The sequence below is a fragment of the Engystomops pustulosus genome, chromosome 6 (genome assembly GCF_040894005.1).
Source record: "Engystomops pustulosus chromosome 6, aEngPut4.maternal, whole genome shotgun sequence".
NCBI lineage: Eukaryota > Metazoa > Chordata > Amphibia > Anura > Leptodactylidae > Engystomops > Engystomops pustulosus.
The window spans coordinates 123,266,490-123,334,137 of record NC_092416.1 but is presented as its reverse complement, the minus strand read 5'-3'; the positions used below and the strand labels follow the sequence as shown (position 1 = coordinate 123,334,137).

Below are 67,648 nucleotides of genomic sequence, written 5' to 3'. Positions count from 1 at the left end.
CAGCTCATTTCACAAAAAATGACACCTCACACATCTCTATGCTCCAAAGTATGAAAAAGTTATTAGCTTCAGAAGATGGCAAAATTTTTTTTTTTTTTGTACACATTCGTTTAATTTTTGAAAATGTATTAAACACAAGAAAACCTATATAAATTTGGTATCACCGCGATCGCACCGAACCAAAGAATAAAGTAGGCGTGTTATTTGGAGCGAAGAGTGAAAGTCGTAAAAACTGAGCCCACAAGAACGTGACGCACGTACGTTTTTTTTTTTCAATTTTTCCACATTTGGAATGTTTTTTCAGCTTCGCAGTACACGGCATGTTAAAATAAATAACATTACGGGAAAGTAAAATTTGTTACGCACAAAATAAGCCCTCACACAAGTCTGTACACATAAAAATGAAAAAGTTATGGATTTTTGAAGGTGGAGAGTGAGAAATGAGCGAAAAAAAACCTGCGTCCTTAAGGGGTTAAAACTGAAAGCAACTGGAATGGGGAGGGGCTTACGCCAATCACATGTGTTTTTCCTCTGAATGCAGGTGATCGGTAACGTTTATATGCAAAACTTGTGGCGCTAGTTACCAATCACCTGCATTTCAGAGGAAATGCACATGTGATCGGCACAATTCCCTCCATATTCTGGTTGAATGGCATTTCAAAACACATTTCAGGAAGAACGTGTGACCGCACTCTATTAGATCCAGCTACAAACTAGAGTGGTAAATAGCATCTGATTTGTAACGCAAGAAATACTAAAGGAAGTGCTGCTTAATTTTTACATTTATCCACAGAAAAAATTCTAATAATACACACAACACAAATTATGTAGCCATAACTTGGGGAAAATAAAAATGTCATCCCTAAGGTAGCTATCTAAACTTAGTAAAGAAAACTAAAAGGTTCAGATGCAAAAAATTATTTTAAAAAAACTGCTTGGACATTCTGACGTATCATAACATGGTTGTTCCAAGATATTTCTAAATAAAAATATCCACATTATATCCCTTATTGTATAAGCTTGTGACTGACAGGCTATTCTAGAGTCACAGAAGAAATTCACCTTTAACCCATAACACCCTGTACACAAATTTATGTAACAACTTAGGCCCCTTCTACACTAGCGAGTGTGATGCGATGAACTCGCATCACACTCGCAGCGCAAGCTGCCGGGAACGCACGGCCCGAACGCTGCACCGCGGGAGTGAACTCAGCATGTCAGTTCACTCCCGCGGTGCAGCGTTCGGGCCGTGCGTTCCCAGCAGCTTGCGTTGCGAGTGTGATGCGAGTTCATCGCATCACACTCGCTAGTGTAGAAGGGGCCTTATAATATAATGGTTGAGATCAGCAGTTGTCCCAGCTTAAAGGCAATCTACCACCAGATTTACTCATGGTAGATTGTCCCCACTGTCATGCTCCTTACCTTAGTTGGTGTTCTGCATCGGTTTTCTGCTCCTTTGTAAGGTCCGTTTGTCCAAGAAAACAATTTTATAAAAACATGGTAATGAGCCGAAGGCACTCAGGCATACGTCAGCCAAGCGTCTCCTGGCTCCGGCTGCTAATTAATGATGCACTCCCCCCATAATAAAAATTCATATAATGTCCCTCCTATCACTTTTCTTGCGATATTATATGAATTTTTACTTCGGGGGGGTGCATCATTTTTTATAAAATCTTTTTCTTGGACGAACAGACCTTACAAAGGAGCAGAAGGATCCCTAAGGCAGTGATGGTGAACCTTTTAGAGACCGAGTGCCCAAACTTCAACCGAGATCCACTTATTCACCGTGATGTGCCAACATGAAATTTTAAGCAGTAACTTATTGCTACCTGTTCTTTCACATCTTTCAACTGTATCAGCGGTCTGAGGCCACCAGTTAAAAGAAGGAGGGCAAATTCAGATTATCATTGTTGCTTTTCTCAAGGGTCTCTCTGTAAAGGAACAATGGTGGGGGTCCAGCATGATGACCTCCAAATATAATGCAGTTCTGTCAAAACCTTCTCACTTTTCCCGCAGTTCCAAACAGCCAACAAAGTGTCGAATAGAGAGAGCAGCATCTCTTAATTTGTCTGGGACTGCAGGAAGATTGGAAGTGTTTGGTGAACTCTGTCCTGGGGTGATGGCCTGAGTGCCCATAGAAAGGGCTCTGAGTGCCACCTCTGGCACCCGTGCCATAGGTTCGCCACCACTGCCCTAAGGTAACGAGCATGACAGTGGGGACAGTCTACCATCAGTAAATATGGTGGTAGATGTTCTTCAATTCAGTTTCATTGTTACATTCTTGGTACACGGTAAATTTATATGCTGAATCATATGATTTAAAAGCAATTATCCAAAAGTACTGATGTAGAAGCTTTCATTTTCTCACCTGCACCAATCAGAATGACATCTAGAAACTGATGGATCACTACAGGAACTGTCGTCACCAATGTCACTCACTATAAAACGTGGCTTATATCCACCATGGAGAATGAGAATCACCAGACACCACTTTTTGGCACATTTATGTTCACCTTTAAAGTCAAATAACTTTTAATTTGCTTATCTTGTACTGATCTTGAGTTACAGCCTGTATTATACTCCAGAGCTGCACTCTCAATCCTGCCACTGTGTACATATATTTTATATTTTATGTCATTGTCTATGTATGTATGTTTATTACTTATCCTGTAAGGATCATATGTTACATCCTTTGCTTCCTTCTGAATACAGGCGGTCCCCTACTTAAGAACACTCGACTTACATACGACCCCTAGTTACAAACGGACCTCTGGTAATTGGTAATTTTCTCTACTTTAGTCCTAGGCTACAGTAAACAACTGTAACAGTTATCACAGGTGTCTGTAATGAAGCTTTATTGTTAATATTGATTCTTATGACAACCCATTTTTAAAATCCAATTGTCACAGAGACCAAAAAAAGTTCTGGCTGGGATTACAATGATAAAATATACAGTTCCGACTTACATACAAATTCAACTTAAGAACAAACCTACAGACCCTAACTCATATGTAACCCAGGGGACTGCCTGTACTTGGCAAAAACCAGAGCAAATTCTGTGTAACCCTAAGCAGGGGATGCGAGCAGATTTCAGCGCTAAAGATATCATATTGTGAATGCGCTCTGGACTATAAAACAAGCTGTAACTCGATTTATATCCATTGATTCTACATGAAAACCCTAAAATTAAAAAAAAAAATCGCAAAACAAAACCTCACAAAATAAAAGGCAATAAGAGTGAAAGTGTGTTCTTAGATAGTTCTGGACAGGAGAGGGTTAAAAACATGAATATTAGGTTATATTATTCCGTATCAAAATGTAGTAACATATAAAGTGAATATTTCCATTATCTGTGAGGTGCAGCAGCTCCTGTGTGCAGCAAATTCTCCCTGGAGCCTGATGGCTAAGAATCTGGAGGGTGGGGGAACTTCAGAGAGCTGCATCTCTGGCTCTGTGACACATAGAACCTTACTTCTTTTTTGCTATGAAAGAAGAGATTCTCCTCTTTTATATGAGTCTAAATGTGTTTCTAAGTGTCAGGAAAACAGAGATATTAACTATTAAAATGCCGTTGGGAGTGATTTTTATATATCAAAATCGCACCTGAAATTCTCAATTTAAACCTGAATATCTCTGGATCCATGGCACCTAAAAACACAATTCTAGGAGTTTCTAGATTCTCCTAGGGGGGGGGGGCATGCGCAAATGCCCACTTTTCCTACCCATAGCGCCGACACTGTTTAGTTCAGTGATGGGCAACCTTATGAGCTTGGTGTGTCAAAATTCGTCAAAAAAACGAGCATAACTCGGGTGGTGTGTCACCTTGACAAAAAAAACATAATTTTGTGATATTTATAGTTTAAATAACAAATATGGATAATTATTTAACTTCTAGGGTACTTTAATCCTAGGTTGTGTGATTGATCCTACCATGTACTGCCATACTACATCTATATATTACAATGTGCTGGACAATCTCTCAGCCTCCCGGCTACTGCACCTGGCCGTGTAGGAGCCGAGGATGAAACTTAACTCTCCGGCGGCCGCGTGTCACTGAAAATGGCTATGCGTGTCAGCAATGACACGCGTGTCATAGGTTGGCCATCACTGGTTTAGTTCCTATAATGCCCCCAAGTATATATTTAGTTCCCATAATGCCCCCAAGTATATATTTAGTTCCCATAATGCCCCCAAGTATACATTTAGTCCCCACACATGCTCCCAGTATATAATTAGTCCCCCACACATGCCCCAATATATTTAGTCCCCACACATGCCCCCAGTATATATTGAGTAAAATGTAAAAAATGATAACATTTTTAAAAGATGTGTACTCACCTACCTGCTTCCTCCTCATCACTCCCGCGCATCCACTACTCTCTATGACCCAGGCACCATCGCCTCTGCTACGAGGCTAGCAGAGGCTACATCTGGGTCTTACAAAGGACGCACGCTGCCGTAGCATCTTAGATGCACACAGCACTACTTGCCATTGAGGGTCGGGATAGCACATCTAGGATGGGAGGCGGACGTAGCGCCCCAGTCCTGCTGGAGCTCTTCTGTTCCAAAAGAATGCTAAGGGTAGATCCCTTTCCTGTGGCTTTTCTCCAAGCTCTTCTCCCTTGCAGAAAGACACTATTCCATTGGAGATCGTGAGCTTTTGGCTATCAAGTTGGCCCTGGAAAAGTGGAAATATAACTTGGAAGGATCTATGTACCCTGTAATTATTTATACGGATGACAAGAATCTTACCTACCTAGATGGTCACAGTTTTTTGCAGGATTTGATTTTGAGCTCCATTTTCGTCCTGCTGACAGAAACAAAGAAGATGATTTCTCAAGATCCTTTGAGACTATTGACAAGGAAGAGGATCCTCCGCATATTATTGAACCTTCAAGAATTGTCTCAGTGGCTCCTCTTCAGGTTAAGGACTTTCCACTTGGAAAGACTTATGTTCAGCCTGCTGACAGAGCGAAGATCCCATCCTGGGGACACAATTGTAAGTTTGCTGGTCACTCTGGGACTCGTAAGACTTTGGACTTTATTTCTAGTCAATACTAGATATACAGGAATATGTCTGTATATTCTGTTTTAAATGTGCCCAGAACAAAAGTTCCCATTCCAAACCCACTGGTTTACTTCTTCATATTGCCATGGATTTCATCACAGACCTGCCATCTTCAACCGGTTTTACTAATATTTGGGTAGTGGTGGATCGCTTCTCCAAGATGGCACACTTCATTCCCCTATCTGGTCTTCTATCTGCTTCTCAGTTGGCAACTCTGTTTATTCAGAACATGTTTCACCTCCATGGACCTTCTCTTCTCTGACCATGGTGTCCAGTTCACATCAAGGTTCTAGAGAGCTCTGGGAGTAAAATTAGATTTCATAGATTGCATGCCACCCGCATTCCAATGGTCAAGTTGATCAATCAGATCCTTGAGGGATACGTCGACACTTTGTCTCTGCTCTACAGGATGACTGGGTGCAGCTACTTGCCTGGGCAGAACTCTCGTAAAACAACCATACAAGTTAATCTACTGCGTCATCTCCATTCTTCACTGTATATAGCCAACATCCTCATGTGCCTCTTCCTGTACCAGCTAACTCCGAGGTTCCTGCAGCTAACAAGGCTTACGGTTCATTCCTGCATATCTGCCGTCTTAAAGGCGATAGCTTATACTCAACAAACATTTGTCTGAAGGTGCCTTCCTACAAGTTTGCTCCTAGATTCCTTGGACTTCCTTGGAAGTGCTGCAACAAATCAACCCTGTAAAGCTCCACCTGCCTCCGACCCTCAGAATACCTAACTTCTTCCTTGTTTCTCTCCTCAAACCAATGATTCTAAATCGCTTCAGTAAGAATTCTGTTCCTGCTCCTTCTCCTGGTGGTGCCACTGATGTTTATGAGGTCAAGGGAATTCTGGATAGCAAGAGAAAGGAAGGAGAACCTTTTATCTTGTGTACTGTAAGGTCTTGTCAAGAGGTCTTGGGAACCTGTGGTGAACATTGATGCCCCTGCTCTTATCAAGAGGTTTCTGTCCGGTTCTGGTCCCAAGAAGAGGGGGGTACTGTAACGCTGGCGACGCTTTCTGTCCCTTGTCGGCCATTGCTGGCTTATCTTCAGCCGCCGTGTCGTGCCATGCTTCAGCCCCCTTATGGTGTGGGCTGCACCTCTCTCTCCATCTTAAAGGAACAGGGCATGTCTGTATGGTGTCTGTTTCTGTTTGTTTTCCCGTGTGTGAAGTCCAGCTCCCTGTTTAGGGATAAAAGGGTAAAGGGTAACAGAGAGGTCCTGGGATAACTCCCATTAGTGTGTGGCCCAAAGTCAAACCAGTTGGATACCACAGTGGGTTCACAACCCGCTGCCTGTTACATTAACAATGTGTTTTTCTTTTTATTTCTGAACAGGTTATGCACTGTTTTTGTATCCAGTTGGCTTACTACCTTTGCAGAAAGGGGAGAGAAACTTGTGGTGGGATTTCTCAGCTGCACAATCTCACACAGAAAGTTACAGGGTCTTGTCTAGGAGCAACTAAAATTGTGTACACCAAGACAGAAACAGGTTGGATATCTGTGAAATGCTGCATTTTTGTTAATAACTGTGAATTAGAGAATGTGTTATTTTGTTATCCTGAGGACATATTAGAAACTTGTCTTCATGGGAATAACCCTTTAAGATGTTATGTCATGCTGTCATTGCAAAACATAAAAGGGTACTAGGTATACAAAACAGAAGCACTGCCAGCACACATTAGCACAAGATGCAAAAGAGAACTGAAAGTATTGGAAGAAGTATGTCACTTAGCTTAGGGTAAGACAGATATCATATGCACAAATTCAAGATCATTTGGAACAGCTCATGATAACGGCCCTATGTGAAAGGCCTGAGCATTCATCACACCAGCAGCAAGCATACCTAATGCAAAGTGCAGACCTAGTTAAGATACATATGGAGGCACTACTTAAACTAGCATAAGTAGCTATTGTTAAGAGCAAGGGCCACAGCCAAGGAAGCTGTCAGGACGTCTGTACCCTTAGGCGCTATCATAACTGTGTTGCCAGCTCAGGAAACCTTCCTCGGTATGTCCTAGCATGCTACAGGTTCTACAGAGACAAGCGGAAAAATAATAGAAGAAACAGCAAGTAAAAGGTGCTTTTCTGATCTGTGGACAGTGGACTCTGCTTATCAAGAACTTTACAACCTATTATGACTCAGGTAACTTATTGTTATACCCACCGAGGGGTGAACCAAGCCATTTGGACGCGGGATGGGTGGGTATGCGGGGTGGAAGCCCGGAGCACTTCGGGCAGGGGATGTGCCGGCCGGCGGTAAAAAGGATGTGCCAGCTGGAGGGAAAGAGGATGTGCCGGCCTGGGCAGCGGCATGGGAAGACGGCAGCATGGCAGACGGCAGCGCGGCAGCAGGGGCAGATAGCAGCAGCATTGGCGGGCGGCAGCTGGGACGGACGGGCTCACGAAGCCACCCCCTCCTCCAGTAGGTGGCGCGCCGACTGAGGCGAGATTCTCAACTCCCCTCATGGCAGGTGCGCCCCTGTACCCACCAGTCAAAAGCCGGTGCGAATGCGACACAATCCGATCGCGTGCGACACAAACACCTTCTAAATACCTGACCCTTAGTGAATAAGCCCCACTTTGTTCTGGGGCTATTTACAATGCATACTCCACTGAGGTAGAAAGTTACACATTATTCTCTGCTAGTCCAGCGTCCCGGAGGTAACAAGTGCGTAATGGAGACTAATGTTCAAGTGTTCTAATCAAGCGTTTGCTTTATTTTTTCATAGCTTTGCATTAGTGATATCCATCCACTGGATATCCATGTCCAATGCACTATACACGGATATGTCCATATTCACAATGGAAGCTAATTTCAAACAAACTTAATCAGATCGGCCTATCCAACCATTAGTGTAATATATGAGCTAGTCACGTTTCAGGGGCTCCATCTCTTTCATCAGTAAAATATTTAGCTTCAAAGTCTTCACTTCTTTTAATATTTTTTTAGTGCTTAGTACTAAACCTGGAAAGGGTTTTATCCATAATATGTGGTTTAGATTTTACTGAGTGACCACAAGGATTCCTTCTCTCCATATTAGTCCCTTCTTATCGATCTTTATCCACTCCTGCTAATCACAAGTGTGGGTACCATCTCTTCATCACAACATGAGTATTAATACCGCACATAAAATATATTCTAGTAGTACAACAATATGCATTAATCCATATCACCCAAACACAGTGGGAATACAAAATTTACAGAAAAAATAAAACAAAGAGATACAAAAGTATAGAAAAAAAGAAGAAGAATACAGTAATAACATTGTAAATAATGCAGATTCTGCCCCAGCACCGTTTTTTTTTCCAGGATCCTGATATTTAAAGCTTAATGAAAACTTGTTCTGTTCCATAGTACTAAAGCCCAACCTGTAAGTATAAATAGTGTAAATCATAACTACCCAAAAGGTGAGATGAGCTGGTCCTTAAAGGATTAAAGGGTTCTAATGTGGGTCCTTATGGTGAGTTGGGTATATGACCTCCTTCCTTCTAAACCCAAAAATTATTCTAATGGGCCTTAAGTGCAATGTGGACGTTACCAGAGCCCCTACAAACTGCAGCTTCATGGGTTGTTATATTGGGCAGGAGCAATTCTACTGTGAGTGTACACACTACACCTGAGCACATGCACCCCATTGTATGTATACACACTACACATGAGTTCACATACCACATTATATATTTATATACACACTACACCTGAGCTCATCCACCACGTTTATATAAACATATACACACACTGCAACCAAGCTCATACACATTATATATACCGTATATTCCGGCGTATAAGACGACTTTTGAAGACAGAAAAATCTTCTGTCTTCTCTGGGGTCGTCTTATACGCCGGTAATCACGACCGCCCGTCGTGTATTCACAGCGGCGGTCGGGTCGCGCTGCATGGAGAGGGCTCACGGGCTGAGCCCTCTCCATAGCCGGTAAGTCTTTGCTGCATATTGCAGCAAAGGCTTACCGGTAACACCCGTGATCAATGCTAGCACCGATCGCGGGTGTTTTCACAGCGATGGCTGCCGGCAAAGCTGCCGGCAGCCTCAAAAAGATAGCGGCGCATGGGCGCTGCCATCTTACCTGGGATCGCCGCTCCCCGTGACGTCATCGGGGAAGGCGATTCGTCTCCATGGTAGCCTCGGGTCTCCCGAAGACCCGAGGCTATTTCGTTTTAACCCCTTCATTACAATGTGCTGATAGCACATTGTAATGAATGAGGAAAATCCCCATATACTGCCATACTGTAGTATGGCAGTATATGGTAGGATCGATCAGACAACCTAGGGTTAAAGTACTCTAGGGAGTCTGAAAAATAGTATAAATAAAAATAAAAAAAAGTAAAAAAAAAAATTATAATAAAAATACCTAAAATTTCAAATCACCCCCCTTTCCCTAGAACTGACATAAATATAAATAAACAGTAAAAATCATAAACACATCAGGTATCTACGCGTCCGAAAATGCCCGATCTATCAAAATATGATAACGGTTTTTCAATGCGTTTAACCCCGTAACGGAAAATAGCACCCAAAGTCGAAAATGGCACTTTTTTGCCATTTTGAAAAATATAAAAAAATCTATAAAAAGTGATCAAAAGGTCGTACAGTCCTAAATATGATATCATTGAAAATATTATCAAATTTCGCAAAAAATGACACCACCCACAGCTCTGTACACCAAAGTATAAAAAAGTTATTAGCGCCAGGAGGTTTTCATTTTTGTAAATGTATGAAAACATACAAATTTGGTATCCCCTTAATCGTACCAACCCAAAGAATAAAGTAGACATGTCATTTGGGGCGCTCAGTGAAAGACGTAATATCCAAGCCCACAAAAAAATGTTGCAAATGCATTTTTTCACCATTTTCATTGCATTTGGAATACATGGCATGGAATATTTACTAAAATAAAAATGTAAGGTACAGTATGGTAACATTTACAGTAAAATGGACGATGGTAATGTTGTTGTTGTATGCCTTATGTTTATGAGCGACAGTTTTCCTGCTATATACCTGCATGTCGTAAGAATATAAATTAAAAAAAGGACCATGTTAAATTCAAATCTGTTTTTTTTAAATTTTTACTGGTGTTTTGTATGCGTTGGAAAAGGGGTAGTCTTATACGGCGAATATATCTTAAACTCTATACTTTAACAGGAAAGTAGGGGGGGTCGTCTTATACACCAGGTCGTCTTATACGCCGGAATATACGGTATATATATATATATACAAACAACACCTGAGCTCATACACCACATTGCATGTATATACACTACACCTGAGCTCATACACCACTATATATATATATACAAACTGCACCTGAACTCATACACCATATGGTATATATACACGCTACATATGAGTTCATACAACACATTGCATATATATTGCATATATATATATTTATTAGACCCTTTTTTTCCCTTCCTCAGCGCAACACGGGTAGAAGAAACAGGGGGCGTCTGCAGCCACCTGCTGCCCAAGGGAAAAAAAAAAAAAAACTAAGTACTCACCTACCGTAGCTCCCACTGGCTACTCTTCTCCCCTCTTCTATCTTCAGCACTAGCATGACTCAGCTCCACACATTCTGCTGTGGAAGGGGGTGCAGTTTGCTGGCTGCCTATATACTGGGTGGGCTGCAGTTTGCTGGCTACCTATAAACTGTGGGGGGCTTCAGTGTGTTGGCTACCTATATACTGAGGGGGCTGTAGTGTGCTGGATATCTATATACGGGAGGGGGGGGGGCTGCAGTGTGCTGGACACCTATACACTAGGGGGGTCAGTGTGTTGGCTACTTGTAGTCTGGGGTCAGTGTGCTGGATACCTATAAACCTGCCCCTGTATTCATAAATCTGCCTCTTTATGTACACACTACATCTTAGTCCCCTGTGAACCCTCTTTCCCACACTATGCTATCTCTTACATTTCACATTCCCTCTGTACCCCGTCTCCATACACGTGATACCTGTACCCCCCAGGATGCTCCCCCCTCCCCCCCCCCATAGATGCGGTGCTGCTCCCTCGTCCTATCTGATCGCTCGCTGGGCGGGGCTGTGGTGATGACGTCATCCATGTATCTGCCCGAGACACAGAAGAAACGAAACTCGCGACTTCCAGAGAAATTGTAACCAGCAGCGGAGATGCCCGGAGCCTGAGAGGAGGAGAGCGGCCACAGCCGGCAGGTACGAGTCCCCAGCCCCCTGCGGTCCGGCTCTGTATCAGAGCGCTGATGTGTGGCTCCGGGAGCTTCTGACACCTGAGGACGGGACGGATGATAGTTTAGTCCTTGGACATTGATGTGATAGACTGGCTCTTGGGGCTAACGTTACATACAGGGACACTTGGGGTACAGGACAATAACACATTACTATGCGAGTTACGGGGATTTAGACTATGACACTAGGGCATTTGTGGAGGTGCAGGGGTACTTGGGGGGTGGGATTTAGGCATTTGCAGTAGCACTCAGAGATTACAGTGCCTACTGGTACATGGTTTATTCATTGTGTGTATCATATGTGTGATCTGCCGGCTATGACAACTTCATATAATATTTTATGTTGTTTTAGGAGCAGCAATGGAGCAGTTTACGGGGGTGGGTCCCCCCAACGTGACAAAACTTCTACAATATGTGGACTTGCATTGGGCTTGTGCCACATGTAGCAAAAAGAAGCAGGGCATCACATACCTCTACCAACCCTTGAAGCACAATTGTTCTGCTGAACTGCTACTTGCAAAATGCAAGGAACGTAGTGATCAAAAAGATTGGTATCAAGTGAGACAGCGCCCGTCCTACCCCATGCCCGCCCGCTATGTTGTGTGCTGGCACTACAGACCTGCATATGGCTGTATCAGACACCAGCTGAATTGCACTTTTGCTTGGTCCACTGAAGAAGTTCTTGTCTGGTCCTTTGAAAGGACAAGCAACCTGGAAAGACACCAACTCAGGTCCATGCTACGTCCATCACCAGCACCATCTCCAGTTACAGAACCCAAAAACTGGAAAGATATATTGAGTAAATTTGGGGGCCAATTTCAGGACATTTGTGAGCAATGCTTTTATCAGAGCCCACCTAAAGTTACCCTTACTCAATTATGTCATTGTCACCCTCGACCAATGCCACTTCTTGCTCACATTGTTATTGATGACACTAAAAAGCAATGCAACATTGTCCGCCCACTTCCTTCTCCACACCACATTCGCTTGTGTACCCAGCGTTCTCGTGGGCTTCATTGTGGAATAGAGAAAGGGCAGTGCCCAAATGCCCATAGTGAGGTTGAACTTGCAGTATGGAAGGCAGAGCAAAACTATGGACTCACACGTGGTGAGATAAAGAAGAATCACAAACTCAATGTGGGGTTTTACTGTCGACTTTGCCTGGTTAGTGCCAATTCTCAGGAAAGTTTTGAGGTGCACTGTGCTTCATTGGAACATGGACGTATGTTAACAACCGATTCACTTCCTGTATGGAATCATCGTGCTCCACCAATTGGCATGAGTCGATTTTCACTTTGTGAAAGGTAAATCTACTATAGCACTGTATCGAAAGCATGTTGAGTAACAAAAACAGATCAAGCTTTAACCTACTTAGATTTGACTTTCTAGCTTTGGATATTGTTTAGCTATGGTTAGGGTTGGTCATCTATATTAGAGAGTTTGGGGTCTGATAACTGGGCCCAAAGAATTGGAAGTACAATTCAGTAATAGTTTTTTAATATCACATTTGGTACTTGGTGACTCATATGTAATAACTGGTTCAGATTATTTTGGCTTCTTATGTTGTTACCTTTTACTGGAATTTTGCTAGGTCTGTAGATGGCAAACTTACCAATATTATCTAATAGACAGATTAATTTTAGACTAGCCAGACACAAAATAAATCCGGAACATGTTTAGACTGCCTAGTTTTGCTTTGATTCTGACACAAAAATTTGCTTTCGTTTCTTAAAAAATAATTAGCAAAATATCGGCACATAATAGCATATTGTAGAACTAGTACCTACCCATTTCAAATAAGCCATTTCCGTTTACAGCTCCCTAGTTGGTGAAGATGCAGAAAGTGTCTGAAACAGTTATAATGTGACATAGGTCTTAGGACACCAGTCGACACTTGGTTGCAAATTTTCCAATATTTTGGAACATGTCAAAGGGAACCTGTCACCAGGGACCTCATTTTCACTAAATGTTGCAGAAGTCCATTACAGCTGCATTGCAAATATGCCTTTTTTTAATCATTTGCATTACAATATAATTGTGTGTTATAACTTACCTTGCACCCTGACAGAATCCATTGTGTATTCTTAGGGGTTGAACTTTGGTTTGGACGCATTTCAAAAAATAACATGTGACTTGTCTGTGCTGCAAACTCCTCAGCTTTTAGCCCCCACCTTTGTGCTCCTATACAGCTTCTCCCTACCCACTGATGTCAGCTCACCAGGCTGTGACCTCTATGAAGGAGCAGGGAGAAGCTATACCGGAGCACAAAATTGGAGGCGGAGACCTGAGAAGTCTGCAGCACAGACAAGTCACTTTTTTTTGCATCCAAACCATATCCCAACCCCTGGGACTACACAGAGGATTTTGTCAGGGAGCAAGGTAAGTTATAACACACAATTATATTGCAGCGCAAATGCTTGGAAAAGGCACAAAGGCATATGTGTAATGCGGCTTTAATGGACTTCTGCAACCTGTCTTTAGTGAAATTGAGGTCCCTGGTGACAGCTTCCCTTTAAGTGTTGATGTTCCACAAGGTTTTTAACAACTATAATTGGGGGTTTATGCTACCCATAAGCTTGGCCATTGGCAAGTATGAGTATACAATATTTGGGGGAATGGGTTTCAGAGTATTAATAATTCAAGAATAAAATGTGAGTACAAATGAACTTAAAGTGTAAGATTTGACTCTATTACTGTGCAGATTCATCCATTGTCATTTTGTTCTGGAAGTGTAGCCACTAATTGGTAATAACATTCGAAGAGAGGAAGATTTAGACTGCACATCCACATACTATACAGTGATCTATTGCCACTAGGCTACATTAACATAACAAACTCTAGATTCTTAGTTAAATTTTTATCAATTTGCATAAGACCACTGACCACTTCATGGTGACCTAACTTTACTGGGTGACTGTGAAGTGTGTGCAGCATCACATGACATCCACCATCGCTTCAGCACAGCACCAGCAGGGACCAAGACCCAGAAGCCCACCGATAGCTATGTTGGCAGACTAAGCCCTTATGGCTCTGGACCCTGAATTCCCCCCCAACACTACACCATAAAAACAGCAGACACCATGATGTACCGCACCGTAGATGGCCAGTATATGCAGTCTCCTGCAAATTAAGAACACCTGTGTCAAATGGGCCCGAGTGCTATTGCCAGAGTTGCTGTTCACACAGTGCGGTACTGCATGGCATCCGCTGTTTCTGTGTCGTGGTGTTGTGAGGACCCAGATCTATGGTGGCTTAGTCTGCCAGTATAGGTACTGGGGGGCTGATGAATCTTTGTCCCTGTTGCTGCTTTGTTGCGGTGACAGTGGATGCTATGTGATGCCGCATCAGCTAGTATAGGGACCCACTAGAACAAGGTCACTGTGAAGTGATTAATGTATTATGCAATTAGAGTCTTCTGCAAAATTCAACTAAGAACCTCGAGTTTGTTTTGTTAATGTAGCCTAGTGGTAACAGATCAATTCATATAGGGGCTCATTTACTTACCCGGTCCTGTCGCGATCAAGTTCCAGCAAGGATTTGGGTCTTCTGGCGATTCACTAAGGTTGTGCGCCTGATGTCCACCAGGTGTCGCTGCTGCGCCGAGGTCCGCCGGAGTTCACCATCCTATTCCTGGTGCATGCAAGTGTGTGTCAAGCAACACTTTTTTTTTTAAATAGCGAAATTTTGATGCGACACAATTCGACTGTGTGCGCCAAAAACCCGGGGGAATTCGTCGCAAAACGGTAAAATTTGGAAAAACCGGCGTAAAAAACGCGATTTGGACCCTTCGTAAATGTGCCCCATAGTGTGGATGTTCAGTCCAGCTCTTTCTCTCTCGGAATGTCGGTACTGATTGGTAATAAGATATTGTTTTTCTCTTCTAAGATATTTTTTTCCTTTTAAGCCCTTTGCAGTGTATATATGGGAATTCTTGTCAGAAAGCTCATAACCAGGAGGAGTTACAAGAGTGGATGCTGAGGGTTAAAGTCACTAGGCGAAACAGGCAATTGGTGGAGGAAGAGGGTCTCCAATCTTACCAGGACCGTCTTGTTCAGGAGTATCAACTTTGCAGCAATGAAATGGAGGTGGTAAGTACTGTACTAAAGTTCACATTCTATGAGAAGTGTTTTGGACTGATATACAGAGCAGTAGGTAGGTTATCCACCACCAGTTAAAAGGAAACAATCTTTATTATGTTATTCTATAAACCAGGCTTGTGCCCCCTGTTACCTCTACATGTATTGAGTCATCTTTTATCTCCTATCAAACTACACGTGTCCTTGAGGCCTGTCTCACAAGTGAAGGGGTTTTATTAACAACTGGATGAGCTTGTTTTGCTTCAATGTTGTTTTCTGATTGATTTCATCTTCTAGAGGTTTATGTGAACATCTTTCCACAGCTTTCAGAAAAAGTTGAAGGTGTTAAAATTACTTGTAACCAACCTCTAAAAATCAATTCCAAGGAGAAGTTTCTGCAAAGAACGTGGGAATTCACACTACATTCTAAGGTAAGTTTTCTTTTCTGTAAAAAGCCAATAAAAATATCTGCTTTATGCCACATTAAGATTAAAGGGCTAATACCCGTTAATAATTTTACTTATTAGAGCATTTTTCACACAATGTTGTTATAACTAGATATAGCAGACTCTGCATGTTATTCTAGGGAGGCTGGTTGTGTCAGGCATGTTCAGACCGATCTTTCCAATCTTAGGCTACAGTCTCACGAACGTGTGATTTCTCAAGTCCTGTATTTTCATGCTGTATGAATCCGTATATACGTGAAGTTTTTCATCCGTATGTGCACGTATGGCTCCGTATCCGTATAAAATACAGTAGGCTAGCAGATGATGGGTGACTGACTATTGGCTGGCTGACAGAATGCACCTCCCACTGGTTGTGGATACGGCATGTATATACGGCAGCATACAGTGCACAGCCATATGCTGCCCATATGCAACCCGTATTTTAAACGTTCACATTGACTTCTATGGGGCGTACAGACTCAAGTACATGAGAAAATAGGACGTCCCTGCGGGCTAAGGCCCTGCCTACAGCAGATAAACTGCCCTGGAAAGGGTGAAGCCACTATTAGGAACCTAACTGATGGTCCCTGAGTGACCCTACAAAGTGACAGGAAACCCTACTTCGTCTGGCAGCTGCTGGATGGTGGAGCGGACAGGTAACCGGAATACAGATATAGGTCAGCGTTCACACTGGTGACAGAAACTGACACAAAACCCCAAGTTGGGGGTCACACTAGGAGATAAACGATACCGAGGGACAAACAACAGATACAGACAGACAAGCGGAGTAAAACAAACCGGATCAAAACCAAGATGGCGGCAAAGGTACAGAATTGTATAGCAAATAGAATGGTCAGAAGGCAAAGCAGAAGTCAATACACAGAATAGCAAGAAACGCAATGGCAAGAGCTCTAGATACACTGATAGACTGCAATAACCAGCACCAAATGAAGTGCTGGGAAGAATTTAAGGCAGAAATGGACACTACCTCCAGCACTGACTGGCTCAGCCGTCCATCACTCAACCGCAGCTGCAGACAAAACGATTACAGAGACACACCCAGCTTTCCCAGGATCAGAAATCGAGCTGTCAATCACAGGCAGCTCTGGGTGTGGTTTTCCAGCAAGAAGCCTGAAACCCGATCCTATCAGTACAATTTGCGAGTTCTGACAGGTTCAGCCCCGATACCCCCTGAGGACGCCATAGATATGGCGAAACATGTCGGGGGGGCTGCATGAGCGCCTATATTTTTAATGATTGGTGAAAACAAGTGGGACGAATCCCATCACAGCAGAGTGTCGATCTGCAGCGACACACTGCAATTAGGGACAAAATAAGGAGAGATTTAATGGGAATTTCTGGGTTAGCAGAGTAGCTTAGAAATAGCGGCATCCACACTAGCCGTACAACAACAGGGCAGTCTGCACCTTCAGCTTAAAAGGGTGTTTAAGCAACCTTCCATCTAAAAGTATTCATTACCTCCTTGAGAGGATACTTAGACTATACTCCCTGCAAAAATACACCAGGGCATATATACCTTTATATCTCTACTCTGGCCAGTACCTGATACTCCCATCTCCTAACCTCAATAAAATTAAGTACCTACTCTCACCATGACATGATTTTAATTCACTTCTAAAGTAGGCAAGCACCCATTTCTTTGAACAAACATTACAATATTAATTTGTTCCTAATAACTAAGAATATTAAAAGTTAAGTTTTAAACATTGGTCAAAGGACCTCTTTTTTCTTGCAGAAATGCAAGAAATATGAGAATATAATTTTGAATATAGGTCCCGACCACGAGAAGTAATAACCTCAGATCTTTCCTCTTCACTCCAGAGTTTATTTACTGACAGGTACGGTGCACATATACATCCCCCAGACCGTTGTGTGAATGAGGCCTTAGTGATACACAGTGTTGTGAGTTGGGTCTTCAAATATGATTTCTCACTGCTGTGAAGGCCCAATATTCAGAGTTATAAAAAGCCAGAAATAGTTTAGTGCTGCCCTGACATCAGCAGTGTCCAAAGGTAACACTGCTCTGACTAGAAAGGTACTAGAAAAGCACACTATTCTACACAGGCACAGGGCAAGATTGAATTAAATGCCCTATCCTAATGGATGTTCCTGGTCGTGTCACATTTTTGAAGAGCTTCTGACTGTTGAACCATATTGTGAAAGTAAAGGTCTTTCATTCACCGTATGTTCCTCAAAGGGTTACAGGAGGCTTCCATCCATAATGGGAGAGAATGCTCAAATGCAAAAGTTATTGAAACTGTGTTCAGAGTACAACATAAAGATGGGGGTAATTCATTATTGACTTTCCAACGGTTTTTTGTTGTTTTTTTTTCCCCTTGCTGGACCTGTTGCTCCTTACTTCTGAAGTGTTCTGTTCAGTAACACCTTTTTATAATGTGGGGTGCACAATGTAATAACCAAAACACATCTAAGCCAGTAAATTAATGATGGTTTCAAAAAGGTTATGATGCTACATTCCTGAATGCCTTACATTCTTAAGTTTGTTGATTATAGGGCCTCACTTTTATTCAGACCACAAAATTAAAGCCACTATGTGCCTATTTCCTACAGTGGAGACAAAAGTAACTCAAGTGAACTGATCTCGTGTGTGCCAGACCTAAGGTATTATCTTTATTTCCACAGATGCCACTCCTTCATGTGTCCTTGTTGAAAACCAGTCCTGGGGCAATCTTCTCTTTGGATGCTAAGGGCCATCAAAAACCCTGCCATTATGCTGGAGGCAATTGTTTTCTGGTTAAGGGGTCTCGGATCCAATATAAGCTGTCTGTACATGTCCAATGCTCAGTTTTTGGAGTTTTTGAGCAGTGGTTAGTTCTAGATTTTGGAATTCGTCCAGTTTTGCTTCAGAAGATCTATGTTCAGGTCGGTAGTCAAGTAGAAACCTTAAGCCACCAAGAAAAAGCCTCAGATCAACAAGTAAAACCACTGTCCACTTTAGAACGCTGGTATACGGGCAAGTTCTTAACCGTACCAAGCAAGGAGAGGACAGTAGAGGAAAAGAATCTCTTTGAAATGTACAAACCTCCATCTATTAATCCATTTTATATTCCAAGTGTTGAGAAGATGTCACTAACGGCAGAAAACTATCGCCAAATGATGCATGTCAGTCTTCTACAAGAAGAAGCAGCAAGAGAGCAGTTAATATCCAGGTGAGATTTAATATAAAGGCAACAACAGGCATCTTTCATTATAGGGGTATTCCAGGTATATGAACTTCTGATACAAAAACTGAGAATGGTATAAATAAATGAATACAACAAAATTCAATGTCATTAATGAAAAATGGAGCTTAAATAGTTTGCTTTTATGATTCACAAAGTTTTATGGTCTTTCAAAAGTAGGCGGAGTTATCTCTAAGATGGTCGCCATCTAGAACTACAAGTCCCATGACCCTTCAGTTCTCAGTAACAGCTTCTCCCTTTTATGCTCTGCTCCAGGTGATGATGTAACAGACTGTCCTCCTCTGTTACCATAGTAATGATGTGTGTAACTGCCATCAATGTACTTTGCCCCCATGAAATAGGTCTCACCACAACACTGGCCATACTGGATGGACTGCAACCAACTGACTACAGCCAAACATAGGGATGATCAGGACATCTTGATGTGGACATGTGAACAGTGGCCATGTTCTGTCCTGTGTTTCCTCCACAGGGACAAAATCAGTGGAGTGATTAAAGGGCCAGTAGCATTTTAATTATCCATCATAGAGTATGCCTATAACACAAGAAGAGTAAAATTTTAATGACACATTTGGATATGAAATATGCTTATTACTGGAATACCATTTAACTTAACTGCTATACAGCTACAGTTATGTATTTAGTTACTGACATAGAGATGGAGGAGGAGGGTCTGTCTTGGAAACAGCATTCAATAGGTTTAATGATATTTCTTGTTCAGTAAGCTCCCACTAGTGGTGACCTAGGCAGACAGCATTTTGTCATGTAACTCATCGGGGTAAATTATTAAGACTGTTGTATTGAACGCCAGTCTTAAGTTCCCCCACCGGCGTACTGTATGTCGAATTTTCCAAGAGGCTCCAGCCCTCTACCTACCCAGGCACACAAACTTTCCGATAAAGTGGCGTGCAGGTCTTAAAACACAATATAAATCTGGGGGACAAGGAATAATAAATAAAGCTTGGAGCTTTATAATAAAGCTAAAAAATCCATAGGATTTGTGTGGAATGTTATATTGATCAAACTTGTTAGAAAACACTTTAACCATTTCTTCACTACACTTGTAAACATCATTGCAAGATTTATGCTCAGAATTTAAAGTTTACTGTAATTTAAAAAAAAAAGTGTTAGTAGTCAATAATGATTTTCTGTATCTGGGTTTTACTGGATCGAGTCCTTAAATTTTTTTTTTTTAATTAATTAATTCTTTTCCTCTTTTAGCTTAAATTTAAATGTGACAGTAATTTTTAAGAAGATGGTAGAAGGACGGAATGAAACTAAGATTGCCCCACCTGGTGAACTGTTTGCAGTAATTCCTTTACCTACGGGGATGACGCAAGATACCGAAGAAGGGTATTTACTGCAGAGATCTGTGTCCACTGCCCTCATTGCCCCTTTCCCTATGCAGAATGACAAAGTCTATGAAGTTCTCTTGGAACCTGGCATTGAATTAGAGGGCAGTGTTTTACTAAAGATATCAGAGCGGTGTTGCAGAGAGCTATCTTTTCAACAAAATGTATCTGCCCAGTTAGAGATCCAGTTCCAGATTGATCGCCTGCCGTTCTGCATTTACCATGAAGCAGTTGACCGCTTGTTGGATGAGAAGTTGTTATTTCCAGACCTTTCCCAGTGCCAGTTACCTGTCTACCAGGAGAAAATATCATGGGGCAACAAAAAACAGCAGCAAGCAATCTCTTACATCTGTGGATCTGTAACAGGGAAGAAACCAGTTGCCCCGCTAGTTATATATGGACCATTTGGAACTGGAAAGACATCAACCATGGCCCAAGCTGCTTTACAGGTGATCAGGACACCTCACACCCGAGTGCTGATTTGTACCCACAACAACAGGTACCAAGACTAACCTTATTAGGAGATGAATTTGTGTCAGCTTAGTAAATTCTTGTATGAAATAGCAATTCTGGGGCATCTTTTCTAAAGACTTATAAAATAAATCGATGATTGGGCACTACAATTTTTCTGGTCAAAGGATTGTGTTCCTAAACTTTTTGGCTGTGTTCATACAGTGTGTAGGGACACAACCTATGGCATCTAATTGTTAATATATACATATTTCCTGGAAGATTAATATGGGAGTAGTGCCTCTGAAACCTCTTTGGATTATCTTGTAGCAGATTATTAGGTCCAGTTCACCTTAGCTCTATTATTTCTATCATGCTCTATTTCAAGCATAACGGAAACATGGAATACAGAAGGTATTCTGTTTACCCTATAAATTTATTGATAGATCCCTTCAGTTATATTTACTGTTAATTTTAATAGCACATCTGACATGGGCTGCTGTGCCATTTTTGGCATTATAAATATTGGAATGGTATGATGGAATTGGCCTACTGGTGATGTGAACTAAACCTTAGACTTTGCTGCTATCCACTTTGAGTTAAAGGGGATATCTGGGATTCGCACATTTGAGACCACCACAAGGTGTTCTTAGATGACAAAGTTTGATACTTAAATCTCTTCTGCCTTCTAGTCCAGCATTGCAGCTCCTGTTACTTTTTGCATCAGAATGCTGCAACTCATTGCTTCCTTTCACATTGTTCACCTGAGGCCTCTGATACACCGCAGTGGTCACATCCTAATAATGTGAATTTACTGCTACAACCTCTGTATACAAGCAGCCACCTTGGGCTGAAAGAGAGAAGAGGTTATGAATAGGTCATCAATATCTTTAACCCAGAAAGTCTCTTTTAAGGTTGTGTTAACCTTTGGGAAGAAAATGTTTCCACCAAAGAAAATAATGACCAGTAAACCATTCATATTCTTTTTCAGTGCTGCTGATCTATATATCCAGGAACATTTTCATCCATATGTTGAGGCTGGCCACCCAGAAGCAACCCCCATAAGAGTGAAATTTACACAAAGTCCCATAAACAGAACACACCGTATCACACTTCGGTACTGCCTTCTCAGCCCAGATAAATCTACCTTCATTATACCTCATCGGAATGAACTCGATAAGTATCGCATTGTTGTGACTACTGCAGTGACATCCCGGGATCTGAATGTTCCAAGGGGTTATTTTAGTCACATCTTACTGGATGAGACGGCACAAATGATGGAGTGTGAAGCCTTGATCCCATTGGCAATGGCAAATCATAACACACGTGTTGTAGTGGCGGGTGACCATATGCAGGAGACCCCACGGTTCTTTAATAAAATCATTGGAGAGGAGTACACCCTACTCACCCGTCTCTTCTCCCACTACCAACGTGGAGATTGCCAGGTGGCTAAATATGGACGAATAATCTTCAATCAAAATTACCGTTCTGTCCCGGACATCATCTCCTTTGTGTCTCGGTGCTTCTATGTTGGCCGCAACAATGCTATTGAGGCTTGTGCAGACAAACCAATGCAGCCTCCAATTGGAAGCCATGCACTAGGGCTTTTCCATTGTCAAGGCCCTTGTTCCTCTGAAGGAAATTCATGGGTGAATCAATCGGAAATGTTGCAAGTAATTGAGATTGTCAAAAACATTCTTCACCAGTGGCCTGAGCATTGGGGAGGAGTAAACCAAAGTAAAATTTGTGTGGTCTCCCATGGAAGTCAGGTACGGAACACCATCATTTCTACCTTTAGCATAGCTCTAATTATAAATCAATGTTATATTAATTAGGCTATACGTAGGGGTCAGAACTATAGTAGTTATATTAATAAATGTATTATAGTACTAATTTTCTAACACATATTTAGTATTTTAACTGTTATATTGCTATGCATTGGAGGCATTATTATTATACTGTAGTTGCATTATTGTGAGGCGTTATATTCTTTGGGGATAGTGTTATAGTGCATGCAATATATGAAAGAAAAGGGTCAGCTCACCGCACAGCACAGCTGATTCGGGGGCTCTGAAGTTCTTCAGCACGGACAAATTTTGTTCCAAGTCCAATACAAACGATAGAAAAAATCCAGCTGTCCGAACTCCATGCAGTCAAGGAAGCCTCGATGAACGTGGTTAAAAACAGTGTTCAATCTTTATTTTCCACTCTGTGCGTTTACCCTCTGTTCACCAATATGTCATGTTTTTAAGAGTGGAAAATAAAGATTGAACACTGTTTTTAACCACGTTCATCGAGGCTTTCTTGACTGCATGGAGTTCGGACAGCTGGATTTTTTCTATTGTTTGTAGTGTTATAGTGGTTATATTCTTGGACATAGGGGGCAGTATCATCGTAGTTATATTCTTGTACATAGGGGGCAGTATTATAGAAGATATATTCTTGTACATAGGTGGCGGTATTATAGTAGTTATATTCTTGTACATAGAAGGCAGTATAAGAGCAGTTTTACTCTTGTACAAAATGTTAGCATTATACTAGTTATGGAAAATAAGAAGAATGGGGCTACTCAACGGATATTATTCCAACCAATGGGAATCCGAAAATTGTGCTCATGGATAGTTAGGGTATCAACAACAAAAAGCAAGCAAATAACAATAGTGACCAGAGCACTAAATTTTGGAACACCCTATTACAGTTGCAAAGAATAAAATATACAATTTCTTGATAAAATGTTTAATACTTTATTAAACACTAATATCTTTTATATCCAACATATAACCTACAAAAATGTCACATATAAAATAATATCACATAAAAATAATGAATAAAATTAAAATAAAAAATATATTAATTACAGTACATATGATCTGTACAGATCTGTAGGTCACTGCACTTATTTCATTCTTCTCAAAGAACAGCGTGTAATCGGAAATCACTGTACTTTCACACTGTTGAAAAATAAAATGCTGCGTTACTTTTTTTGTTATTCAGCAAGATTTGGCAGAAGAACATTGTTTGTAATAGAGGTACAACCTTGCATATGTGGTCTCTTTTTTGTGATAGGGAAATGTAAAGATTCACATATCTAAAACACATAAACTTCTTTTTTTAATATGTATATAGTGCCGCAGCTGTGATACAACAATTGGCCTTCATTGTCATGACCAGTATAGTCATGACCAGCATTGTTTCTTGTAATCTTTGTATATAATGTTGCAAAATATACTTGTAGAGTTAAATATTATAATACTCACGGACTGTTTGTGACATATAGTTGTAAAGTTCAGTCCTGTGGTACTCGCAAGCCTCTTAGTTCTCCGCTCACGTGTGTGTGTCTCCTTCAGCGTCTAGTTAGACTTATTGCACATGCGTGGAACCAATACGCACTTAGTGTTCCGGAGCTCCGTTGTAGTAGGTTTCTTTCAAAGTTTACACATCTGCAGAAGTATTCTCCATTTGTGTTGAGGTTGTTCCCATCTATCCAGGTATTGTTTCTCTTTTTTTAGATGAAAACAAGGAAAATCTTTATGATTAAGAGATTTGATGGAGGGATTTGCTGTAGGCGCCTGTTCATATGTACCTTCTGTAGAGACGCAGTCAGATTCATTAGCTAGTCTAAACGCGTTTTGAAGGTTTTCCTTCCTTTCTCAATAGCTAATTCCCAATATTTGCTTTGTCTCTTTATACTAGCATTTGTAAGGCACCATGAATAGGGTAAATAAACGAAATAAAATATTCATACAATAAAATAGCTTGGGATTATATGAAATTACCTTTGTATATTTTTCAATGTATCCATATCTGTCTATATCTGCAACTATATTGGTAATTGTAGGAGACCAAATTTTTTTCATTTCTTGTACCTGCATATTCATGTGTAGCTGGGCATGTATATATTTATATATATTTTTTTTTATGTTTTCACTTATATTTTCATTTATATTTTTCATAAATTTATTTTATAAATACATCTTTGTAACCAATATATCGATATCTATGTGACCAACACTTGGTATATAAACTAACATATAGGGATTAGAGACGCAAAGATATGTTGCAAAGCAATTAACACACTAGGGAATATGAAAATAAAGAAATCCAACAGCTCCGGAACACTAAGTGTGTATTGGTTCCACGCATGCGCAGTAAGTCTAACTAGACACTGAAGGAGACACACACATGTAAGCGGAGTACTAAGCGGCTTGTGAGTACCATAGAACTGAACTTTATTACTATTTGTTAATATTAACTATATTTCACAAACAGTCCATGATAATAAATTATAATATTTAACACTACAATTATATTTTTCAACATTATATACAAAGATTACAAGAGACAATAACAATGCTGGCCATGACTTTGCCAATTGTTGCATCACAGCTGCAGCACTATATACATATTAAAAAAAGAACTTTATGGGGCACATTTACTTACCCGGTCCATCTCGAAAGTGCATTGTCCGACAACAATGTACTGTGCCGCGATTCAATGAGATTGTGCACCAATTTCCTGAAATCACTTCCCTGATCAGGTCCGCCGGAGTTCACCTTCTTCTTCCCGTTGTATAGAAGTGCATGGCTTGCAATACAATTTTTTAAGTTATATTCTGCGGTTTGTCCAAATCCGTTGGATCGTCCAACGGCCCACCCCCTGATTTGCGATTGCGGCAAAATCCGATTGTGTGCGACACAATTGCCTGCTAAATACCTGTCCCAGCGGCGATCCCAGAAAACCCAACGGAAATGGGGCCGCGGGACCCTTAGTAAATAAGCCCCTATGTGTTTTACATATTTGAATCTCTATATATCCCTTTCACAACAAAGAGACCACATGTGCAAGGTTGTACCTCTATTACACACAATGTTCTTCTGCCAAATCTTGCTGAATAACAAAAAAAAGCACGGCACTTTATCAATAAACAGTGTGAACACAGCACAGCGATTTCCGAGTACACTCCCCTGCAGTGACCTACAGATCTGTACAGATCAGATGTATTGTAATTGATATATTTTTTAGTTTAATTTTACGCACTATTTTTTATGTGACATTTTTAAAGGGTAAAGTATACTAGTTATAATTTTGGACATTGGAGTCAGTATTATATATATACGTATATTCCGGCGTATAAGACGACCTGGTGTATAAGACGACCCCCCTACTTTCCTGTTAAAATATAGAGTTTAAGATATATTCGCCGTATAAGACTACCCCTTTTCCAACGCATACAAAACACCGGTAAAAATTTAAAAAAAAACAGATTCGAATTTAACATGGTCCTTTTTTTTATTTAAATTCTTACGACATGCAGGTATATAGCAGGAAAACTGTCGCTCATAAACATAAGGCATACAACAACAACATTACCATCGTCCATTTTACTGTAAATGTTACCATACTGTACCTTAAATTTTTTATTTTATTAAATATTCCATGTCGTGTACTCCAAAAAATTCCAAATGCAATGAAAATGGTGAAAAAACGCATTTGCGCCATTTTCTTGTGGGCTTGGATATTACGTCTTTCACTGAGCGCCCCAAATGACATGTCTACTTTATTCTTTGGGTCGGTACGATTAAGGGGATACCAAATTTGTATAGGTTTTATAATGTTTTCATACATTTACAAAAATGAAAACCTCCTGTACAAAAATAATTTTTTTGATTTTGCCAACTTCTGGCGCTAATAACTTTTTTATACTTTGGTGTACGGAGCTGTGGGTGGGATCATTTTTTTGCGAAATTTGATAATATTTTCAATGATATCATTTTTAGGACTGTATGACCTTTTGATCACTTTTTATAGATTTTTTTATATTTTTCAAAATGGCAAAAAAGTGCCATTTTTGACTTTGGGCGCTATTTTCCGTTACGGGGTTAAACGCATTGGAAAACCGTTATCATATTTTGATAGATCGGGCATTTTCGGACGCGTAGATACCTGATGTGTTTATGATTCTTACTGCAATATGCAGCAAAGACTTACCGGCTATGGAGAGGCTCAGCCCGTGAGCCCTCTCCATGCAGCGCGACCCGACCGCCGCCGTGAATACACGGCGGGCGGTCGGGATTTCCGGCGTATAAGACGACCCCAGACTAGACAGAAGATTTTTCTGTCTTCAAAAGTCGTCTTATACGCCGGAATATACGGTATATTATAATATATTATATATATATGTTATATATAATAGTTATATTCTATTATATAGTAGCCAGTTTATAGTCTTAATAATAAGGATAATAATATTTATTTATATTATACAGTAGTGCTTTACAAATCATAAGGGACATACAAATATAATAATACATATGGAACAATAGGAGTAAGGGCCCTGCTCACAAGTGCTTATAGTATGAGGATGAGGGAGACGGGAGAAGGACACAGGATGGGTTAGTAAAGAGAGAGTTGAACTTTCATTAGCATTTTATAAGGTTTCAATGGTGAGAATTGGGCGGATTCTGGAGATGTCTTTGTGATGCATGAGGCATGAGCGAGCAACAGATTGAATATGCGGCCTTCTATAGTGGCAATTTCTGGTATTCTGAAGTAAGGCAGGGATGATGTGACATGCAGAAGTATATAGCTGGGTGTCATCAGCATAAATATAATACTGAAAACTGTCCGATGGGGTCAGTATAAAGGCAAAAGAAAGGACCAAGTGCTTCAGGTCAATAGCGAGGATTTAGCAGTGAGGAGATCATTGGAGTATTTAGTAAGAGCAGTTTTAGTGGAGTGCATAGCACGAAAACCAGATTGTAGGGGATAGGGGAGGGAGTTAGATGAGAGATGAGAGTGTGTTAGTCGAGAATAGAACAGGCGTTCCAGGAGTTTGGAGATTAAAGGGAGATTACAGAGTGGTTGGTAGTCAGTAGTGCTGGATGGGTCCAGGTAATGGGAACAGCATGCTAAAAGAAAATGGAACGACACCAAAAAAGATTTTAGCGAGGTGAGAAGTAACTGCTGGGGAGAGAGACTGTGCAAGATGTGAGGGAATGGTATCACTGATGCAGGTAGTGGGGCGAGCAGTACAAAGGAGCCTGGACACTTTTTCATCTGTAACTGGCTCAAAAGAAGAGAGCAAATACTGTGAAGTATTGGAGGAAAGGGTATTAATGGAGTAAGTGGATTGAGAAATTATTTCCTGGCGAGTGTAGTCAATTTTATCTTAAATGTAAGTGGCCAGTGATACGTGGCTGCACCTTTGTTGTTCATACTGAGTGAAGAGTATGGAAGAGCCTTCTGGGATTGTTCGAGAGAGAGGATATTAGATAAGTGAAATAGACCTGTTTAGCAAGTTGAAGAGCAGAGTTCTCTGTAGATTTGTGCGATTTTCTCAACAGACGTTCGGCACTCCTGGAGCAATGCCAAATGAAAAAGGTTTTGTCTGTGTCCCAAAGTTACCTGCCTATGTGTTAAAAATTTTGGATAGCGAGTGGTGCCATCTCATCTAGGGAGCTTCTGACAGTATGATTTTAGTGGCTAGTAACCAGGTTTGGACAGGTGAAGGAGTAAATGGACACTGAAGACTGCAAGTTTTTTGTGAGTTGGTGGGTATCAATGGTAGAAGGCAAAGGATTATTACAAGTAAAAGAAAGGTTATGGGCTGAAAGGGGAAAGAAAGTATTGGTAAAATTAGATATTGAAGTAGGGAGAAGAACAAGTCAAAGATGTTTTCCACATTATGAGTGGGAGAATCCGAGGGTTTTGAAAGACCTAGAGAGGTTAGTGATAAGAGCTGAGAGGCAAGAGAGGAAATGGGAGTGTTATTAGCTATGTTAAAGTCTCCCATGATTATGATAGAAAGTGAGGGAGGCAAGAGGCCAAGTGGTCAAGGAACTGATAGGGTGAGCCAGGAGGACAGTATACTACAGTCACACAAAGAGAGAATGGGCGGAAAAGTCTGAGGGTGTAGACATCAAAAGTTGAGAAAGGGTACAGGAGGAATGACCTAGAAAGCACATTTCAATGCCATACTGTGGTCTTCATCAGAGTAGCACTAAACACCCCAGGGTGAAGCCCTAGGGAAGATACAGTTCAAGCTCAAGGGCCCTGTGTCTAGTGCTTCCTTCAGTACAAGCTTGAAATGAATTTTAATGTCTGCACTTTTAATGAAACAAAAGGATGAATTTGTACCCATAAAGTTTCATATTGTGATCACCACTGAGGTCAACCAAAAGGAGGTGAACTACACATATCAACCTAATTAAAGTCGTGAGATATTTGTTCATACAAAGCAATTTTAAACGGGTAGTTCTTATCTTGACAATATGGGACAGTATTCTTGTACATTGGGGCATAACCTGTGAGCCTCTCTTTGTATTTTTGAATTCTTCAGGTGAAATTGATACGTCAGGAACTGCGCAAAATAAAGCTGTTTGACATCACAGTAACAAACTATGACAACATCATTGGTATGTTTACCCTAAAATTAATTATAATGGCCCACATTTACTAAGGGTTGTGCGCCAGTTTTAATTTGCACATTCTTTTATGTGCAAACTGCTTGCATAGCTATTTGTGTCACATGTGACCCTTTTGTGTAGTGGCTGCACTATTCTTCACATGACACAAATTTCGTCATTGAAATGGGCGTTCCAGTGCACAGTTGGACAGTACACCACATTTAACTTGCAAAGTCTGACAGAAGTGTGTTGCAAGACCCCTGTTAAAGATGTATCAAAAAAAGTTGTGCACTCAGAGTAGTGCAGGGAGCGCCAGATTCATGAAGAACAGGTGCCACACTTCCTGAATCTGGCACGCCCTGCACACTACACATTTTTCACTATTTTTAGTAAATGTTCCTCAATAAGTCTCCATGAGGCTCTTAGTTTCCTGGAAACCCCCTGGATAGCAGTAGTAGGGGAAAAGAAAATATTTACAGAGGACCTTTCACATTTCCACTCATGTGGAGATTCACATACCATTCTGTAGGGGCTGTTATACGGATTCAGTCCCGGTATCTGACCATTATAATGTCTGTTCTATCAGAGAGGAGGAGACATGTGTTATGTTAATCTTCTTTCATAATGTCCACCACATGAACACATGAATGCAAGTGCAACGCCATGTAAATGCGAACACCAAATGAATACTCTGCAAAGTGAATGTAAACACAAACGCCACGTGAATGCAAATGCAACGCAAGCGTCCTATAAATACGAATGCAAATGCCACATAAATTCCACTGGAACGCAAATGCCACATAAACACAAACATCACATAACGGCAAATGCAATGCAAACGGAACATAAACACGAATGCCACGTGAACTGCAAATTCAACGTGAAACGCCACATAAACGCAATTGCAACGCAAAGGCCAAGTAGATACAAATGCCACAAAAGCGCAAACGCCGTTTAAACACAAATGTGATGAAAGCGCAAATGTAAACATCATGATTGTGTTTTGTGTTCATATCACATTTACATCATGTTTCCAGAATATTATCGGAATGTGTGTAAACACAGCCTCTAGATGAGCATAAAGAAATCATAGATGACTGCTGTTCATAGTAGCTTCTCTGACATTGCCTGCCCACTAATTGGACAATATGAGAGAAGATTAGCATACCAGACACCCCCAGGTCCAGCCCCAGCTCCTCCTCTCTGTCCAAACATAGATTACAATGGTCAGACAACAGGACTGATATCTCCACAACCATGGGGGCTTGAAAGAAGATTCAAAGTGCCCCTGCATCTGTGTAGCAGTCCTTACAGAATGGTATGCTAATCCCCACATGTGTGATGTGGTAAAAATTCCACTTTAAATGTACTTACCTTTCTCCGACTGCCAGTTCACACTACTTCGGTCCATTGTTTATACCTCTGGATGGGCCAGAAGTGTCACTGGTCACAGTAATGAAATATATTGAATGTTACTCACTCTCTCTTGTCACCACTAAGGCCACTGACTGGCAGCAGTGGTCACTGCCGATACTACCAGCCCGCCGGTGGGATAAACATTAGACTGGAGCGCTGTGCAGGAGGAGCAGGGAGACAGATAAATCATATATTCTATATCATAATTTCCTATTGTGTTCAGCTTTTCCTTTCTAAATGACTAACCATGCTTGTAATTTTCTTATGCAGGTTGCGAGTACTTTGTCATGATTCTCAGCACTGTACGGTCCATGGACAGTCTGCCTGTTCTCCCTCCATCCACTTCTTCTTTTAGCTTAGACTTCTTCTGTGACCCTCGAATTCTAAACACTATTTTGACCCGTGCTCGTGCCCAGGTCTTTGTAGTTGGAGATGTAGTAGCCCTGTGTTCTTTTGGTGGGTGCAGCCGTATCTGGAGGAGCTATTTACGGGAGTGTGAGGAGGTGGGGAGTGCCATGCCAAAAGATCTAGGTGTGGAGAACATAAAACAAGTTGTGTGTGACCTACAAGCCTGGAGAAAACAGCCAGGAGAAGATGATGGTACAGAAGACAGTGACTCATGGGTGTCTGACATAGACATTAATGCTGAAGATGCCATTCTTCAGGAATTACTTGATAGCAAAAAAGAGATCCTTGTTACTGTGACAGAGGAAGGAATCTTGGAAGTAGAGCCACAGGGAAATACTTCTCAAAAAATTGACAGATATACTCACTTTCCAACTCATATCTTGGAGCAGTACCTCAACCTGCAACCTAATAACTATAAAAAGTGTCAACTGGTGAAGGAAGACTTTGACCGAGGTTATGCCATCACCCTCGAAGACCATCCACCACGCCGCATACTTGTGAATGGACGCCAAAACTGTGGTATGGGATTTAGTGGGGACACAGTAGTTGTCCAGTTGTTATCAAATACCAATCATGAAGCCGGGAAAGTGGTTGGAGTATTAAAGGCAGGAGAGAAAAATCGCCGCTTTGTATGTGCCATGGACCCCAAGGACCCCAGTATTATGATACCTATTGACAAATCAGTCACAAAAATTTTTTGTAAGTGTATTAAAGAAAAAACAAACTTTATCCCTATCCGTAAGTTTAAAGGTAGACAGATCATTACTAAACATTTAGAGAAAGTGACTGAGGAAATGAAATGGAACCGATTGTTTCTGGTGGAGGTGGTCTGCTGGCGGGAAGGTTTCTACTACCCCATGGGCATCGTAAACAGTATTCTACCTCCTGTGCAGAGTTTAGAACAAGGACTCAAAATTTTAAAATTGGAATATGGTATTGAAAATGACAATAATTACCCCCAGGAGGTAATGGAAGAAATAGAAAAAATGGCAAACCCCACAATAGACAGAGATAGAAAGGACTGTAGAGGCATACTCACTTTCACTGTGGATCCTGCAAAGGCAAAAGACTTGGACGATGCCATCTCTGTAGAAGACCAAGGTGACTACTATGAGATTGGTGTCCATATCACTGACTTAGCTGCTGTGATTGCACAGGGTGGTGCCTTAGACAATGAAGCCAGAAGACGAGGAGTAACCTTCTATTCCATACATGATGCTGTGCATATGCTACCACAAAAGTTGTCTTCAGACCTTTGCAGCCTAAAACCAAATAATGACCGTCTGGCAATATCTCTTTTTGTGAAAGTGAGGAAGGACACTGATGAAATGGTGAGTGGCTATTTTTGTAACACCGTTATCCGCTCTAAGCAACAGCTATCCTATGAAGAGGCAAATTTCATTCTGCAATCTAACAGTGGGGGTCCTGCAGTATTCAGCACAGTAAAAGGTTGTCTATGTATTGTTGCACACTTTTCAGATGTCCATCGAATGTTCCGTCTGGAGAAAATTTCAAATTACAAACAACCTGATGAAGATTGTCCACCAGGATCTCGTAAAGCTCAGTGCATGATTGAGGAATTGATGATAATGTACAACAGCTGGGTGGCAGACTATCTAACCAACAAAGACAAACTGATGGATCTTATACCAGTAAGATGCCAGAATGGGCCAAGCCTTCAAAAGATTGAAGAAATGAAGAAAAAGTTTCAGCATCTTCTACCTTTTTCTTCCTATTTGTCTCACCATTTGCTAAATGTTCCTGAATTACCAAGTCCCTTATCTGATCATAAAGTGACCATGCTGAACTCTGTGTGGAAACAGATACAAACTGCTACAGAACAAAGTGACCATGCCAAGGTGACTGACCTTCTAGCCACAGAAGACTTGCATCCTAAGCTTTGCTATGCTGTTAGAGAATTTAGAAGCCAACTGGGACGTTCATATTTCATCCGATCAAATTCAATAAATGCGAATGGGCATTACTCTCTGCAGCTTTGTTCATATACATGGGCTTCATCACCTCTTCGCCGTTACATAGACATTGTGGTGCAAAGACTAATTCGGGGAGATCTAAAAAGATTGTCAGTTTCACATATTTCCCCTAAGGATATGGACATGATCTGTCTAAATTTTGATATTAGGGTAAGAAAGGAGTCAGCTTATGAGAAGAGAGGACATTCACTCAAGTTGGCATTATCCTCCTTTAAGGAAGTGCAGAAAAAACTAGCAGTGATTGTTAGTGCTACTGCCAGTAATAAAAGTATTAAGGTAGTTTTCCCACTTAATGGAGACTCCTTGTCAAGTCCAATGTCTCTAGATTATAGTGTTTTGCAGCCAGTGGAGCAGCCAACACCCATTGAAAATGGGTCCAGTTTGTCCTGGAGACGCAGAATGTATTCCTACAGGACTCACCGAGAAAAACCTCTTAAAACTAAAGTTCGGAAAGACATCATCTCTTTTAATCCAAAAGCTTGGCATAAAGCTATTGAAGCAATAAGCAGAGGTGAAACAAAGCAGGCAATACATGCTTTAAGTGAAGGTAAGGAAGCCTATGACTCCATGAGTTTTGTAAACCAAAGTCTCTGTGGTCACTACATGGAATTAAGACTTAATCTTCACCCTGGAGACTGTCTTCCTGTTCAGCTTTGCAGTGTTCTTAACCGCGGGCTACCTATGCCCAGTCCTCAACTCTGCTCTCCGGCACCAGGAATAGAGCTTTGCCTAGAACATACATCTCAACCTGTTGACTGCTTCTCTGGTCTGGCAAAACGAGCTCCTCTTAAACGATACCAAAACATTAAAGATTACCAGTCTGTGTGGTTGCCCCTTTGTCAAATGGAAGCGGTGGAGTCAGCTGTGGCTGAAGGTGGTGGTATACTCTTCAGAGATGTTCCTGTGCGATGGAGGACAACAGGTGGTAGTAAGCAAACAGTAGGGTTGGCAGGTTCCTTTGAATTAACTTCCCATATAATTCAAGATTGTGACTTTGAGATGGACTTTCGTAACTGCTTTCTTTGCATTAGAATGGAAGATATAAAGAGATGTAGCACAGCAGATGTCTTAGAATATGATGACACTTACACTTGGGTGGCTCATGGCTTGACAAAACTCAGCAACAATGTTTCCAAGGAGGAAGGTGGGACAGTAAAATTCTATATACACCAGGCTACCATGAAGGAGGTTCCTGAAGTAATCTTCAAACAGAAGGCCACATTTACCATGGAAATTATCCCAAAGCTATTACCAGACATGTAAGAAAAATATGTATTTTTAGAAATTTCCTACTGTATCTGTTGCAGGAAAAGTGAAATGAAACTGTTAACCAGTGAGGGGTTCCATCAAAAATTTTCAATTAACTTTGTTTATTTCTTCAATGAAAAAATGGCGTAATGCATATCCCATACCGACCTTATAGTGGGGATATATCACTGCTTGTACAAACTGCGATTTAGATGCAACTATATCTATATATAGCCGATTCACCCCCCCCCCCCAATAATACATCTACATACAGCTTCCCAGCCCCCAGAAGTAAATTTACATACAGCAGCCACCCCCCAAATAATACATATATATACAGCTGCCAACTCCCCAATAATACATCTATTTACAGCCGCCTCACCCCCAGTAGTACATTTTATATACAGCCACCTCACCCCCAATAATACATCTATACTACTTCTCAGTATAGTAACCCCCTGCCCTGTAAACCTTCCCCCTGCCCAGAATGTACACCTGCCCCCTTGCCCAGAACAACATCTACAGTATATCTACATATATATATAATTATTATATAATAACATTGTACTCACCCTCCCCCGTTCCCCTGATGCACTCCGGTCTCCTCCTTTTCTCCAGAGGTGTCTGTGTACTGGCACAGACGGTTCAGTGCGTGATGCCACTGCGCCACCTTAGGATACCAACGCCCTGCACGCGCTGCGGGCTATGGCAGAGCAGGGAACTTATTGTTCCTTGCCCTGGCTTACACAGAATTCTATTGGCTACTGCCTGATTCTCCAGGTGTAGAGCGAAAACATTGGCGGGGGCCCCTTTGAGGGAAAAGTGGTGGTGCCCTGCGGTGCCCGTCCCACATGCCCACCCTGTAATCCTGGCCTGTTTCCACACCAGGTTAGACCTGGCATAGAAGTGCCCCTGCCTATTCTGAATTATTGTTCCTGAAAAATGTGCCCCTATATCTCTCACAGCTAAGCTTTTGTTACAGTTTTCAATGTAGACAACGAACTGTGACTGTTTTTTTTTAATTTGGCCTGATATTCTGTGAGGGTGCAATCCCACATTCAGGGTTGGAACATATAATTGAGAGCCACCAATCCTTCTCTTTTTTTAACTGCACTCCGGGTTTGGACATCCAAAACTGAAACAAAAAAACTGAACATACCCCTCAGGGTACGTTCACACATTGAAATTAAAACTGTATCTCAACTACATCATGTGCTGTAGGATGATTTGTATATTAATGCATCATAATCAGTTTTGCAGTGCTATTTCTTAATTTAATATGTCTTAAAGGAAACCTACCACTTTATAATCGTAGTTCTAATCCTCAAATACCTGGCACCAGCACAGGGTGAGCTGGTGCTGGAGCATATCTTCATTAATTCCAGAAACCGCCGATTCCTTTATTAAACTGTTTTATACGCTTCAGCGCACCATAATACAGGCTCGGCGCACCTTGCGCAAGACCGTGCGTACGCCTGATTGGGAAGTGCTGAGCTCACCGAGCTCTCGGGCACACTCGCACCTGCGCAACTTCGCAGCATATCATGGTGCCCGGAAGCGTGCTTGCAATATAAAGTATAAAACAGTTTAATAAAGGAATGGGTGGTTTCTGGAATTAATGAAGATATGCTCCGGCACCAGCTCACCTTGAGCTGGTGCGAGGTATTTGAGGGTTAGAACTACCATTATAAAGTGGTAGGTTTCCTTTCAAGGAAACCTACCATCACTGATCTACCTAATAAGGTAGATCCGGTGGCAGGTTCATCTGGTTGGACTTCAGCCCAATCCTTTTTTACCTAATACTTTAGTGCACCAGAACTTTGTAAAACTTTCAACTGATAAATATGCAAATTATCTGCAGAGTGAGCTATGACTACTCCACGCCCCAGTAGCCCCTTTGAATATCTGCTACTCTCTTCTGTTCAGTGCGCAGATTGCAGCAGGTGCGCACACTCGTCTGAAAAGCCGGGGTTCTGCGCATGCAGTTCTGCAGAGCTACTGGCTTTTCTCTGCGGTGCTAATGTCTCTGCACTGTTCTAAAGACCAACACATTAATGCATCTCCTCCCCCTTTGTTAGGGCATACCAAGCCAATTCCCTCTATTAGGAACCATTTTTCAGATAAAGATGTCCCTAACTTTGGATGTATCTTTTTTTAAAATTTTTATATTATGTTACTTACGTGAACTTATCTCATCAGACGTAAGGAGGAGGCTGTGAACAAACTGAACCGTGCCTCACAACTGGCAAAAAGTATTGTCCTGGGAAAGCATATTCCTGATAAAGGTAGGGACGGACAAGATAAGACAGGATAATCGAGTTGTGATGAGTGTGACAGTATGGAATGCCCTTGCAGGGCTAAAGGATGCCTCTGATAGAAAATTATCTTTCTTCCTTGCAGATCTAAACATGAAGTTTCGGGCACAGAAGTCCTTCACTATCAATGAGCTCTCTCACAATTTAAATCACAGTCAGACAGAAGCTATACGTAAAGCACTGACGCAGCCTTTCACTCTGATTCAGGGACCCCCGGGTAAGAGTATATAAGTTTGTTATGTGGGATTCTGTCAACTAGTCGAGTGTATGCAAACTGATCCTATAATACTGTTATATATAATACTGTTTTCTATGGATATTTTGTGAGTTACTTGGTCTGCTGAGCCTCTGTATACAATTCGTTAATGTGTGATACCGTTTCCCAAGCCAATGTATGTGAGCACAACTGAACATATATATGGTTAACCTGAAGTCTTTTGTTCTCCATCAGGTACTGGGAAAACTGTAGTTGGTGCTCATCTGGTTTACTGGTTTAATGAAGTGAATCAAGTGAATCTAGAGCCCATGACAACAGATGAAGAAGAGGAGGAAACAAGTGACGGACGGGTGCTCATGTATTGTGGCCCTTCTAATAAGTCTGTAGATGTTGTAGCTGGTAAGAGTAAGATGTTTAAATGAAATATGAAATAATAGTAAACCCTGTAAATGACCCAATTATAGAAATGACACCCCTCAATATATGAAAAAACAACTATAAGAAGTTAGTTAGCCCTTTAGGTGTTTCACAGAAGTGAAAACAAATTGGAGGTAATGCAATCTGTAATTTTTTGGACAATACATTAATTTTGGCCCAAAAATTAAACATTTACAATAGATTAAATGATGAAAAGCTCAACAAAGTTTGATACCTAATTTTTCCTGAGTATGGTGATATATACCGATATGTGTTGGTAAATTGCTGTATGGGCATAGGCAAAGAACGGAAGGAGGGCCACTAAGAGCAGATTTGCATTGTCACACTTTACAGGCTATAAAATGTTTATTTTGTCTGTAATGTGGGTGCTTAGTTCTTCTGGGATACCAGTCTTTGGATAGTCCACTCACTTGAGAGAGCTGTATCATTAAGGAAATAATAATCTCTAGGTGTGGACAGAGTCAATCATTAGTCTTCTATTTAGCTTGAGGTGAGCTGGGCTCTCAATTCTTTTATATAGACTTATTACTGAAGAATGAAAGGCACAGTATAGTATATTACAAATTTTTCTATTATCCTCTGCTCTATGTAATGCTTCATTAATGATTTCTTTGGCAATGCACCACAATTTATCTTTTATTAAATCATATTGATACAGTTCTGAACATATTAAAATGACTAATGTACAGTAGGGATCCTTATGTTTCCCTTATTTTATGTTTATTTAGAAAAGCTACTACCTCTTCGTGACAAACTGCATTTGTTGCGTGTGTATAGTGAACAGATGGAACTCTCTGAATTTCCTTACCCTGGAAGCAACCGTAGGGTATCTGGATATCTAAGGGAGGGGAAACCACTAGAAAGTCTCAGGTAAAATACTTGGTGAATTTTAGTTATGTACAGTTGGATGGTTGGACAATAAGTCTAATTCTAAGCACATGTGGTTTCTCATAGACCTATCACCTTGCATCACCTAATAAGGCAGCCCAGTAATGAATATTCCAGGAAAATTCGAGAAATGGATGCACGTATTCAAAGAAGGGAGGAGATATCCCATGAAGAGGTTACAAAGTAGGAAGGAAATCAGTAGCTTTTTTACCTGTGTCTTCACCCCTCTCATTTTACCTTCCTCAGTCATCTGTCCACCCTATTGTCTTCAGTGTATCTTCTCCCACTTGTACTGTGTAACTCCTACCCTCATCATTTATCTGTCCTTGTCTTCTCTCTCTGTAGACAGTAATGAGAGAAACTAGAAAAACCCGACCCTCTTTTATGACTATGGTTTAATGCGTCAGTAAAAATAGTAAAAAAAAAACTTCTGGTCCTGAAAGTGAATAGAAAGTACAATTTGTTTTGTAGAAAGTCTTCATATAGCTCTGTTAATGAAAAATAATAATAATAATTGGATTTCGAAAGGTGGGGAATAATAAAATGCAAAAAAGCTGCATCCTTATATTTTCATAGCAGATAAGGTTGGAAAAAGACACAGGTCCGTCAAGTCCAACCTATAAATTATACTGTGTTGATCCAGAGGAAGGGAAAAAACCCTGCCTCGTCCCTACTCTGTGTAACTAGGCAGAGCGGAGGTACGCAAAATCCCTAAGTGGTTTTAAAGAGGGCAGACTTTATATATATATAGGATGAAGAAAAATGGCAGGTTGTGAAGCAAAATACTGGTTTATTCCAACATGTGCTAAACAGCTACGTTTCGGCTCCTATAGCCTGGAGCCTTCCTCAAGCCGAAACGTAGCTGTTTGGCACATGTTGGATTAAACCAGTACTTTGCTTCACAACCCTGGAGTGCTGCCATTTTTCTTCATCCTGCATTGAGAAGGGCCCATTGTCTGTGTCCTGGGACGTGCACCCAACCTATATCCTTTATTCAGAGTGCTGTTATATATATATATATATATATATATATATATATATATATATATATATATATATTAACCTTTTCCATTGTTCTCATCTATTCATAAGTTTTTTCTCTTGTATCCACCTTTGTTTTCCAAAATTAGTTACAAAAAGCTGCTGGCTGATGCACGAAAACTGGAGCTTAGCCGCCATGACATTATTCTTTGCACTTGTGTCACCTCTTCAAGCAAGGTCCTGACAGATCTTCCAGTGTCACAAGTTATTATAGATGAGAGTGGGATGTGCACCGAGCCAGAGACTCTGGTTCCCATAGTCAGCCACAAGAATGCGCAGTCAGTAAGTGAATCTTGCAGGATCTTAAATTTCAGAGCCTTTTACTATGGCATTACATATAACTTTTCTTTGTCCCAGATTGTCCTGATTGGTGATCACCGCCAGCTACGTCCTGTGGTTAAGAATTATGTATGCCGCACGCTGAAAGTTGATCATTCATTGTTTGAGAGATATCAGGAGAGAGCGCTATTGCTGGACACACAGTACCGCATGGTGAGCAGTTATAGACCTTACATAAAAGCAGTCCATTCCATTGAAAGAGTACATTTACAGCCAAGTTTATTAATACAGTTAAAGCAAGGAAAGCAAGGAGAAGATAAAAAAATAGTGATGATGGGTGAGGGTGATTTCACAGGTGGCCCAGGGGTGACACAACCATGGCTGGTAAGTAGGGGCATCAATTTGCTGGATTGGCTGGTCAGTTGCCTATCCGGCAATATATCTGGGTTCGCGCAGGACATACCCGAACCCCGGGTTCGGGACTGCTCATCTCTAGTCAGCACTTCTTGTTTAATGAGATCAGAATCCCTGGATACAGGAGCACATTGACTGGAACTGAACCTCAACAGACTTGAGGATACTTTTTCTTCTTTTCCTGCCCAAAACCTGGCCACATATTTTTAAAACTTGGAAAACCCATTTGAGTAGGATGTCTTGTTTGGCTATAAGGGAAAATTTTATATTGTGGCCCTCCAGATGTTCATGGGGTTGCAAATGTGTTATTGTGATTGGCAGATTACACTTCTTGTGGTGACATACGCCTCATTTCTCTTGCTTTCACGTTTTGTCTCCAGCATTCTGATATCTGTAAATTTCCATCTGATGAGTTCTACAATGGTCGCTTGCTCACCTCACCCTCGCTCAAGCTGCAACCCAGTCTCTTCTACTACCAGCGCTACAGCTGCCCCATGTTGTTTGGGAAGGTGGAAGGACAGGAGCAGAGCCTTGTTGTCACCAGCGAAGAAGGGAATTTTAACTCAAAAGCAAACATTATAGAGGCAGAGCAGGCGGTATGTATAAAACAGCCCCCATCACTTTACCTTCTCCAAGGAGATCACCTTGTAGCTGCCTCCACTTATGCAGGATCATGTATGTTTTATCGTTCAGTACGGTATAGTGGTTGCGGTTACAAAAATTTGGTATTGATTATTCTCATTATATAATGTTTTAAGAATTTTTACAGCATTTCCAATGCTGGAGTTGAATGGACATACCAGTCTCCTGGACATGTTTTTATTTGATGACCTATGCCAAGGGTCAGTCAGGTAGGGATCCAACAGGGAATGATGATGGAAGCATAAGGGTGAATCGCTTGTATAACAGCGGTGTTAGAGTTCCCTGACAGTCTCTGTAAAGGGGAATGAGCCTTTTTGAGTTCTATTGCCAGCCCAGCTACGGCTACACAAGCTAAAGAACTAGCTACACCCACATTTATTTTTCAGGTGAGCCTATACAAATACATGAACATACAATGGTAGAAGCCCAGGCACTCTGTGTAATCATATACAGCAGGACTTAATCCAGGATTGCCGCTGGACTTCTGACTAATTAATGTAGCAGGCTTCTGGTTAGATATTACAGCAGAAGGGAGGGGCTGGGGAACTGTGGAATACAAAGCTTAAAGAACACAGGCTTTTGAGGAGATTCAGTTATGTATGGTTATAATGCTACTAGATTTCCCTACTGCAGTAAATCTGTTTAAATCTTCATTGTAACTGTCTGAATTGAATCATGGAAGCTAGGGACTTGGAGTTTTATAAGAATGTTTTTCAGAAGTGTTAACCCTTAAGCCACCCTAATTTATACTAATCTTGTTATAAACATTCTCAGGTGCGATTGGCAAAACTTCTGGTCAGTCGTTCTGTGGAACCTAAAGATATTGCTATTTTAACCCCGTACAATGCCCAAGTGGCAGAAGTTACCAAGAGACTGCAAGAACAGGGTCTGAAAGAGGTTACTGCCTGTACCATCATGAAAAGCCAAGGTTCTGTTAGACTATTATGTAGGTAATATACTGGGAGCTCTAAATGGCGGTATTTTACTTAAATGTTATCCATCTATATACAGGAAGTGAATGGCGATATGTCATCTTCTCTACTGTACGTTCAACTTCTGCTGATGAGCTTGATTCCAGACCTACGTACAGTTGGCTGCGGCATCATCTTGGTTTTCTTGCAGACCCAAACCAGATTAATGTCGCACTTACGAGGGCCAAAGAGGGACTGTGCATTCTAGGTAAGGAAGAGATGTGAACTTTGCAAGATAGGTGAGGATAGCACCCACATTTGATCATTCAGTATGCAAAGCAGATTCTATCTCTGTACACCCGGTGGTCACCCAGTTAGTAATGCAGAACCCATTACTGAATGAATTCAGTATATAATAGCACTCACACAGTATATCTTGTAGATTATATCTCTGATCACACAGTACAGTACAGTATAATAAATAGTCTCTCTTTGACCATCTAGTACGCAAGGCAAAATGCACCTATCTCTGATCATCCAAAATTAACACAATTCTAATCCCAAATTATACAATGTACAATCCAACTCCAATTGACTCTGCATACAATGTAGTACTTATCTGAAAACCCAATACACAGTACACAGAAGTAGAACCTTTAAATTCTTTTCTTCAGATCCAACTAATACCACACCACCATATACTTAAATTATTGCTTAAGTGTAAGGGAATTTTATACAGACAAATAGGCAACTAAACCACAGGATACCCCAGTTAAATTATATCAAAAATGTAAAATTAAAAGAAGTGGACAGGAACGGAAGTATAGGAAAACAAATTGTGCAGTGAATGGTGCAATGGAGCAGCACACCTGAAGTGCAAAATAAGTGAAAAGACATATTGAAACCTGCATATGAAAATTCTCACAATTAACAAATATGCAGCTTCCCCCACTGGGGCATGGCCTTTCTTCGGTGGCTGTAGACAGCTGGAGCCCAGAATACCGGAGTGGCCGGCTTATGTGGCCTTGAGCATGCTATGATCATGGTGCTTGGTATTGGGACCGGAGGACGCACCTACAGCCTGGCAGGTCTCCAGCAGGTGGTGTGTGCAAGAAAAAGGGAGGGAGAGACTGATGGAATAAGTTTCTCCCTGGGGCAACCCCTTAGGTGTATAAAGGGATCCCTGGGCGATGAAGGATGGGTAGCCCATGATGGTGAACAGACTGGTCCAGGGATCACACAGAGGCACATTGTGCAAATCAACTCACATTTCTTAATTGGAACTTGAACAGCAGGCAAACAGTCCAAACAGTGGACCTCCGCTCTGGGGCTTAGTCCGGCCTGTCACACCTCTGCTTCCTGGTAGTGTGTCTGGGTGGCAGCTCTGTAGGAGCTGCACACTGTACTTGCTTCTCTCTCTGCTGACTAAAACTGACTGGAGACTCAGACCATGTGCTCCAGCCCAGCAGGGATTTTTATACTCCCCTAGTGAGGTGACAGCATTCTCCAATCAGCTTCGAACACCAAATATTTCAGAAATTCATAGTAAAGTGATAAAGTGTCATTCACATGACACTTCATCACCTAGAATATTTTAGAATATTCATAATTAATATATATCACCAGATATTATTACGTTTTTTTTAGTAAAGTGCTAATTAAAATGAGATTTATTATATGTTTAAAAAGTGCAGTTTTGCATGTAGAAGAGACTTCATCGCTCCAGGAAAATCCCATCCCTTCAGTATCCTGCAATACCTATCAATAGTATAGAATACAGAAGCCATCTCTTATCATACAGCATACAATACACAACCCATCTCTGATCTCCCAGTACACAATTCAGAACCCATCTGATCATTATATGATGTTTAAATATTTCTTTCATTGCAGGAAATCCTCTGTTGTTAAAGTGTTCGCACCTTTGGGGCCGACTCCTCCAGCACTACATGCAGAATAGAGCTGTAGCAGATTGTAGTGAGATCAATGTCTTTGTTCCACGAAGGCGCTGAAAGTCCAATGAAGAACTTTTTTTTTTCAACCAGCTACACAGCATCACTTTCTGTAATGCAGCTCAGGTAGAATTGATATTGGTCAAGGAGAGAAATAGAGACTCATTGCATGGCAGACCAGGCCTTCACTGACAAAAATATGCTATGTGACCCATCATGGGAACATATGAGAGGAAGGGGGTTGGTGTAACTGTGAACGTGTGACCCTTGACTTCTTCATAAATGTACAGCTCTGTACACATATATACACGTATATATGTGCCATATGAATTGGTGATATTCATGTTGTATCCAGTGATCATACATGGAGCTGCAGATTTTTAATTTCTTCTTTTTTAATATTTCTGAAAATTTTAAAATACATTCCATTGCTAAGTGGTCACCTTTATAGTCAGTATGTGATAAATTACTTACATTACATTGCTAGTTATTTAAGTAACCATAATAACCTAATAGATTTGTGTGTACTTTCCTTTCCTATTTTAAAAATGAGTTAATTCTTTCATTTTAACATTGTAATTAGATTTAATTTTTTATTAACTGTTTTGTACAGGCCGGACACAGGGATTCCTTCCTTGTGTTCTTTGTATGCCTTTGAATAGAACTGGAAATAAGTTTTTGCCAGAATTTATAAATTTATAATCTGAAAAATGTCTTTTCTCAAAATGATGATATAAATACATTGTGATTGGTGTTTTTATATCTTTTATTAATTCTCTTAAACATTTTAAATGTATTTATTTTTTCAATCAACAATAAAGTTTAATAATAAACTTGAGGAAACTTAGGAATCATGAGTACAGTGTTCATCTATCTGGCAAAGGAGAGCCGTCCACATAGAAAAGGCAAACACACACAGGACAGTGGGATGGCAAACAGGCCCTTTCCCCCCCGCTCAACATCTCCACAGGGAGGAAATCAGCTTCAAACCCACCATAGCAATAATCAGTGGAGGGTACCAATGCTTGTACAATATACCCACTTTTTCATTAACTTACTGACCACAGTTGCATGTGGTTGGGAGGGTGAAGAGAAATCCAGAATTCATTAATTGTTTTTCTTACACAGTACAATGGGGCACATTCACCGAAAGTGCATAGTCTGACGATAATGCACTCTAAGATCATGCGCCCGAAATCCTGCATGTGTTCCTTCCCTTCTTCTTCCTGGTGCATGTAAGTGCTTGATCTTGTGACACAATTTGAAATTTAATCCTGCGCTCAGTCCGAATCAGTTGCATCGTCGACGGCAGGCCCCTATTGGAAGGCAGCGCATGTGCAACACAATCCCAGTGCACACACCTGTTAAATACATGTCAAAGCTGTGCAAATCCTGAAAAAGACAAACAATCCAACTAAAGTGCGATACACCACCCTTTGTAAATAAGCCCCTATCAGCCAGAGGCTACCATGTGTTATGGGCACAATTTACGTTTTATCTGATAGAAGGTAACAAAAAGAGGCAATGTTTTCCTTATATGTATTCCATTATATGTAATAAAAATGTATTTGCATATTTCCAAGAAAATCAACACATCAATCCTAAAATCTCCACAAGAGGGAGCACTTTCCTCCTCATTAATATCTGCAAGCCAAACTGAAATCAGATTCTCTTCAAGAGATTAAAATGGACTTGACTAATACTCAGGAGGAAAAAATATCTCCCCTTATGTTTCACCATCCAGTAGAAGGCCCAGCACATAAAAAGCATCCCAAGCACTCCAAAAAGTGTTCAAAGAGACTTTTCAAAATTTTTTACATCCTTAAAGAGAACCTGTCCCCCATAAAAACGGCACTAGGAGCTGCTTATTAGGAGCTCTTCCCTGGACCACACACTCCAAAGGCCACGCGTCATGCAGCCGTCACCACCCCTAAACCCGCTCCCTCATGAATAGGCCGGACCACTTTCAGTATAACATTGCTGCGTCTGTTTTAGCACTGGGAGCTGCTTACTTTAGTACTTACTTTGATACCGCACGATCACAGACATACCACCGCTATAATGCATGTTCACCCCGGCCTGTACTTCCCTCTCCAGGCTCCAGGCTGTGGTCCCATCCAGGCTACACACCTCCTCAAACTAGGCCGCGTGCTCCCGCTCCTAGGGTGCGCGCGTGCCGACTCGCCCTGACTTAAAGGGCCAGCTCCTTCTAATTGGCGCTGGCTAATCCGGCGCACCCTTATAATCCGGCACCTCCCTTCACTCTCTGCTGGATCTTCAAGTCATTTCCCTGAAGTGAAAGCCTTCCTGTTAAGAACCTTTGTCTATGTTGATGGTAAAATCGCCTCTCCTCTAGGTGTAGAGGATGCCCCCGTGTCCTGGTCACAGGCCTAGGTATAAATATATTGAAACATGACTGTGTAAACCCACTACAAGGTCATTAATAAAAATATTAAAAAGAAGTGGCCCCAATACTGACCCCTGCGGCACTCCAGTGGTAACGTCAACCCAATCTGAGAATGTGCCATTAATGACCACCCTCTGTTTTCTATCACTAAGCCAATTACTTACCCAAATACACAGATTTTCTCCTAGTCCCAGCAGTCTCATTTTATATACCAAGCTTGTATGTGGCACGGTGTGAAATGCCGTTGAAAAGTCCAGATATACAACATCTACAGCGTCCCCCAGATCCAGTCTTGAACTTACCTCCTCGTAGAAACCAATCAAATTAGTCTGACAGGACCGATCTCTCATAAACCCATGCTGACGCTGGGTTGTAAGGTTGTGCACAGTGAGATACTCCAGGATAGCATCTCTCACAAACCCCTCAAATATCTTCCCCACCACAGCAGTTAGAATCACGAGTCTGTAGTTTCCAGGATCGCTATTTGATCCTTTTTTGTATATTGGTATCACATTTGCTGTGCACCAGTCCTGTGGAACATAACCAGTCCTCAGTGAATCTTCAAATATTAAAAATAACGGTCTGTCTATCACCGTACAAAGTTCATGCAGAACCCGGGGGTGTATGCCATCTGGCCCCGGTGATTTATCTATCTTAGTGGTTGCGAGGTGGCGCCGTACCTCTTCCTAGGTTAAACTGTTGACATTCCAAAAAGAATTTACATTATTCCTCATTGTGTCTTCCACCGGGGGATTTTCCTGGGTAAAGACAGTTGAGAAGGCGACATTCAGTAGATTGGCCCTTTCCTCATCTCCTTCCACCATGACCCCCATGTTATTTCTAAGGGGACCCACACTCTCTGTTTTTAGTTTCTTATCATTTATATATTTGAAAAATAATTTGGGATTATTTTTGCTCTCCCTGGTAATATTACTCTCAGTCTCTATTTTTGTGGCCTTTATCAGCTTTTTACAGGATTTATTTTTCTCTCTATAATCCTGTAATGCCTCATCGCTACCTTCACGTTTTAACACCTTAAACGCCTTATCTTTCTCGCTTATTGCTTTCCTTACAAGACTAGTTAGCCACATAGGCTTTTTCTTGTTCCTCTTATGCTTTTTCCCATAAGGTATGTGTTTCTCACAGGACTTTTTCAGAATATATGAGAAAAAGTCCAATATTTTGGGGGGGCTTTTGTCTTTGAGAACATTATCCCAGTCTATGCCTTTAAGGTCTTCCCTTAGTTGCTGAAAATTTGCCCTCCTGAAGTTTAGAGTGTTGGTTGCCCCTTCCCTAACGTTCTTAGTAAAGCGTAATACAAAATCAATGATATTCCTTCCAGGCGGCCGCTCCAGAGTCTACGGCCTTCCCAGCGGCCGCTCCAGAGTCTATGGCCTTCCCAGCGGCCGCTCCAGAGTCTACGGCCTTCCCAGCGGCCGCTCCAGAGTCTACAGCCTTCCTAGAGGCCGCTTTGGCCTCCCAAGGCCCAATCCTGCCTCTGCAGCTTCCCAGCGCTGCTCTGGCCTCCCAAGGGCCAACCCTGCCTCCGCAGCTTCCCAGCATTGCTCCGGCCTCCCAAGGGCCACTCCAGCCTCCACAGCTTCCCAGCGCTGCTCCAGCCTCTCAATGGCCACTCCAGCTTCTGGCTTCCCAGGTGCCACTTCAGCTTCTGGCTTCCCAAGGACCACTCGAGCCTCCTGCTAAAATACGTTCCAGACGTCCTTAAGATGTCCTCAGCTGGTTCCCTGCCAGGTTTAAGCACCTCATTGGGGTGTGTCCTGTCTTCACTGTTCCTGCTCTCCTCCTCAGGTGTCCCGTCACTGAGAAGAATTGGAGGAGGCGAAGAAAGAAGAAGAGGGGGCTGAAGAAGAAGAGAAAAGGGGCTCTAAAGGGTGGTGGGGGTACTGTCACCAGTGGCATAACTAGGAATGAGTGGGCCCCATATCAAACATGTCCGGTCAGCGGCCTCCCCTCACTAATAACATGCCTGGCTCCAGGCTGTGGTCATGTCCAGGCCGCACACCTCTACCGACTTGGCTGCACGCTCTCGCTGCTAGGGCGCGCATGCAGACTCGCCCTGACTTAAAGGGCCAGCGTCCTCCTAATTGCCGCTGGCTAATCCAGTGCGCCCTTATAATCCGGCACCTCCCTTCACTCTCTGCCAGATCTTCAAGTCATTTCCCTGAAGTGAAAGCCCTCCTGGGTTTCCGAGTGTTCCAGCGTTTCCAGGTCTTCTCCGTGTGTCTGTACTCCAGTGTTCCTTTGAGTTCCTGTATTCTCGTGTTCCTGTGCCGTTCCCATGTTCCTGTGCCGTTCCCATTTTCCTGTTGCGTTCCTGAGGCGATCCTATGTTCTTGTGGCGGTCCCATGCTCCTGTGGCGGTCCTGTGGCGATCCCGTGTTCCTGTGGCGGTCCCAAGCTCCTGTGGTTGTCCTGTCGTGTGGCGGTCCTGTATTCCTGTGGCGGTCTTGTATCCCGGTGGTCGTCCTGAAATCCTGCCATCCTGAGGTCCTGCTATCCTGAGGTCCTGCTATCCCGAGGTCCTGCCATCCCTGTGGTTCCTTCTTTCCTACCTTGGCTGCCACCGCGGGCCTAGTCGCATCTGTGGAACGACCTGTTGAGATTGATCATCTCATTAGGAGGTCTCTAGCATGAGAAACTAGGTAATTGCAGCTGTACGATTCTCCTTGGGAGGTCATGAGTTAACTATACTGCCCAATTAAATGCTCTGTACTTGCTGTAAGAAAGGAGTAAGCTGGCTGGACAAAGTACTTGCTACCTCACAAGGGGGGGCAAAGGGTTGATATAACCCCTCGTGGGTGGGAGCACATGGTCCAGACTGGTCCAGTCTTTGCCAGGAGGTCCAGACTCCAGTCTGCAGTCTGGACTCAGAGGCAGGGCCGCATCTGCCATGAGGCGAGATGAAAATCTCGTCTCAGGCGGCAGAATGGGGATCCCTTTAAAGAGCGGCGAAATTTGACGCTCTTAAGTGGGCGATTCGGGCGCCCCTTAACGCCCGAATCGCACACCAGCTAAATAAATCGTGCCTGTCTCTTTAAGACACAGGCACGATTTATATGCGGAGCGACGCAGCGCCTTTCCGGCTGCTGCTTCGCTCCGTTCTAAGCAGTGACACAGGGAGCACCTGCCTGCAGGTGAGTATATATTTTATTATTTTTCATGTACTTTAATTAATTAAATGTGGCTAATAAGTGCGTGGGGAGGTGTCGTGTTATACAGTGGCGTAACTACCACCGTAGCAGCCGTAGCGGCTGCTACGGGGCCCATGAGGTTCGGGGGCCCGGGGATGGACGGACACTGTGTGCAGTGCTTTGGCAAGTGGACCGGGAATGCACAGCCGGTGCCTGGCAGATAGTGTCCCCGGGCCCCCCCCACTCTGTGTCCCGGCTACCGCCCACCTCTCTCCTGGGGCACACACCTCTCCTGGACCGCCCAGTCTCTGAAATTCCCGCCCGTCACCTCCCTGACCCGCCCCTCCGCTATCCACCTCCCTGACCCGTCCGTCCGCTATCCACCTCCCTGACCCGTCCGTCCGCTATCCACCTCCCTGACCCGTCCGTCCGCTAGCCACCTCCCTGACCTGTCCGTCACCCCCATGACCTGCCCGTCCGCTAGCCACCTCCCTGAGCTGTCCGTCACCCTCCTGCCCGTCCGCTAGCCACCCCCCCTTACCCTTAGCCGGCACAGGTGACCGCGGCCCGCCTACCCCTCTGCATAGAGGCAAAGCTGGCCGCTGACACATTCTACCGACGACACGGCCCCCCCCACGAACGCACCCCCTCGCCCTCCCGCCCGGCGAACGCACCCTCTGCCCTCGCCCTCCCCCTTAGGAACATGCAACCGCTCCGACCCCCCCCCCCTCCTGCCCGAACACCCGCCCCAATTACCACCGGAACACCCGCCTGACGCCACAGCCAGGTGGTCACACAAACATCTTAAAAGGTATGTATATACATGTGTATTTATCACTGTGTATAGATATTGTGTAAACTGTGTATATATTGTGTAAACTGTGTATATATTGTGTAAACTGTATTTAGTGTATAAACTGCGTATATAGTGTGTAAACTGTGTATTTAGTGTGTAAACTGTGTATTTAGTGTGTAAACTGCGTATTTAGTGTATAAACTGCGTGTATATTGCGTATATACTGTGTATTTAGTGTATAAACTGCGTATATAGTGTGTAAACTGTATTTAGTGTGTAAACTGCGTATATAGTGTATAAACTGCGTATATAGTGTGTAAACTGCGTATTTAGTGTATAAACTGCGTGTATATTGCGTATATACTGTGTATATTGCGTACATAGTATGTATAAATGCTGTATATACTGAATGTGTGTATTTGGTCTTTTATACTGTATGTATGTGTATATATGGTCAGTGTATATACTGTGTGAGTTTGTATACACTCTATATTAGTGTATAAATGTATATGAGTGCATAAATGTGTGTGTATAAGTGTATACTTGTATGTATATGGTTGCAATGTATATATACGTGTAGAACTTTATGTGTATATAAAGGTGTGTATGTATCAGTGTATAAATTTGTGTACTTGTAGAAATATGTCCGTGTAGGGGTACACTCACAAGAACGTATGGGGAATGTATATCTGGCTGCAAATTTGCTGACCGATATACATCCCTCATAGGCGTCTATAGCGCCTCAGCTCGGTACAGTGAGCACAACGTGTACTCACTGTTCCTAGCCGTGTCCGCAACAGAGATAGAGCGTGAACTATCTATGGCCATAAGAATGACCATTTGGCTCTATTCTCTATGGAGAGGGGAGGGGTGAGCCGCGATCACCTCTCCTCCTCTCCAGCGCGCCCATGTGTGCCTGCCAGGCACACGTTTATGTGTATTTTTTTAAGGGGAAGGGGGGCCCCTGCAGAAATCTGCTATGGGGCCCAGCCTCTCCTAGTTACGCCACTGGTGTTATACTTGGTGGTGGTGGTGGGGGGGTACTGTATGTATTATATGGGACTAGAAAACGTTTAATACTGGGGGGAAGCTATATATATCATATGGGGCCATAATTGTTTTATACTGGGGGGGGATGCTATATATATTATTTGGGGCTATAATTATTTTATACTGGGGGAGAATTAAGTATATTTTATATGGGGCCAGAATCATTTTATACTGGGGGGTGCTGTATATATTATATATCACTAAGCTGGGGGGATGTATATGGGATACAGTATATTACTAAGCTGGGAGGTCTGTATATGGGGTACACAGTATATTACTAAGCTGGGAGGGGGCTGTATATGTGGGACAAGATTTTATTTAAGCTGTAGGGAGCTGCATATGGGAGCTGTATATAATTTAATTGGGGTGGGGGGTGAATATCGAGGCCTTTAAATATATGAGAGCAGGGCTTTATAAAAATAAATGTATTATATATATATATATATATATATATATATATATATATATATTCATTAGGGGTGCTATATATTTGTTCAGGGTTACACTGTATGTAAATTCATGCAACATAATAACAGGGAGGGATATTTTAGTTATAGGATACAATAGATTTTTTTATTTTGCATCATGTAAACCAAATGTTGGGGGGGGGGCTGTATATTGATTTGTGCTTAGCATGCTATTGTTCCAGTAGAATATATATATATATATATATATTATATATATATATATATTTATATATATATAGTAGAAAGGCACAGGGTGTTGTGGTGGATGGTAGATACGTGTCACCGTGGTGCCTGGCCTCGGTGAAGTAAAAACCAGTATTGCTGGTGTCAGCGGCGTTCGGCCACTGACACTTTTGTTATTTTAGCATAGCTGCAATGCAGCTGATCCGGGACAGGGTTTTCCGGGGGTTTTTCTGGAGCAGTCACAGTGCTGGGTGGGATGGCTGTTCCCACGTTCCAGGCCAGGGCTTGCAGCCCTATGTAAAGCCACCTGTGTCAGGAGAAGGTGGGTGGTTCCCTACCTGTGTGTAGCTGAGTGGAACACAGGGAATAGCAGAGCCACAGAGCCAGAGCTGAGCCTTGCTGTGTGGGGAAATCTGAGGACTGAAAAGGTGCTCCTAACCCAGGAGGGTGAAGTACGGTACTGTGCCTTTGAATGTGAACTGTGCTTGATAACATGGACTGAGATTTATCATATGGACTATGCATTTTGTTTTGCCGGCTGGAGCAAGCCCTTTTGCCTGTTATTTCTAAATAAACACACCTGTTTTGTTCACCTGAAAGACTGCTGCGTGGCGCTTCTCTAAAGGCTACCATTTGAGTGAACCCCTACAATATATAGGGATGTTTTGTATGTGGGGAGTGTGAGGTCAGTTGTGTTGTGAGGGGTATATATTATTTAGGAGCGCAGTGTTGTTATCCAGGACACTTTATACCATAAGTGACTGTGGTATTTTCAGGGACGCCGGGTGGAGATGCTGCACAGAGCTGAAGATATCTGGCCGTGAATTCACCTTTGATACTTCATGGATTGGGGAACCTGGAATAAAGTCCACCTGATGGAAGAGATTGTCATCTATAAGGTACTAGATGCCACTAATGACTCCCAGAACCTGCAGTCAGTCACACCGTGTCAGTGGCACAGTTTAAGGATTTACTTAACAGGGAGCAGGGTGGCAGCATTTTAATATTCGCCTCAGGCAGCAAATATGCTAGAATCAGCCATGCTCAGAGGTCAGTCTATTTAAGCCCAGTTAGAAGAAGAGTCTGAGGCAAGCTGTCCTGACACTAGACCAGAACAGAGGTCCACATCAGGACATCAGTTTATACAGAACCACCACAGCCTCAAGATACTTTACCAAGCTGTGAGCAACCAACTTCCTGTGGACCTGCTCCAAGCAGCTACCTCTTATCACCTGAAGTCTGCTGATGTTTAAGGCTGTTTGCTGAATAAAGAACTGCAAGTTATTCTTCACAAATGTGCCTCTGTGTGATCCCTGGATCAGGCTGTTCACCATCACAGGCTCCACATCCTCCATCCCCAGGGATTCCCTCTACACATCGGTGTTGCGGCAGGTAGAAACCTACTCTGTCAGCCTTTCCCTCCATTTTCTTGTACACACCACCAACTGCAGACCTGCCAGTCTGTGGTCGAGGCCTCTGCTCCTAATAGCATTCCCTGTGATCACTGCTGGCCTCAAGGCCGCATTGCCAGCCGCTCGGGTAGTCAGGACCCCCACTACCTCCAGCCATCTGAAAAAGGTCAGGCCCCGGTGGGGGATGATGCACATAAATCATCATATCCAAATCCTATCATAAAGGCAATTCCTAATAAAGAGAATCACAAGATGTTCACATACGAATCACTAAATAACAGGGGTTCTGAAGAAATGGAGCAAAGCAGTGTCATAAATAAAATAACCAATGTATGTTCTATGTACATGTTCAAGAACCTGAAAGTGCAATTGGGATATATTATGACAGGAAGAATCAATGTGGTAAAGCATTGGTAGCAGACTCGGACTGGGTCGGCGGGGGGCCGGGGAATCCCCCGGTGGGCCCCGGTCCCAGACACCGACAGTCCGACAAGCCACAAAGTTGCAGGGGCCTCCGTTTGTATCGGAGGCCCCTGCCATAGTATACAGATGCGTCCGCGAGTGGTGTGTCGCCGGCGGCACCTGCTGACAGCTGGCCCCAGGCATTGTCATCTGCATCTTTAAGATGTAGATGACATGTCTGGTCCGGATTGTCGCCAGCCATCACGGACATTGGTGGCCAGTGGGAAGCAGGCGCAGCTGCAGTAAGACTCGCGGTACTAGTACCGCAAGTCTTTCTGTCATCCAGACCCCGGATGTGCGGCGCGTAATGATGTCATTATGATGTCATAATGTCATTACGCGCCGCACATCCCGTCACCGCTCTTCACTCCGGACCCGAAGAACTGAAGGAGGAAGAAGCACCGCCGACAATACTTAGGTAAGTTTTTTTTCCCCACACCTTCAGGCCAAAGAATGGGGGGCCCCCGGGGTTGCAATGTTTATTAAAGCATGGAGGGCAAAGGGGGCCAGTGTTTATAAAATGAATTTAGGACAAATGGGGCCCTGGGGGGGGGGGGGAGCAGTATTCATTTAAAGGCTTGAGGGCAAAGATTGTGTATATGGAAGGGGTATTATATATATATAGACAAGAGTACCCCCCAGAGGGAAACCCCTTACATTTTATATAAACCCCTAGGGCTTGTTTATATGAGCAGAAACCCCTTTAATTTCATGTAAACCCTCTGGGGGGTACTATTATACCCCTCCATATACATAAGGAGGTAGGTGTATATACTGCCCCCCTGGGGCCCTCTTTGCCCTAAATTTTATTATATATATACGAGAGGACCCCCCAGAGTGGGGTTTATATAAAATGACAGAAGGGATTTATATACATCGTATATGCCAGCCCACAGTAGTATACAGCCAGCCTGTCCCCAGTAGTATACAGCCAGCCTGTCCCCAGTAGTATACAGCCTCTCCCATGTAGTATACAGCCAGCCAGCCCCCAGTAGTATACAGCCAGCCCCCAGTAGTATATAGCCAGCCCCATGTAGTATGTAGTATACAGCCAGCCCCCAGTAGTATACAGCCAGCCCCCAGTAGTATACAGCCGGCCAGCCCCCAGGAGTATACAGCCAGCCCTCAGTAGTATACAGCCAACTCCCAGTAGTATATAGCCAGCCCCATGTAGTATACAGCCAACCAGTCCCCAGTAGTATACAGCCAGCACCATGTAGTGTACAGCCAGCCCACAGTAGTACACAGCCAGCCCCATGTAGTGTACAGCCAGCCCACAGTAGTATACAGCCAGCCAGCCCCCAGTAGTATAAAGCCAGCCCCCAGTAGTACACAGCCAGTCAGCCCCCAGTTGTACACAGCCAGCCAGCCCCCAGTATTATACAGCCAGCCAGCACCCAATAGTATACAGCCAGCCACCAATAGTATACAGCCAGCCTGCCCCCATGTAATATACAGCCAGCCAGCCCCCAGTAGTATACAGCCAGCACCATGTAGTGTACAGCCAGCCCACAGTAGTATACAGCCAGCCAGCCCACAGTAGTACACAGTCAACCAGCCCCCAGTTGTACACAGCCAGCCAGCCCCCGGTATTATACAGCCAGCCACCCAATAGTATACAGCCAGCCACCCAATAGTATACAGCCAGCCTGCCCCCATGTAGTATACAGCCAGCCTGCCCCCATGTAGTATACAGCCAGCCAGCCCCCAGTGGTATACAGCCAGCCTTTACTATACTCTAGTGGCCAAGACAATTGTATTTATAAGATGCGCTATAATCCACATGTCCATATGCGGAGGCCTAAAATAAATATTTAATATTTCCATGTAACAGAAAGTGGGCCCCCAGAACCAATTTCACTGGTGAGCCCTTAGCACTCCAGTCCGACCCTGATTGGTAGCATCAAATTCCTTGTCCTGGCGGACGACTTCTGCTGTCCTATGTGGGTGTCCAAGGACTGGGTCGCCTCCCCATATACACTAGTCCACAAGGACATTTAATGGCGTAGATTAATATCAATTAATATCATTAATATATTTAATAACAAGATGTAAAACATTTCCATTCTTTATATTTGTGATTGTATACTTTGCACTATATGTGAGGGCAATCTGTTTTTATACAGTAGCATTCTGCTTTTTACCCGGCAGGGGTCAGCAGATGTATAGCAGTGTTGGATCTGTAAGTGGGTCAGTCTGCTAGCTCAGAGGCAGTTGCTGTATGTGACAGCAGGACAGTGTGAGATTTAAATTTAGGAATGTATGTGGGTCAGTGTGCCATGTGAGGCCAGGGTTGGCTGTTTACACAGTTCTATCATGGTGGCTGCACATTTGGGTTTTATCTTTTCCACAGACTGCACAGGACAGACAGTATCTGACTCGGCGCCAGAGATGATTTAGGTTCCATTAGGAAAAGATCACAACCCTCAAACAACTACACCCACCCGCTGCTAAACACTAAATCTCAATTAGTCTAATGTGTCCTCAGAGAAGGGCCACATCAGTCATTGACTAACCAAGAATATTAAGAAGAAAACCAAAGCATTATATGGATACAGATATTTCACTGACTGTCATGACTGGCTTAACTAGTTCATCAGAATTGACATCTCAGTCTGTAATATTAGGTAATACAGGAGCCAGCCCCAATGGTGGGTTCAGTTAATTAAAATGCACATAAGAGCTACTTAAGTATTTTCTCACTAGGTTCATGTGGTTAGAGTGGGTCTGCTCAATAGTAAATCCCAATTCCCTCCGATGAATACATCTTACATATACATAACATAATATAATATACAAGTCATCATTAGTGATGAGCATGGAAGAGTAATGAAACTTTTAAACCATACGTGGAAACCATTACAAAAACTGTCAAACATGGCAAACTTAGGAAACTTTGAAGGAAATCTATTGTCAAAATCCATCATGATAAACTAGGGACATTATTCATAGATCCAGGCACCATGACTGTGGTAATCTTCTTATATTTGTTATGCATGACCTCCTTCCTTCTAAAATTTTTAAACTTTTAAACTATGCTAACCTGGCTACTTTCAAAAAGTTTTGAAAGTTTTTGTATTACGCAGCATATTTTATGTAAGCTAATTTATGAAGAAAAGTGGCTCTGAATGTGTATTGTATCTACTGTATTTGTATATCCTAAGAAACATTCTTCATCCTGATCACTAACAATCGTTGGGTGAAATTCCAGACGTGGAACCAAAGCACCATTTCCATCAAACAGAAGACATACAAACATTCCAGACACATAATGTGGCTCATAATATTCCTCTAATCCGGTCATTCTATTCATCAAGCAGAGATTGCCATCACCATTGAGAGTCGGTAGTGGAGAAAGTGCTGCACATATGCACAAAAAAATCTGATTCCTATTAGGCTGTGTTCACACCACGTATTATGTGTAGGTTAAGCGTATACATCAGGAAAGCACCCGACGTATACGCTTAGAGCATACATTAACAAACAGAGGCAGATGGAGGCATAGTTGTTGCCTCCTTCTGGCCACTTTACCTCCCATGTGCCAAAAATTGCAGGATGGTAAGATATAGCATGCTGTGGCAATGGACGGCTATGGGGGCGGGTTCAGTGTACGTCACTTGGCAGGAAGGGGGACCCACTGATGGGATACGTCTGTGCCATACATCGTAAAGTATCCTCCTGATGTTTCTTTACAATGTATAGCAATTAACGTTGTGTGAACCCAGCCTTAAAGAGGACCTACCTGTCTTAATAAAAATTATAATAATCTTAATAAAAAAATCTTAATAAAAACATCTGTTTTTATAATTAACATCATTGGCTCCAATCACTTTCAAAGAGAACCTGACAGCAGAAATTGACCTAATAAAGCACTACCAGTATGTTGTCAAGCAGATTAACACCATCCAGATTAACACCATCCATTTATTAAAGCGTTTGCGCCAGTTTTTCTTTTGACTTTGCACTAAAAAGAATGTGCAAACTGCTTGTACATGTATTTATAAAGTGGCTGTGCCAGTTTTGTGTCACGGCTGCAACAAGACAGAAAAAAAAGTGTGCACCTAAAGGGGAGTGTTAGTGCTTAGTCAGAGTGTGCGCCACATTTATTTCTTACGTACACCACAATTCTGTCTGCGCCACAATTCTGCAGCATGAAAAAAATGGTGCACACTTCCCGAGGAGTGCAGGGGGCGGTAGATTATTGAAGACTGTGCTCCAGTTTTGATTAATCTGCCGCACCCTGCACAGGCAGACTGCACTAGTTTTGATAACTATGGGCCAATGTTTCTTTGTCAACTTTGAAGAGAGATGTAAATTGGATGTATAAAGGTGTGTAGAGCTAAGCACTGAAGCTCTCCTCTCCACAGAACACCCCTTCTGATAAGATTGATCATCATTCTCCAGAACGCAGGTAAGCTTGTTTGTGCTAAACTCTCTGTGATTTTATACACCAGTTTACATCTCACCTCTCAATTAATTGTCTGGATGACACCACCAAACTGGATCATGAAACATGATCTGGAATTTAACATGGGGAGAGAAAAAGAACTGGACCGCACATCCACACATCACACAATGATCTACTGCCGCTAGGCTACATTATATAACGAACTCGAGGTTCTTAGTTACATTTTGATCAAATTGTATAAGCCCACCAACCACTTCACGGTGACCTCCTTATGGTGGGTCTCTACGCTATTATGTGCGGCATCACATGGCGCAGCACAGCGCCGGCAGGGACCAAGACCCGGTTGCCCCCCAGCACCCATACTGGCAGGCATAGCCCCCATGGCTCCGGGTCCCAGGCTCCCACCAGCACTGTACCACAGAAGTGGCGGACGCCATGCAATACCGCACCGGAGCCATGGGGGCTATGCCTGCCAGTATGGGTGCTGGGGGGCAATCCCTGCTCCCCAATGACGTGACAGGGAGCAAAGATCTTCTTTTAAATGCTGGCGGCATTGAAAGGGTTAATACTCACGATCGGTGTTAGTGGTGGGTGTGGGTGTGCTGCAATATGCAGGTAACACAAAGTATAACACAGAGTATAAAGCAGTGTGCTTGATAAAATCTTCAGGGATTTGTAATGTCTGGTGTGGTGCCAAGTGACTGGCGCAAGGCAAATGTGGTGCCAATATATAAAAAGGCTCGAGAACTTCGCCAGGCAATTACAGGCCTGTAAGCTTAACTTCCATTGTGGGGAAAATACTGGAAGCGTTAGTAAAGGACTACATACTGGAGTATGTGACATGAAATATATAATAAGTGACAGCCAGCATGGGATTACTAAGAATAGAAGTCAAACTAACCTTATCTGCTTCTATGAAGAGGTGAGCAGATGCCTGGATGGAGGAGCAGCTGTGGATATTGTGTTCTTGGACTTTGCAAAGGCATTTGACACTGTCCCTCATAGACGCCTCATGGGTAAAATAAGGTCTATTGGTTTGGCAGAAATCAATTGGATTGAGAACTGGCTGAAGGATCGTATCCAGAGAGTTGTGGTCAATGATTCCTACTCGGAATGGTCACCAGTTATGAGTGGCGTACACCAGGGTTCTGTGCTTGGCCCACTACTATTTAATATATTTATTAATGATATAGAGGTAGGAATTAATACCACTTTGTCTATTTTTGGTGAATATTTGGTCATCCACTTGGCAAATGAGGTTTAATGTGGATAAATGTAAGGTTATGCACCTGGGGGCTAATAATCCAAAGGCAAAATATGTCCTTGGGGGAGTAAATCTGGGAGAGTCCCTTGTTGAGAAGGACCTGGAGCTACTAGTAGATCATAACAGCATGCAATGTCAATCAGCTGCCTCTAAAGCCAGTAGGATCTTGTCATGTTTTAAAAGTGGTATGGACTCTCGTGATGGGGATGTAATATTACTACAATACAAGGCATTGGTTTGGCCTCACCTGGAATATGCGGTCCAGTTCTGGGCACTGGTCCATAAAAATGATGCCCTGGAGCTGGAGAGGGTTCAACGTAGAGCCACAAAAATGATAAGGGGTATGGAGGGTCTTGGTTATGAATAAAGATTAAAACAACTAGATTTATTTAGTCTGGAAAAGAGACGACCACGAGGGGACATGATTAATTTATATAAATATATGAATGGTCCATACAAAAAATATGGTGGTAAGTTGTTCCAGATTAAATCAAATCAAAAGACAAGAGGGCACTGTCTCCGTCTGGAGAAAACAAGGTTTAATCACTAGAGGCAACAGGGCTTTTTTACTATGAGAACGGTCAATCTGTGGAATAGTCTGGCTCAGGCGCTGGTGACAGCAGTGAGCTTCAAGAAGGGTCTAGATGCCTTTTTACACCTAAATAACATTGATGGTTATGTTATATAGAATTGTTTCCCCTAAATCCCTTCCTCATCCAATCCCTTTCCTTCCTTGGTTGAACTTGATGGACAAGTGTCTTTTTTCAACCGTATAAACTATGATAAAGTACTGTTATCACACTGGTATTGGATGCCATCTTACATACTGTCAGACATTTTAAAGACTCAGCATTCATTTCACATAACTTTGTGCAGTGAAAACTAAAGTTTGGGTAGGGTTCGTCCCTGAGCAGAGCACATAGAGACTTAGTGCTCGCTAGCACCACCTAGAGGAAGGTATCCAGGTGAACACCTGGGCATTTTGTTTATGTGAAGACAGCCAATGGTTCTCCATTTCTTTGTGTGCTTACATCCAATAGTGTTGCATTTCCAGGGTCAAACCACCCAAAAGTATTGCCTGCTTGTGTACTTGCATGCCTCTTGCAGAGTGTGTTATGACTTTCCATATAAGAGTTTCAGTGCCAAAAGAATAAAGCAGTCTTGAGCTAATCTTCAGAAAGGACAGTGCTTCTTTCCTGTATTACTCCATTCCAAGCTGGAATACAAAGACTCATATAATTTGAAAGTTCCCTTTACAATGAGGGGGGTTTGAGCCCCAGATAAAAATCTCTAAGAGTACTGTACCTCGACGGTGATGGCAGGAGCGATAAAGCCAGTGATGATGCAGTGGAGATATGTGGTTCCTCATCAAGGTTACACCATCAATTATTGGATCAACATTGGGAGTGATGATGTGGGGGGATAATGATGGGGTAGGGTGATGATGATGGGGGTGATGATGAAGATGATAGGGGTCAGGGCCGATGCTAGCACATTTGCTGCCTGAGGCGAAAATTAAAATGCTGCAGCCCCCTCCCCCCCCCAAAACCTTAATCTTTCAGTAGCTTACCTCCATTCCCCTGCTATATATGTGGCAGGGGAACAGGAACAAGTCTGACAAATCTTTTAAACGTTTCCGTATCCTGATCAGGATGTTTAAAACTTTACTAACATTTCCAACAGGCAGGGGATCACAGATACTCTTTGACTGACTGAGAGGCGTTGGCTGCATCTAGTACCTTAAAGATGACAATCTCTTTCATATGGAAAGGACTTTATTCCGGGTTCTTCCATCGATGACGTATCACTGCTGAATTCACGGCCAGGTATCTTCAGCTCCATGCAGCACATCTCCTCCTAGCGTCCCTAAAAATACCACAGTCACTTACAGTATAAAGTCTCCTGGATAACAACACTGGGCTCCTAAATATTATATACCCCTCACAACACAACTGACCTCACTCTCCCACACATATAAAACATCCCTTCATTAAATACTGTAAACATATATAAATAGTACTGGAATTATAATATGCACAGCACCCAAATAACATATATATAGCACCCCTTAGTGTGGTTCAAACTATTGTATCCCATCCTGTCCCAGGTCCCTAATCATTTTATATACAGTGTCATTTTCTCTAAACAGGCCCCCTTTAATGTATTTAAAGGCTTGAATATACAACACCCCCTCTATTAAATTATACACAGCTCACAAATACAGATCTCCTCCATCTTATATAAAATCTGTCCCCACATACACAGCCCTCCCAGGTTAGTTATATACTGCAGCCCAAATACAGCTGCCCACTAGTTTTATTAAAATCCAGCTCCTGAATACAGTCCACCAGCCTGTTGAATTACTTTCTGGTCCCAATATATAGCCCATTCCCTCAGTTAAATTATATACAGCCTCCCATATAGTGCCCCAAAGTTCAATTACTACCAGGCCCCAAAATATTAATTGCCCCACATACACAGCCCTCCCAGGTTAGTTATATACTGCAGCCCAAATACAGCTGCCCACTAGTTTTATTAAAATCCAGCTCCTGAATACAGTCCACCAGCCTGTTGAATTACTTTCTGGTCCCAATATATAGCCCATCCCCTCAGTTAAATTATATACAGCCTCCCATATAGTGCCCCAAAGTTCAATTACTACCAGGCCCCAAAATATTAATTGCCCCAAATCAGTTTTATTAAACTTGACAGACTGGACACTGTGGGGGGGGGGGGGGGGGCACATATAGGCACTGGGGGGGCACATATAGGCATTGGGCACAAACAGGCACTAGGCACATACAGACGCTGGGCACATGTGTATATGCCTTATAGAGCTGCTCTGACCTCCATCTTCTCTTCGGGCTCCAGCAGTAGATCTCTCTCCTGACGGAGAGCAGCGCTGGTCCTGCTGGAGCCTCTGGGTCTCCTCTCTACTGGTCTCTCCAGGTCTCCAGCTCCATGGTCCCCAGCGGCTCAAACAGCTTAGGAGAGGACGTGGAGAGCGGCTGGTGAGGATCCAGTGCGTTACACCCCCAGGGCACCAGGCAGCTTAATCTTCCCACGTGCCTGTAACACTGCATAGAACAGAGCGACGTAAGCAGCCGGAGAGACAGGTGCGATTTATTTATCTAGTGGGCGATTCGCCCACATTAGAGTGGCAAATTTCGCTGCCCTTTAAATGGCTCTGCATTCTGCTACCTGAGGCGAGATTTTCATCTCGCCTCATGGCAGATGCGGCCCTGATAGGGGTGATAGTTGAGCTGCCTCTGATGACATATGGGACGCAATATGACACTTGGTGGTCAGATATCACTCTCTGGGTGGAGGAGAGATGGCTGCCTATAGGGGCCAGTCAGGGTCTTCATATGATAATTCATCTATAGCCTTGCCGTCCAGATGATAGTGGTCACCTCCTTGATCTTGAAAGAAGAGCAGGTCAGAGGGTAGGCTGGCGGGAGGGCTGGTGTCCATCCTGGTTGGAAAAGGTGGATCTATACATTTTGTCTCTACTCTCTCCCAGTCTATTTCAGCAAAAATGGATACTGACGGACATCTCCACAATAACCCAGGCATTTAAATTGCTGTTTGCTAAGTAGGATGGATATAATGGGGCTTATTTACTAAGGGTCCCATGGCTGCATTTTCGTCTTTTTTTCCCAATATTTTGGGTGATTGCGATGGGGACTGTGTCGCACGCGACGTTTAGTGTTGCAAACATGTGTTTTAGTAGTTTTTGATTGCCTTTGTGTGTACAAATAAAGACTTACAATATTTTCTTGATACTGATTATATGATTTATGAGCTATACTCTTTTGGTCCTTTATACTATTGTTGGTACTCATCTTTTGGCTAGTATAGGGATTTCATACAGTGGAAGTGGGTATTGTTATTGGTATTCATTAAAGGGAACCTACCACCACAATTCTACCTATAAAGGTAGAACGGGTGGTAGGTGGATGAATGGAACGTGAGGATAGCCCTTTTTTTGGGCTAATCCTCACGTCCCGGCTATCCTTTAGTAAACTTTAATAAGTGGCTATGTAAATTTTTTAAGCGGCTAGTGGGGTGTGGAGTAGCCGGACATGAGGCTATATGTCGTGGCTACTCCACGCCCCAGTAGCCTCTTTTCTTTGCCTACCATGTCATCTTCGGCGCGCAGCAGTAGAGCTGGCCTTGGAGCTATGGCCGTACAACCACTCAGCTATGAGGAGCTGCACACCGAAGATGACATGGTAGGCGGAGAAAAGAGGCTACTGGGGCGTGGAGTAGCCGCGACGTGTAGCCTCATGTCCGGCTACTCCACGCCCCAGTAGCCGCTTCAAAAAATTTACATACCCACTTATTAAAGTTTACTAAAGGATAGGCGGGACGTGAGGATTAGCCCAAAAAAGGGCTATCCTCACGTCCCATTCATCCACCTACCACCCGTTCTACCTTTATAGGTAGAATCGTGGTGGTAGGTTCCCTTTAAATCTAGTGTTGCCTAATCAACCTAGGGGGACCTCAAGTGTTTGGAAATGTTAATGCAGCTGGTAACTCTGTGCCTGAGAAGGAATATGTAATTGTGTGACCAATCAGATGTACTGTTACACTACAAAGAGAATGCTGGTTGGATGATAGGCCTGGAAAGTACCAGAGAGTCCTCCCTAAGAGGAGAAGAGAGAAGACTTAGAGAAAGAGAGAGCTTCCTGAAAGCACATGTGTCTGTGGCACACTGCCCTGACACACTTGGCCTAAGTGGAGACAAGGCCTCAAGCAGACATCCACCTTCTGTTGTAGCAGCCAGCTATTCTAATGCTGAATTCTTTGCAAATTCTGCCTCTGAGTGATCCCTGTGCAAGGCTGTTAACACCACAAGCACCCCATTCACCACCATCAGGGATTCCATATCGACATTGGAGTTGCCCCAGGAAGAAACCTACATCTAAAACCTCTCGCTCCATTACTTGTGCCTTCCACTTGCCGGAGACCTGCCAGGCTGTGGACGAGGCCTCTGTTCCCTGGTACCCAGCACCATGACCGAAAACGAGGGCTAAGCCATGCTCCATCAGCCACTCAAGTACACAGAGCTCCGGCTTCTCCCCAAGCCATGAAAAAAGGCTAGGTCCTGGTGGAGGATGTTGCAAGTGGCGTCACGAACAGAATATCTGTGCTTTATGCTGGCATATTGAACTGTGTTTATTGAACTGCCTAACCCTGCTGCTACTTCGGTTTAAGGCCCATACTGTGATTGAACTTTGCTATTCATGCTTTTATTCTGCTGCCTTGTGTTGTCGGGTGCTGCTTCAGCACCAACATTGTTAACCCCCAGAACTGTGTCAGCTGTGCCATGCTGTGGGAACGCCGCTCCAGCACTGAAAGTATTAACTCCCACAGAGACTGTTCTACGCAGCAAGAAATTCCAGCCCGCCAATATATACTGGTGGGAAACCCAGTCTGCATGTGCTAAGCTCCACCCCTTGCGGGAGTGGTGCAAATTCTGCACCAGGACTGTGTCGGAGTAGAAAACTGAGCCCGCCAAAACTCCTGTTGGGGAGGACTTAAATCCCGCGCGCGAATATTTCCCACTCCACCTCAGCGCAGGAAGTGAACTCTCTAGTGTCTCATGGAGTGAAAATGCAGCTGTCATCATGTTGAGACCAAGGCCTCTACCTCTCAATGAGGGCCTTTGACACTTTGATCATTGTGACAGCACACCCCATCCAGAGGCCATTCGTTGCTCACTAGCTGCATCGAGGTATGACTCAGGCATCCATCATGGACACTTACCTCTGGCCTGCGACGGAGTGTGGCTCTCTACCTGCACTGAATTCCTCAGCTGAATTCCTCATTCTCTGTACGGGGTAAAATGGCGGACCATTCTCAACAGCCATCTTCCCTGTCTGGGACTCCGCAGCTGACCCCCCGGCTGTTCCAGCTTCAGCTTCTAGGTGTCTCTTGTCAGCAGTTCCGGAGCCCACAAGTGTTACTGGAGTTCCTGCTGAAATGATTCTAGCGCGTGTTCCAGCGACCTCCTTCAGCAACAGCTGAGCTATATGACATCCCGGTTGCTTCTGCATCTACCCCTGCATTACCATTTTCCACCACCAGATGTCTCTAAGTGAAAGATCCAGCCATTGCTGCCTTCACCCGGGTTGATGATGTTCCTGCTCACATGCTTGCGGTTTCCATTCCAGCACGAGATGCTGATGATACCCTGATGGACTGTAGCTCTAAACAGGTACACTTTAATGTGTATAAATTACTATGCATTGCTTTCTCCCAGTTGGACTGAGCCCATGATCCCGTTGCTACTATAGAGCCATAAGACCGCACGACGACAGGTATACTGTATTGTATTTATGATTATATTTAAGTCTATTGGGGTAAATTCAGCAAAGGAACAGACCATGTTTTACACAGTGATCTTGGCAGTGTGAAATAGACCTCAGTATTGGTCTTGGAGAGCCGTATTATCACACCTATGTGTGATTTATAGTAGCAGCACCCTGGATTTTTATTCTAGGATTGTAGCAACCAGGGGTGTATCCTCACACTGCTGTGCTCTTAGTCCTTACATTTAACTGCTCCAAAGCTCCTTCCTCTATGCTCTGAGTGTCTGCTTTAGCACTCAGTAAAAAGCATACCGAGCAGGGGGAGGTTCTGTGGAGCAATTCATTTTAGAGAGCTAAGTGCACAGCAGTGTGAGGACAGACGCCTATTGCACTTGGAACAGCTACAACCCTGGAATATAAATGTATGTATCACAGTCCTGAGTGCTAATAGTAACATACACAAAGTTTCTGATTACATGTGCAACATCCCCCACCGGGGCCTAGCCCTTGAGGTGAGGCCTGGAGACAGCCAGGGCCCGCAGTACCGGAGTGGCTGGCGGTTGCGGCCTAAGCACGCTATGGTCACGGTGCTTGGTACGGGGGAACCGGAGGGCTGTCCTACAGCCTGGCAGGTCTCCAGCAGGGTGGTGTTGGCAAGAAATGATGAGGGAGAGGCTGCTATAGCGAATCTCCCTGGGGCAAACCCTTAATGTCCCGAGTGTGAGTCTCTGGGTGATGGACAGGGTGCCGGTGATGAAGGCAGCCGTATTAGCAGGGACCAGACGGAGACAGAAGTTGAAGAAAACAACTTACAGTTCTTTATTTGAACCGGCAGGAACCGCAGCAAACGTGCCTTTAACAGGTAGATGGAGTGCTGAGATGTGAGTTGGAGGGAGCCTCAGGAGATAGTTCACCAGCCTGGATGTAGAGGGCAGGCTGGGAAGGCAGCTGTGTCCTGGTAGGAAGCTTCAGCTCGTCCTGTAGGGCTTCAGGTATCACCTTTAAAGGTAAGATGATACCCCTTTTCCTCACTACACTAACTCTAGTCTAATACTCCACTCTTCAGAGGCAGGGGCTAAGCTCTTCCTGCTCTGGTATGGGCTAGACAGAGATTTCTCACTCACTCACTGATCTCTAGGATTCCACACTAGAATAATCATCCAGAACATTCCTGGCCAGGGGGTTTTATTACCTCCCTTTAGTCAGGTGGTGGCTGCTCCTCCAATCACATCTCAGCTTACAAAAGACAGGATGTAACACAAATCATTGGACAATAGCATCTTGCATCATTCAAAATACTTAACTCCTGCCTTGCCAGGCAGGATTCACCACTGCAATACCCCTATGTCCTATCAGGACCATGTAGTTTGATGTGATTACATGCAGGTGGGACGTATTCGCAAACACTACCTCGCCTTTGCATCGGCGAGGGTGTTGCATACCCCGGGGGCAATTGAAAGAGCCGCCCTCGGCTCGACTACAGATGGCTTGAGGGGGCAGAGGTGGATAAGGGCACTTCTGGGAAATGCAGGCTATGTGAGGTGTAGGGACAAACCGCCCATGGTCCTGGAGACAGGCACCTGGGTTGGTGTCGGACTAAGACAAAAACATGTCGCTGACGCCATTAAACTGAACTGTACAGTAGGAAAGGTGTGGTGTCATGTCCTGTAATCCACTCCTTGCACCAAGGCCTGTATATTTGTTATATCAACGCTTCTTCCCTGGCGGCAATTATATAGTGTGTATATCTGCATTGCGTTAGCATATGCGACACGAGTACCTCCTGACTGGCATCCTTACCCATGTATGGGTGGCATCCAGGTGCTAACTCTGTAACACCCCCGGTCCCCTAAAGACCCGCAGTTTACGGACTACCCCCATGTGCAAACCTCAGTTTGAGGGATCAGGTAGCGGTCAGTGTTTTACACAAAAAGACGGTCCGACACAGCCACACTACAACCTGTAAAGCCTATGAAAGGGTTAATGCAGACTACTGGCATATATGACAGTGTGCAAACAGGTTAATTCACATTGGCTTAGGAGCCCAATGGGTACACATCTTAAAACGTTACAAACGTTACAGAGGTAGATAGGCTACTCAGGGTAGCACAATAGTAAATGTCTCTTTTCCTGCAAAGAAAAGGCATAAAAAGTGCAAGCATAACGTCCATACCTAGAAGGAAGGCATTAAGTGCAAAATGGTAATAAATTACATTGCAACTTTTCCTGGTAGTATCTGGCGAAAGTCTCTCAGAAGGTCTTTAGTAACAAAGTCCATCTTCTGGGTACAGCCCTTGATGTGGGGAAAAGTGCAATAGAA

At 42.9% G+C, this 67,648-nt stretch overlaps 1 protein-coding gene across 1 annotated transcript; it reads left to right on the top strand.

Annotated features, from left to right (window-relative positions):
• The first annotated feature begins 11,149 nt into the window (after window positions 1–11,149).
• On the top strand, window positions 11,150–44,261 carry HELZ2 (helicase with zinc finger 2). Its single transcript, XM_072110836.1, has 20 exons — window positions 11,150–11,262; window positions 11,647–12,598; window positions 15,199–15,382; window positions 15,694–15,801; window positions 18,481–19,007; window positions 20,262–20,891; window positions 21,834–22,611; window positions 29,181–29,256; window positions 30,934–34,324; window positions 36,513–36,598; window positions 36,714–36,845; window positions 37,080–37,244; window positions 38,012–38,153; window positions 38,238–38,354; window positions 39,302–39,494; window positions 39,570–39,704; window positions 40,286–40,501; window positions 41,322–41,475; window positions 41,559–41,726; window positions 43,352–44,261. Exons 2-20 carry the CDS (start codon window positions 11,655–11,657, stop codon window positions 43,468–43,470), a joined length of 8,265 nt encoding a protein of 2,754 aa, XP_071966937.1. The 5' UTR covers window positions 11,150–11,262; window positions 11,647–11,654; the 3' UTR covers window positions 43,471–44,261.
• Window positions 44,262–67,648: the final 23,387 nt, after the last annotated feature.

Bases quoted from the DNA above. Each gene is read 5' to 3' on its own strand.
- HELZ2 (XM_072110836.1), top strand. From the start codon at position 11,655: ATGGAGCAGTTTACGGGGGTGGGTCCCCCCAACGTGACAAAACTTCTA. The intron at 36,599-36,713 runs GTAGGGACGGAC...TCTTCCTTGCAG, and splicing joins AAAGCATATTCCTGATAAAG to ATCTAAACATGAAGTTTCGG. The intron at 38,355-39,301 runs GTAGGAAGGAAA...TTCCAAAATTAG, and splicing joins TCCCATGAAGAGGTTACAAA to TTACAAAAAGCTGCTGGCTG.